This window comes from Mus caroli, unplaced genomic scaffold (assembly GCF_978045245.1).
Source record: "Mus caroli unplaced genomic scaffold, Mus_caroli_1 scaffold_39, whole genome shotgun sequence".
NCBI classification, from domain to species: domain Eukaryota; kingdom Metazoa; phylum Chordata; class Mammalia; order Rodentia; family Muridae; genus Mus; species Mus caroli.
The window spans coordinates 992,719-1,062,787 of NW_028227294.1; the positions used below are offsets into that span (position 1 = coordinate 992,719).

Here is a 70,069-nt window from a genome sequence, read left to right on the forward strand (position 1 = left end):
AACTTATGGGACGCAATGAAAGCATTTCTAAGAGGAAAACTCATAGCTCTGAATGCCTCCAAAAGGAAACTAGAGAGAGCACACATTAGCAGCTTGACAACACACCTAAAAGCACTAGAACAAAAGGAAGCAAATTCACCCAAGAGGAGTAGACGGCAGGAAATAATCAAACTCAGGGGTGAAATCAACCAAGTGGAAACAAGAAAAACTATTCAAAGAATCAACCAATCAAGGGGCTGGTTCTTTGAGAAAATCAACAAGATAGATAAACCCTTAGCCAGACTCACTAGAGGGCAATGGGAAAGTATCCTAATTAACAAAATCAGAAATGAAAAAGGAGACATAACAACAGATCCTGAAGACATCCAAAACACCATCAGATCCTTCTACCAAAGGCTATACTCAACAAAACTGGAGAACCTGGATGAAATGGAGAAGTTCCTAGACAGATACCAGGTACCAAAGTTGAATCAAGATCAGGTTAATGATCTAAACAGCCCTATATCCTCCAAAGAAATAGAAGCAGTCATTAATAGTCTCCCAACTAAAAAAAGCCCAGGACCAGATGGGTTTAGTGCAGAGTTCTATCAGACCTTCAAAGAAGATCTAATCCCAGTTCTTCACAAACTATTCCACAAAATAGAAACAGAAGGTACTCTACCCAACTCATTCTATGAAGCCACAATTACTCTGATACCTAAACCACAAAAAGACCCAACAAAGATAGAAAACTTCAGACCAATATCCCTTATGAATATTGATGCAAAAATCCTCAATAAAGTTCTTGCTAATGGCAGTTTTTCTTAAGAATTTGGGTACTTTTATTGAGGAAATATACAAAAAGACAAGAAAAATGTAGAGATATAGAGAAGCAGTATGTATTGCATAAGAAACAACAACAACAAGAAAAAAACAGAAAAGCAATTCTGAGAGCAATAGCTAACTGCAATAAAAATGGGAGCTGTATAATAAGGTGGAGAGTACTGGAATATAAACACATATTGAAAATTTAACTGTACTTCTTTGTTTAATTATGAGGAGCAGCAATTTTTAGATGTACCAAGGAGTGCAGTCCAGAATTTAGAACATTCTCGAATACGGCAGGATGATGGGTTAACTTGACAGTTTCCAGGGCTGTAATGGAAGTGCATTGGTAAGAAATCTTCACTACTACCAAAATTTTGTGTATAGGTACTTAAGGAGACAAGGTTTTGTGTTTTGTTTTGTTTTGTTTGTTTGTTTGTTTAATTGAGGCATTGAATGAACAGGCATTTCTTCATTCACACAGGCTACTCTGGAGAATTAATACAGGTCACTGGAATCTTGCAGAATGTCAGTGACATCAAGCAGAAATAAAATGTTCTGCATAAATTCAGTGATCCATGTTGCACTGAGATTTCTTGGAAGGATATTGTTAGCTTCGGTAATAAAGAGGGATAATAATGCAGGGACCCTAGATTGGACAGAATCAAGCTTAAATGGCAATTAGCAACAATGAATCTACTGTCCACGAGAAAATTTCAGAGACAATCATATTCATTAAATTAGTAAATGTTTGTTATAACAACATAATAACAAACACCAGCAAAATAGCTTCATCAGTGATAAACTTAGAATCTGAAAAAAAGATTTTTGAGCACAGCAGATTCTTCTCTTGATCCTTTTTTCAATTAGGTAGATTTAAATAAGATATTGATACCACATAATATTTAAAGTTCATTCAACTATAAAATGTATGAGTATATGAATAATTAAGTTCGAAGACATCATTATAATGTAGCAAATGACAGGCTTTTAAACTATACTGTGTAACTGCAGCTTAAGTATAACCAGTTTAAAATGACTAAATAAACTATTATTTCAAAAAAAGAAAAAAAAAAGAAAAAAGAAAAGAAAAAGAAAAACGTCCTTCTATATTATGTAAGGGTTCTGAATTTGGCAACTGGTTAACATATCCTCTTAAAATATGTAATTAAACATGCACAAAAACGCTGAAAGCCAGAAGCTACTGAGACTGTGAATCAATCAGTATACATTTAATATAACAGATTGTGAAATCATGGGTAGAATCAAAAGTTTTCTGAAGTACTTCAGTGCCTAATCACAGTCCCTTAAAAGGAAACAAATAATGTGAAAAACAACACTTTGAATTGAATTATTGGAGAAATAATGAAACAAAGGATGTTTTGTGTTGTAAAAATATACATTCTATTACATGCTGAAGATAATTTTGTAGAGTATAGAACCATTAAAAAACAATTGCTTTATTAAATATTTAAGTTACACTTTAAAATAATTCAAAATAATCATATGAACATAACAATCATACAAGCATTAGAATTACTGACATTCAAGAGGATAGTTATGTATTAAAGAACATGAATGTATATGTCAGGTATGGCTGTTAGCACAAAATAAAGAGAAAATACGTAACCCTGACAAAGCATAAGCCTTGATGTGAACTAAAATGATTTTACAAGAAATATCATGTTCTATATATTAAAGTTTCAAAAATCACCTAATTTATAAAAATATCTTTACAGACAAGATGAAGGTACAAATTTTGAAATAAAAAGTTTATCCTGTATTATGTAGACATCTACTAAATGGTGTTTGTAAATCAATAAATCTGTCTTTATGAGTGAAACAAACTCAGTTACTATGTACTCTAAAAACATATTTAATGTTTAATAAGGTAATCAGTATGTAGTATATAAATTATTATATTTAAAATTATTGTAATTTAAAATATCAACTTGTAAGATTGAGAGAAGGAAAACATTGTACTTTCGAACAATAACATTTTATAAAGAAACTGAAACCTTCCTGCATTTCTGATAGACAATAGACATTTCAAAATGTGGTTTTATAATTTGTATAAGATGATAATCGACTTCATTATATGCATAATAAATCCACCTTTTAATTAAAAATATTCATGAGTGAATTTCTAACAACTCTATTTATAAGACATTTAACTAGAAACGACTCTATGTTATCTCTCCTGCGAATGGAGATATGCTTCTGCAGTTAAGAGCAATTGCTTCTCCTGCAAGAGATCTCTTCTAATCCCAACACCCATATGGCAAGTAAGAACTTTCTGTAACTCCAGTTTGAAGAGATCTGATTCCTCTTGTTGTATCCAGAAACAGCACATACACACACAATGCCCAGATACATGTGTGGGCAAACCCACCCAAACACATATAATAAAGCATGAAAAATAAAATTTATTAATCAGAGAGAATGAATTATGATATATTTCTATGCCGTATATATACATATACATTATATATACATATACATGCATTATATATATATACATATATACATACACACACATACACACACACATGCACTTATACAAAATTACAGATAATTATATCATGAGTGAACTATAGGTACATGGGTTTCAAAATGCCTGTCCACAAAGGGCACATAAAATATATATTATTTATACAACTTTAAAACAGAACTTAAATACAACAGAGAACATTATCCTAGGAAAACACTTCTCTCATATGTTAATGAAATTACTAAATTCAACATTCTGTTAACTTAGAATTTGTATCCTTAATTTATGCTACAATATAATTTTGGGTCATTAATATAAACTTTATTTCTGTCTGTAAAGATTTAAAACATAGTTTCAACAAAATATATATGTTAGAATGTTGATATATGCAGGTGATATTGACAATGGATCTAGAAGTCAAAATTAAGACTCCCAACAGCTAGAGATGTACTTATCCAATGTTGTGAGCTGCCTGATATAGGTGCTCTGAACAGAACTTGGTACCCTAAATTAGCATAGTTCATGAGTCACTAATGGGTCTTCTCCGTAGCCCTGCTTTAAAAAGTAAGTTAATTAATTTAACTTTTCATTTAACTAATTATTAATTTAGTTTTACATTTTTATTCAGTGCATGTGGGTTGTGCTTATGCAGAAATCAGAGGAAAAATAGGGATTCCATTCTAGCGTATAGATTGTAGTGTCCAGGGATCAAGTGCAGTACTCCAGGATTAGCAGCAAGCACTTTTATTCACTGTGCCTTCCTTCCAACCCTATTTAATATTTAAATTACAAAAGAATATATACCAAAAAATAAACTATTCAAAGTCATATTAATGGTAACTACAGACAAGAGCAGTTCAACTTGGATAAATCATAGCTCTCACTATTTACATGGTGTCCTGAAAATAATTTTAATTACGAACAAAGCAACAATTATACTTCAGTGGATTTCTAATTTTGCTTTCTGCAGTGGTTTGAATAAGAATGACACCTGTCTCGAAAAACCAAAAAAAAAAAAAAAAAAAAAGAAAAAAGAATGACACCTGTGGGCTCATGTATTCCAGTGCTTGGTCATAAGGGAATGGCACTACTTCAGAGAAAGTAGAAGATGTGGCCTTGTATTAGTAGGTGAGGCCTTGTAGGAGGAAATATGACCTTGTAGGTGAAAGACTGTCAGATCAGTGCCAGTGTCTTATACTTGCTGGTCCCTGTGAATCCAGTAATAGAATCCTCAGTGACTTCACCAGCACCTGTGTCTGCATGCCACCAGGCTACCCTCCATAACGACAGTGGACTATAAGCAAATCACTCTTGAATGTTTTTCTTCACAGAGATAGAACACTGAAGAGATCACTTCCTCTGGTATTCTACCTGAAAACTTCTGCATTTCTTTTCCAGCCTTGCTCACAATTGTTAGCAAATGGACTGGACTTTAACCTACTTCTTTAATTTGTCTGAATTATCATATCACTCCTGGATCTTATCACATGGCTCAAATTCATTGCTACTTCAGGAAGATGCCCTTGTGCAAGGTTCCATATTCTCATTTCAATTTAATACATAATTTTATAAGTTTTACCATCTAATATTTTTTCTTTATAGTCTAAGTGTTTCAGGAAACTAGGTATTATTATTTTATAGATTCATTTACAATGAAAAGGGATTTTTTTCTTGTAAAAGCCTTACATATTTCTGATGAATAGTCAAATTATAAATGCCAGTCATGGAAGGCAGCAAATGAGAACAATATTGAATGAATATGTGATTAGAGAAATATAAAATTAGCACTTTAATTTATTTGAGCTATAATGAGTAATATGTGGCTGACTTTTTTCCCATTTTAAATTCAGTGGCTCTTAATAATAAAATGAAATAAAAGCTGTATATTTTTATCTGCCATCAGGGTCTTTCTGTTATATTCTATCAGTGAATCACTAATGCTCTGACCCTGTGTTATGGCTTTCACGACGATGTTATATATTATGTTTATTGTAAGTTTTATCAAGAATTAGCATAAAAACTAACATTCATTGAATAGCCATTTAATGTACTATGCAATTTTAACATAAAGTATATAAGACTAATAGTGGTAATTTAAAAATAGATTGATCATTTATTTTCTGTAATCCTTATTTTAATGAAAGTGAACTAGATAGTCACATCTATCATTTCCAGGGTCATGTTTCTTTAGAAACTCCTAGAATATTCTTTGACTTTCATATGTAGAAAATGAAGTGTTACCTCATTTCTTCCTATTTTTATTGAAATTATTATACCGATAAAATACTGGAGAGTTTTAATATCCCCAATCCTGCATGGATCATAAGCTTTAGAAACATTTTCCATAAACTGTCAATGCTGTACTTGAAAATAATCAGCTTACTACCTAAAAGTGTTACAACACTTTGTCTTCCATGGTCCCCCTCTAAAGGCTTTATAACTTGGGTTGAACACATTTCAAAGGTAAGTACTAAGTAATCAACTCCTTTTATTATCCTGGAATATATTCTTGTCATCTGAACATGATTTACTATTTATTTAAAATGTTTCTGGTAGGTTTTCAAGGTTATTTTCACTGGGGGCATTATGATGTGGTTTGTAACTTTTACGAGAGGTATAGTATCTTTCTGCTCTTCTTTTCTTTCTTTCTGTGCTTTGACTTCCACATCTGGAGTTAGTTTTAGAGTGCAATTTGAAACAGGGATCCAATCATTTGTGCATTGTGGCTTGGTCCACACCTGGATCTTGGGGAAATTCAGGCCCAGTATCAGGGTCTGGTGACTCCTTATCTGTCAGTACTCAGAGCTAAAGGATGACAAAGGAAGTTTGGGATGTGTGCTAAGGATCTAGGAACCACTAATTGTCAGTGTCCCAAGCATATGGGTAGCAAAACTTGGGTGGGACATTTGTGGTTTACTTGTTGTTGCCAAGAATTGGATGATATGTAGAGGATTAGACTATGTGTTTGGAATCTGTGCTCCATGCTTTTTATCTAAGCATCTGAATCAGGTAATGTTTAAGCAAATTGTATTAATATCATATATTTTTAATTAGTTTAGAGGTTATGTGACTAAGTTCAAATGATGTTTTTAACAGTGCTGTCCATAAATAAATACTTCAATAACCCTTAGTTTGTTAACAAATAGTTCAGTATCTCTACCTTTTTTCTATCCTTCTAGGAGGTAAGTGATCAAAAATATCTATTAAATATAATTAACATAAGCATATACTTTTTAATTAAAGATGATTACTAAATATAATACACAGGTTCATGTATAAGTCCCAGTGACCACAGGACTTTATATAGGAGTATAGACTGAACATAATAATTTGTTTCTAATGAGCAAAATAAAACAAAATGATTGGGTTGCAAAACACTGGGAATTCCACTCCCTTTCGCTGTTACTGAGGCCTTTTTACTTGCTCAGCTCTATGAAATGAACTTCATTTTGTGATGGTTTGTACATGCTCATCTCAGGGAGTGGCACTATTAGAAGTAGGTGTGGTCTTTTTGGATTAGCTGTGTCACTGTGGGTGTAGGCTTTAAGACCCTTATCCTAGAGGACTGTAAGTCAATATTCTGCAAGCAGCCTTCAGATGAAGTTGTAGAACTCTCAGCTCCTCCTAAACCAAGACTGCCCAGACACCGCCATGCTCACTTCTTGATGTAATGTACTAAGTCTCTGAAACAGTAAGCAGCTCCAACTAAATGTTGTCCTTATAAGAGTACCTTGGTCATGTTATCTGTTCATAGAAGTGAAAGTCTAAGAAAGACCCACATTTTACGATGTTCTGTGGCAAGTCTGACACACAGAAAACAGACAGAAGCAACAAGTCAGTGTGTAATTAGTGAGACAGCCTAACAATTTGTAAAAATCAGAGGCTACCATGAAAAGGCTATCAAAAAGAAGGATCTTTATAATTAAAATATTAGATTAACAACAGGCTCTGTGAAGGCCAAAATTAGAACACTCAGAAACTTGAACTCAGAGCTTTGGTCTACTTGCTTTGGGATATGACAGCAATTATGATCTTATGTCACTAAAATTAAGAATAATTTAATGCATGAGAATAAGTAAATAGTGCACTAAGGATTGTCATAGGGGTTATAAATTGGAAAGGGCAGAAATTCATATTTATAAGTATTAAAAATGATCTTTATGTACTTAGTGTGTTTAGAAACAAACAACTCATTTTTAATGTTTTTTCTTTATTTTTGATAATTTCATATAGGAATACAATGAAGGATGATCACATCTACTTTTCATTTCCCAGTATTTCCCAATACCCATATGTACTCATCAATTCAACCCCATGAATAAGTATGAAGTTCAAGTACTTCATACTTATGTTTGTTTGAAAGCCCAATAAGTTGAATTATTGCCGCTTAAATGCATATGGATGTGTGGCCATTCATTGGGTCGACCCAACTTACGAGTGGACACATTCTGATTTACAGGCTTCTATTGTATTTTTAGTGTTTTCTTTATTTTTTTTTCTTTTAATGATTTTAGTGTATTTAAGTTTGGGTTTTTAATTTAAGCTTTAATGGACATCAGCCTTGTCCTGGGTGTTCAGGTCAGATGCATGGGATTATTTCGATATATTTATATCTGATAAGAGATGGAGAGAAAGTAATATTGAAAGAAACAAAGAAATAAAGAAAAAGATTGAAAGTGAGAGAGTGAGAGAGAGTGAGAGGAAGGAAGGAAAGAAGGAAGGAAGGAGAGGAGAGTGAGAAATTGATAGATAAAAAAAGAAAAAACAAATAAAGGCAAAACATAAAGAAAAAGAGAGACAGAGAGATAAAGTTAGGAAGGAAGGAGGAAACAGAAAGAAAGAAAGAAAGAAAGAAAGAAAGAAAGAAAGAAAGAAAGAAAGAAAGAAAGAAGGAAGGAAGGAAGGAAGGAAGGAAGGAAGGAAGGAAGGAAGAAAAGAAAGAAAGAAAGAAAGAAAAAGAAAGAAAGAAAGAAAGAAAGAAAATAAGAGAGGGAAAGGGAGAAAGAGGGAACGATTCAGAGATGGAAACATATGGAGAAAGACAGAATTTATGAAATATACAAAATTAATTAAAAATAAATAAATAAATAAATGAATAAACGTTTTAGGGATATTTCAGCTTTATGTGTATTCGTTTTAGATTTCTATGGTATTATAAAAGGATTTGTAGAGTTTTTGAAAAGTGATTTAGAGTTTCTAGTTTTTTAGGCTTCTATTTTATTTTTAGTTTTTTCTGTTTTTTTTAAAAATGAACTTTAATGATTTTGCAGGAAGCTGGAAAACAGTAAGATATACAAAGAAAAACCCAATATAAAAAACTCAAAAAAAATTAATAAACAGAGGGAGAGAGAGTCAGAGAGAGAAATAGAGAGTGAGAGAAAGTGAGTGAGACTGAGTGAGAGAGAGAGATAGAAAGTTAGAAAGAAAAAAACAAACAAGGAAAGAAAAAGAAAAAAGAAAGTGAGAGAGATAGAGGAAGGAAGGTAGGAAGAAAGGAAGGAAGAATGGAAGGAAGGAAGGAAGGAAGGAAGGAAGGAAGGAAGGAAGGAAGGAAGGAAGGAAGGAAGGGAGAGAGAATGAAAGGAAGGATGGAAGAGATAGAAAGAAAGAAAGATAGAAAGAGAGAGAGAAAGAAAGAAAGAAAGAAAGAAAGAAAGAAAGAAAGAAAGGAAGGAAGGAAGGAAGGAAGGAAGGAAGAAAGAAAGAAAGAAAGAAAGAAAGAAAGAAAGAAAGAAAGAAAGAAAGAAAGAAAGAAAAAAAGAAAGAAAGAAAGAGAAAAGGAGAAAGATTCAGAGATGGAAACATAGGGAGAAAGACAGAATTTATAATATATAAAAAAATAATTTAAAACAAACAAACACACAAACAAATAAATAAATGAATAGATAAACAAATAAACAAATAAATATTTTAGGCAAATTTCGGCTACATGTGTATTCTTTTTAGATTTCTATGGTATTTTAAAAGGATTTGTAGAGTTTTTAGAAAAGTGATTTAGAGTTTCTTGATTTTCAGGATTCTATTGTATTTTTAGTGTTTTCTTTAAATGATTTTAGTGTATTTAAGTTTTGGTTTTTAATTAAAGCTTTAATTGACATCAGCCTTGTCCTGGGTGATCAGATAGGATGCATGGGATTATTTCGATTTATTTATATCTGTTAATAGATAGAGAGAAAGTAATACAAATAGAAACAAAGAAATAAAGAAAAAGAATGAAAGAGAGAGAGTGAGAGGAAGGGAGGAAATAAGGAAGGAAGGAAGGATTGAAGGAAAGATGAAGGAAGGAAAGAAAGAATGAAGGAAAGAGGGTAGAGTGAGAAAAATTATAGAAAAAATAAATAAAGACAAAAAATAAAGAAAAAGAGAGACGAAGAGATAAAGTTAGGAAGGAGGTAGGAAACAGAAAGAAAGAAAGAAAGAAAGAAAGAAAGAAAGAAAGAAAGAAAGAAAGAAAGAAAGAAAGGAAGGAAGGAAGGAAGGAAGGAAGGAAGGAAGAAGGAAAGAAAGAAAGAAAGAAAGAAAGAAAGAAAGAAAGGGAGAGAGAAAGAAAGAGAGAGAGAAAGAAAGAAAGACAGAATTTATTAAATAAATTAGTAATCATAAATAAATAAATAAATAAATAAATAAATAAATAAATAGATATCTTAGGCATATTTTGGCTTATTGTGTATTCTTTACAGATTTCTAGAGTATTTCAAAAGTTTTGTAGAGTCTTTAGTATAGTGATTCAGATTTTCTTGTTTTTCAAGCTTCTAATGTTTTTTTTTTTTTGTTCTGTTTTGTTTTGTTTTGTTTTGTTTTTTTAATGATGTTACTGTATTTTAGGGTTTCGATTTTAATTTATGCTTTAAGTGATTTCATCTTTTAATGCATTTTACGGTATTTCTTCTAGTTTTGTTGTTGTTGTTGTAATTTTTGTTGTTCTCTTTTTTCCAAAAAAAATTTAGGGTTTTATATTTAGGGTTTCATTGTTTTGGTTTTGCCAGGCAGTGTTGACCATGCCTTTAATTCAAACTATTGAGAGGCAGATGTAAGTGATTTTTTTTTTTTTTTTTTTTACTTTGAGTTCAGCATGGTCTCTTTAGGACGCTGGAGGACAGTAAGAGATACACAGAAAAACCCAATCTAAAAACCTCAAAAAAAAAAAAAAACAGAGGGAGAAAGAGACACAGATAGAGAGAGACACAGAGAGAGAGAGAGAGATAAGGTCAGAGAGAGAGAGAGAGACAGAGAGAGAGAGAGAGAGAGAGAGAGAGAGAAGGTCAGAGAGAGAGAGTGAAAGAGAGAGAGAGAAAGAGAAGAAATTTAGAAAGAAAAAAACAAACAAGGAAAGAAAAAGAAAAAAAATAAGAAAAAGAGGGAGAGATATAGGAAAGAAGGAAGGAAGGAAGGAAGGAAGGAAGGAAGGAAGGAGGGAAGAAAGGAAGCAAGGAAGGAAGGAATGATCGAAGAGAGAGAGAAAGGAAGAAAGAAACAATGAGAGGAAGGGAGAAAGAGAGAAAGAGATAGAAACAACATAGGGAAAAAGACAAAATTTATAAAATTTACAAAATTAATTTAAAACAAATAAACAAACAAACAAACGTTTTAAGGATATTATAGGTTCATGTGTATTCTTTTTGGATTTGTATGGTATTTCAAAAGGATTTGTAGAGTTTTTAGAATAGAGATTTAGAGTTTCTTGATTTTCAGGCTTCTAATGTATTTTTAGTGTTTTCTTTCTTTTTTTAAAATGATTTTAGTGTATTTAAGTGTTTGGGTTTTAAATTAAGGTTTAATTGACTTTAGCCTTTTCCTAGGTGATAAGATAAGATGCATGGGATCAATTCGAAATATTTATAACTTTGTGACAGAGAGAGAAAGTAATATAGAAAAAAACCAAAGAACTAAAGAAAAAGAAAGAAAGACAGAGAGAGTGAGAGATAATGATAGGATGGAAGGAAGGAAGGAAGGAAGGAAGGAAGGAAGGAAGGAAGGAAGGAAGAATGAAGGAAGGGAGAGTGAGGAAAAGATAGAAAAAAGGTAAAAAAACAAATAAAGACAAGAAATAAAGAGACAGAGAGATAAAGTTAGGAAGAGGGGTGAAAGAGAAAGAAAGAAAGAGAGAAAGTCAAAATTTATTAAATAAATAATTATGAATATAAATAAATAAATAAATAAATAAATAATATCTTAGGCATATTTCGGCTTCTTGTGTATTCTTTTCAGATTTCTAGGGTATTTCAAAATTTTTTAGGGACTTTAGTATAGTAATTTAGAGTTTCTGGTTTCGAGATTCTAATGTATTTTTTTTTGTTGTTCTGTTTTGTTTTGTTTGTTTTTTCTAATTATGTTAGTATACTTTAGGGTTTCGGTTTTAATTTATGCTTTAACTGATTTCATTTTTTGAAGTATTGTACTGTATTTCTTGTAGTTTTTTTTGTTGTTGTTGTAATTTTTGTTGTTCTCTTTTTTCCAAAAAAAAAAAATATTAGGGATTTATCTTTGGTGTTTCATTGTTTTGGTTTTGCCAGACTGTGTTGAACATGCCTTTAATTCCAACTATTGAGAGGCAGATGTAAATGATTTTTTTAATCAGAGTTCAGCATGGTCTCTACAGGAAGCGGAGGACAGTAAGAGATACACAGAAAAACCAAATCAAAAAAACTCAAAAAATAATTAACAGAGGGAGAGAGGGAGAGAGAGACAGAGAGGGAGAGAGAGAGAGAGAGAGAGAGAGAGAGAGAGAGAGAGAGAGAGAGAGAGAGAGAGAGAGAGAGAGAGAGAGAGAGAGAAAGAGAGAATTAGAAAAAAAAACAAACAATAAAGGAAAGAAAAAGAAAAAAGAAAGAGAGGGAGAGAGAGAGAGGATGGATGGAAGGAAGGAAGGAAGGAAGGAAGGAAGGAAGGAAGGAAGGAAGGAAGGAAGGAAGGAAAGAAGGAAGGAAGGATGAGAGAGAGAGAGAAAGAAAGAAAGAAAGAAAGAAAGAAAGAAAGAAAGAAAGAAAGAAAGAGACAGAGAGAGACAGAGACAGAGACAGAGATAGAGGAAGGGATAAAGAGAGAAAGATTCAGAGACAGAAACATAGGGAGAAAGAGAGAATTTACAAAATATACAAAATAAATTTAAAATAAATAAATGAGTGAATGAATGAATGAATAAATAAATAAAGAAAGAAAGAAAGAAAGAAAGAAAGAAAGAAAGAAAGAAAGAAGCAAAGGTTTTAGGGATATTTCGGCTTCATGTGTATTCATTTTAGATTCCTATGGTATTTTAAAAGGATTTGTAGAATTTTTAGAAAAGTGATTTAGAGTTTCTTCTTTTTCAGGTTTCTATTGTATTTTTAGTGTTTTCTTTATTTTTTAAATGATTTTATTTTATTTAAGTGTTTGGTTTTTAATTTAAGCTTTAATTAACTTCAGCCTTGTCCTGTGTGATCAAATAGGATGCATGGGATCATTTCGAAATATTTATATCTGTTTAGAGATTGAGAGAAAGTAATACAGAAAGAAACAAAGAAATAAAGAAAAGAATGAAAGAGGAAGAGAGTGAGAGAAAGTGAGAGGAAGGGAGGAAAGAAAGAAGGAAGGAATGAGGGGAGATTGAGAAAATGATAGAAAAAAAGAAAAAAGCAAATAAAGACAAAAAATAAAGAGAGAGACAAAGAGATAAAATTCGGAAGGAAGGAGGAAAGAGAAAGAAAGAAAGAAAGAGAGAGAGAGAGAGAGAGAGAGAGAGAGAGAGAGAGAGAGAGAGAGAGAGAGAGAGAGAGAGAAAGAAAGAAAGAAAGAAAGAAAGAAAGAAAGAAAGAGGGAGAGAGAAAGGGAAAGGGAGAGGCAGAGGGAGAAGAATGTTGGTACATTTAGATTGTCTGCCTTATTGTTTTGGTCAGTGTTTCAAACCTAAAAAAACAAATAAAACAAACAAACAAACAAACAAACAAAAAAAACGTAAAATTCTGAAAAAGCATATGATCCAGGAAGGTATTAAACTAACACAGATCAGCCTGCTTCTGAATGCTAGTCTTAAATGGGAATACTCTATATTAGGCTCTTCTGTTTTTTTTATTTGTTATGTAAATGATTTTTAAAAGTTTTTCTCTATGGGATATGTGTGTGTGTCTGTGTGTGTGTCTGTGTATCTCTGTGTCTTTGTCTGTGTGTGTGTGTGTGTGTGTGTGTGTGTGTGTGTGTGTGTGTGTGTGTGTGTGTGTGTGTGTGTGTTTGTGTGTGTGTGATCAGATCCTCTGGAACTACAATTGCAGATTGTTGTGAACAACTATGTGAGTGCTAGAAATTGAGCCCTGTTCCTCTTCAAAAGCAACCAGTGTTCCTAAGCTGTGAGCCATCTCAGTCCCTTCTGCCTCCTCTAACCTCCACTTCTCTGTTCATCTTACCCAGATATGTCTTTCATACCTACTTCTTCTGACTGTTTTTATTTGGTTAATTCCCCTTTGCTTTTCTCTTGTTTCCTCAACTCCTTCTTCAAGATTCTGCACTTCCTTTTGTTTTGGAAGATTCTCACCTAATTTAAATCCAGACTTTAGGGCATGTATTTAAAAATTTTGCTAGTTATTCTGACAATGCTTTCCTCTTGATGTCACCACTTGGGTACTCCTCTGCTTCTCATTTGGCAAAATATCATGGAGTCACAGTGATTTACTTTTTTTTCCTCATTTGCTTAATATGTCAGCATGCCCTGCTTATAGACTATGGTACAGCCGCTCTTTAACTTTCATAATTTTGGGTCATGTATTAATTTTTCCGGGAGTTCCAGATTGAATAGAGGGGGTTATTCCTCCAGATGATACTGACAGGCATGATTTAGAGTAGTCAGGAATAGAAATACTCAATTTTCCCAATATTGTAATCCTTTAAAATACAGCTCCCAAACCATAAAGTTATTTCATTTCAACTTCAAACTATAATTTTGTTATAGTCATCGATTATAATGTATATATCTTATATACAAGATATTTGATATGGGACACTTTTAAAAAAGTTGTTTGAGCCCTGAGAGGAGTTTCAACCAATGGTTTGAAAACCACTAATCTGGAAAGGATGGGGGTACCATTACCAATATAGAGTGTTTACTAGTGTTGCTGGGAAGATGTCTCCCTCACTTGAAGGCAGAGGGAGTTCCAAGAACAGGCTTTTTCTGAGTCCCCATACTTCTGTCCAAAACTGTACACCTTGTTGATGATCACTGATGTATCAAATGGCCATAGTAAATTAGAGTAATCTTGTTTTCTTTTAAAATCTAGAAATCTTTTTTTCTTTTAAAATCTAGAAAATGATGATTCTAAAACTGGTTCCACTAGCTAAAAGCAGTGGCTGGCACTCTTTCTAGGGATCCTTTATGTAGTGTTCCTTTATATCTCCAAGGCCAACAGCAGATGGCTGAGTCCCTCCTGGGCTGTACTTCTCTGATCTATTCTCACCTGCTATGCTGCTTTCTTTCACGAAGAGAGCACATGATAACACTGAACTCATCCCGTCTTTAGTCAGAACAAATAGCCTATTTTTTTTCCTCTATGGCCCAGTTGCTCATGATTTTGAGACATAATCATACATCTTGTATTGACAAAAAGAATGACACTGATTTTTAGTATATAATGAAGCATATTTTGCATGACTTCTTTTCAGGAGGCAGGAAATTCAAGATGAAGACACCATCAGTAGATGAGGAAATTCTCGTTGGATGTTCCCATCACAGAAGGGATCCAATGGGCTAGTAACAGAGAAACAAACTCCCTGTCATAATTAAACCTTTTCTATGACAGCATTATTCATTGATTTTTATTTGTAGGTCCTATCCCTCCTGACCCAGTCCAATTTTTCCAAATATATTAAAACCTGAGGATTAGTCTACAGAAAATTACATTTGCGGAAACACATTGAAGCATTATATGAAGGTGGATATTTGAAAATCTATAGTAGTGTGGGGGCATTATTCTTTCTACCTCATGTACAATTAAAATCACTAGCTACTTTCTTCCCTGTGAAAGCATGGCAGCCCACTGAGTGACTTTTTTTTTATGCATATTGATATACAAAACTTAATCACTTTGGCATATCCTGTCACCCATATCCAGCTCAAAATGCAACATCCACATGAGAGTAGAAACATATAAATAAATTTAATAGTATCTTGAAGCTAAAATTCCCAATTTAATCAAACCATCATTTAGAATCATCTACTTAATACCAATGTGCTTTAAATGTACAAGTCACTGGGCTTTGTTGTGACTCTTTGCACAGGTCAATAGGGACCTTTAACCATCTTCATCCTTTCCACTCTCCTCCATTTCTATCTTCTCAGAACCCCCTGCTGATGCCCTTACTCTTCCAAAATATCTCCTTTTATTTAATGTGCCTTATTAAAATTATAATTTGACAATTGTCATTTTGATTTTATCTTGTCTCACCTAACACAATTTGAGGAGAAATACCTCTCTCCTTCTCTCTCTCTCTCTCTCTCTCTCTCATTTTTAAGAAATTCATCCAGTGGGGCTGGCATCTATATTTCCTCCATAGCTTGTCTATTTCACACAGTATAACAATCAACATTGATGATATGGATGGAAGAATCTAACCCACTATGTAGTTAGGGCATCCCCTATGAAGAGGATGTAATGTGTGGAGGGGACTGAAAAATATTTTTTAAGCACTTAAGATCAATGTGGCATGAACAATTAAAGTGCCCTCTAATTTCTAAGTAAATTCCATACTTACCTATGTCCAGAATTCTGTCTACCCATATTTCAAAAGTAAAATTACATTATCTATTTCTTCCTGTTTTACTGCATTTAATCTACGAATTACCTTGTAACCAGAAATGCTGGTAAATTTTAAAGACCTTTAAAATGTGACTCTTAGATATCGGGTTTCTTTTAAGTTTATCTCAAATTTGTAAGCAGACCCAAGGTCTATGATTTCCTTGCACTTTACAAAGAATCTATAATTCATGATTGCTATTGGCTTCAATACAATGTATTCAATCCTATTAAATTCCAGCTTTGTTTGAATAAAAATTGTCCTCCTCTAACAGTGGGTTTTCATAAAGTGAATATTGTGCTATCCAGTGTGTTGCCTCAAGAGTCTGGCAACATTTCTGATTCTAAGAACAGCTTAAAGATAACCAAGGGAAAGATTGGTACAGGAAAAATAACCACCAAGTATGTTGGTATGCCAGACACTGAAGACATTCACAGAAGGAAAATAAAAACAAAAAGTAAACAAACAAAAAAACTAAAACATACAAACAAACAAGAAAATCAAATACACAATAAAAATGGTGCAAGAATGAATCTACTGGGGCAGCATGTGAATCAGGTAATCAGGCCATTTTATATTCATTATTCATTTATTCATTATTATTTATTCATTTGTTCATTTGTTCATTTGTTCATTTGTTCATTTGTTCATTTATTCATTTATTCATTTATTCATTTATTCATTTATTATTCATTATTTATTCACTAATTTGCATATTCGCTTATTGGTTTATTCGTTTATTTATTCGTTATTTATTCGTTTATTCGTTTATTCATTTTTTATTCATTCATTCATTCATTTATTCATTTATTTATTTATTTATTTATTTATTTATTTATTTATTTAGGATTTCTAGGAGGCCATATGAAAATATAAATTCGAGATGCTCAATGTTTCTGAGTGTAACTCCAGAAGGAACCAGCCTGATAGGGGTTCTATGATGTAAGCTGAGATAGGGTGATGTCACAGAGAACTGGTCAGAGTTTGCACATATATTCCACTTGGAGACACTAGAATTCCTTGAAGTTGTGTTCAGTATCTTCACAGTGGTGAGTGAAAGCCAGGTCAGCTCCTAACCCACAAAGTCGTTCCAGAGGCTTTTGGTACCTGGCCTGTTTCAGAAGACAGAATCTTGAACACTAGGATATTTTTGTGGAGTATGCACCTTTATGGAGTAACTTGGACTCTCATAGCTCCTTAAGGCTATATGTTTTCCCTCCTTCAGTGAGTAACTGCACATTCTAATTTCTCTCATGTTTGGGATCTAGGGGTATGGATGGTCTACATTATTTGATCTCATGAGTTTATTAACCTTGCTAACAATATCTCGTTCACAATTCCACTAATATGCCAAAAATTCCATTGTCCATGTGCATTTTTGAAGATATTAGTTCTAAATTGCTAATATGGCAAGGACTTGTTGTCCCAGTAAATGTTTTGATTACATGATGAAACAGATTTTTGATAGTATTTAGATATTATATTTAGCATTAAAACTTTTCCTTTAAAAACAATAACGACTATTTACTTGAAAAATTGAAATAGCTCATCCTGCCGGATCAGCGCCAGGGTAGCGGGAGCGCAGGGTTGCCTGACACCCGCCAGCTACCCACAACCCCTGCCGCAGGATTTTGGGACTGCTGGTGAGTGGAACACAGCTTCTGCTCCAGTCCAATCACGCTGGACCTGAGACTGCTCTGGTTGGGGAGAGAGAAATCCGGCCTACATAGGGCCACAGGCCTCTTCCGGTCAGAAAAGCACCTGGGCAGCTGGGGCGCAGGGTCTGCTGACACTCGCCAGCTACCCACAACACCCGCCACAGGATCTTAAGACTTCTGGTGAGTGGAGCACAGCTTCTGCTCCAATCCAATTGCGCGGGACCTGAGACTGCATTAGTTAGGGAAGCAGAAACCGGCCTGAGTAGGGCCACAGGCCTCACCCGGCCGGATCAGCGCCAGGGTAGCGGGAGCACAGGGTTGCCTGACACCCGCCAGCTACCCACGACCCCCGCCGCAGGATTTTGGGACTGCTGGTGAGTGGAACACAGCTTCTGCTCCAATCCAATTGCGCGGGACCTGAGACTGCATTAGTTAGAGAAGCAGAAAACCGGCCTGAGTAGGACCACAGGCCTCATCCTGCCGGATCAGCGCCAGGGTAGCGGGAGCGCAGGGTTGCCTGACACCCGCCAGCTACCCACAACCCCTGCCGCAGGATTTTGGGACTGCTGGTGAGTGGAACACAGCTTCTGCTCCAGTCCAATCACGCGGGACCTGAGACTGCTCTGGTTGGGGAGAGAGAAATCCGGCCTACATAGGGCCACAGGCCTCTTCCGGTCAGAAAAGCACCTGGGCAGCTGGGGCGCAGGGTCTGCTGACACTCGCCAGCTACCCACAACACCCGCCACAGGATCTTAAGACTTCTGGAGAGTGGAGCACAGCTTCTGCTCCAATCCAATTGCGCGGGACCTGAGACTGCATTAGTTAGGGAAGCAGAAACCGGCCTGAGTAGGGCCACAGGCCTCACCCGGCCGGATCAGCGCCAGGGTAGCGGGAGCACAGGGTTGCCTGACACCCGCCAGCTACCCACGACCCCCGCCGCAGGATTTTGGGACTGCTGGTGAGTGGAACACAGCTTCTGCTCCAATCCAATTGCGCGGGACCTGAGACTGCATTAGTTAGGGAAGCAGAAACCGGCCTGAGTAGGGCCACAGGCCTCACCCGGCCAGATCAGCGCCAGGGTAGCGGGAGCGCAGGGTTGCCTGACACCCGCCAGCTACCCACGACCCCCGCCAAAGGATTTTGGGACTGCTGGTGAGTGGAACACAGCTTCTGCTCCAGTCCAATCACACGGGACCTGAGACTGCTCTGGTTGGGGAGAGAGAAATCCGGCCTACATAGGGCCACAACCCTCTTCCGGTCAGAAAAGCACCTGGGCAGCTGGGGCGCAGGGTCTGCTGACACTCGCCAGCTACCCACAACACCCGCCACAGGATCTTAAGACTTCTGGTGAGTGGAGCACAGCTTCTGCTCCAATCCAATTGCGCGGGACCTGAGACTGCATTAGTTAGGGAAGCAGAAACCGGCCTGAGTAGGGCCACAGGCCTCACCCGGCCGGATCAGCGCCAGGGTAGCGGGAGCACAGGGTTGCCTGACACCCGCCAGCTACCCACGACCCCCGCCGCAGGATTTTGGGACTGCTGGTGAGTGGAACACAGCTTCTGCTCCAATCCAATTGCGCGGGACCTGAGACTGCATTAGTTAGAGAAGCAGAAAACCGGCCTGAGTAGGACCACAGGCCTCATCCTGCCGGATCAGCGCCAGGGTAGCGGGAGCGCAGGGTTGCCTGACACCCGCCAGCTACCCACAACCCCTGCCGCAGGATTTTGGGACTGCTGGTGAGTGGAACACAGCTTCTGCTCCAGTCCAATCACGCGGGACCTGAGACTGCTCTGGTTGGGGAGAGAGAAATCCGGCCTACATTGGGCCACAACCCTCTTCCGGTCAGAAAAGCACCGGGGCAGCTGGGGCGCAGGGTCGGCTGACACTCACCAGCTACCCACAACACCCACCACAGGATCTTAAGACTTCTGGAGAGTGGAACACAGCTTCTGCTCCAATCCAATTGCACGCGGGACCAGAGACTGCATTAGTTAGGGAAGCAGAAAAACGGCCTGAGTAGGACCACAGGCCTCTTCTGGCTGGACCAGCACCAGGGTACCGTCAGCTACCCACGACCCCCGCCGCAGGATTTAGAGACTGCTGGTGAGTGGAACACAGCTTCTGCTCCAATCTTTAAATAGTGACAACGATAACTAACCCCAGAGATTACCAGATGGCGAAAGGTAAACGTAATAATCTTACTAACAGAAACCAAGACCACTCACCATCATCAGAACCCAGCACCCCCACTTCGCCCAGTCCAGGGCACCCCAACACACCGGAAAAGCTAGACACGGATTTAAAAGCATATCTCCTGATGATGATAGAGGACTTCAAGAAGGACTTTAATAACACACTTAAAGAAATGCAGGAGAACACTGATAAAAAGGCAGAAGACAATAAAGAGGAAGCACAAAAATCCCTTAAAGAATTGCAGGAGAACACTGCTAAAGAGTTACAAATCCTTAAAGAAAAACATGATAACATAATCAAACAGGTAGAAGTCCTTACAGAAAAACAGGAAAACACATCCAAACAGATGATGGAAATGAACAAAACCATACTAGACCTAAAAAGGGAAGTAGACACAATAAAGAAAACCCAAAATGAGGCAACACTGGAGATAGAAACCCTAGGAAAGAAATCTGGAACCATAGATACGAGCATCAGCAACAGAATACAAGAGATGGAAGAGAGAATCTCAGGTGCAGAAGATTCCATAGAGAACATCGGCACAACAATCAAGGAAAATGTAAAATGCAAAAAGATCCTGACTCAAAACATCCAAGAAATACAGGACATAATGAGAAGACCAAACCTACGGATAATAGGAGTGGATGAGAATGAAGATTTTCAACTCAAAGGACCAGCAAACATCTTCAACAAAATTATAGAAGAAAACTTCCCAAATCTAAAGAAAGAGATGCCCATGAACATACAAGAAGCCTACAGAACTCCAAATAGGCTGGACCAGAAAAGAAATACCTCCCGACACATAATAATCAGAGCAACAAATGCTCTAAATAAAGATAGAATACTAAAAGCAGTAAGAGAAAAAGGCCAAGTAACATATAAAGGCAAGCCTATCAGAATTACACCAGACTTTTCACCAGAGACTATGAAAGCCAGAAGATCCTGGACAGATGTTATACAGACACTAAAAGAACACAAATTCCAGCCCAGGCTACTATACCCAGCCAAACTCTCAATTAACATAGATGGAGAAACCAAAGTATTCCACGACAAAACCAAATTCACACATTATCTCTCCACGAATCCAGCCCTTCAAAGGATAATAACAGAAAAAAACCAATACAAGGACAGGAACCACGCCCTAGAAACAACAAGAAGGTAATCCCTCAACAAACCTAAAAGAAGACAGCCACAAGAACAAAATGCCAACTTTAACATCAAAAATAACAGGAAACAACAATTACTTTTCCTTAATATCTCTTAATATCAATGGACTCAACTCCCCGATAAAAAGACATAGACTAACAAACTGGCTACACAAACAAGACCCAACATTTTGCTGCTTACAGGAAACTCATCTCAGAGAAAAGGATAGACACTACCTCAGAATGAAAGGCTGGAAAACAATTTTCCAAGCAAATGGCATGAAGAAACAAGCTGGAGTAGCCATTCTAATATCTGATAAGATTGACTTCCAACCCAAAGTCATTAAAAAAGACAGGGAGGGACACTTCATACTCATCAAAGGTAAAATCCTCCAAGAGGAACTATCAATCCTGAATATCTATGCTCCAAATACAAAGGCAGCCACATTCATTAAAGAAACTTTAGTAAAGCTCAAAGCACACATTGCACCTCATACAATAATAGTGGGAGACTTCAACACACCACTTTCACCAATGGATAGATCATGGAAACAGAAACTAAACAGGGACACAGTGAAACTAAGAGAAATTATGAATCAAATGGATCTGGCAGATATCTACAGAACATTCTATCCTAAAACAAAAGGATATACCTTCTTCTCAGCACCTCATGGTACCTTCTCCAAAATTGACCACATAATTGGTCACAAAACAGGCCTCAACAGATATAAAAATATGGAAATTGTCCCATGCATCCTATCAGATCACCATGGACTAAGGCTGATCTTCAATAACAAAATAAATAATAGAAAGCCAACCTTCACGTGGAAACTGAACAACACTCTTCTCAATGATACCTTGGTCAAGGAAGGAATAAAGAAAGAAATTAAGGACTTTTTAGAGTTCAATGAAAATGAAGCCACAACATACCCAAACTTATGGGACGCAATGAAAGCATTTTTAAGAGGAAAACTCATAGCTCTGAGTGCCTCCAAAAGGAAACTAGAGAGAGCACACATTAGCAGCTTGACAACACACCTAAAAGCACTAGAACAAAAGGAAGCAAATTCACCCAAGAGGAGTAGACGGCAGGAAATAATCAAACTCAGGGGTGAAATCAACCAAGTGGAAACAAGAAAAACTATTCAAAGAATCAACCAATCAAGGAGCTGGTTCTTTGAGAAAATCAACAAGATAGATAAACCCTTAGCCAGACTCACTAGAGGGCACAGGGAAAGCATCCTAATTAACAAAATCAGAAATGAAAAAGGAGACATAACAACAGATCCTGAAGACATCCAAAACACCATCAGATCCTTCTACCAAAGACTATACTCAACAAAACTGGAGAACCTGGATGAAATGGAGAAGTTCCTAGACAGATACCAGGTACCAAAGTTGAATCAAGATCAGGTTAATGATCTAAACAGCCCTATATCCCCCAAAGAAATAGAAGCAGTCATTAATAGTCTCCCAACCAAAAAAAGCCCAGGACCAGATGGGTTTAGTGCAGAGTTCTATCAGACCTTCAAAGAAGATCTAATCCCAGTTCTTCACAAACTATTCCACAAAATAGAAACAGAAGGTACTCTACCCAACTCATTCTATGAAGCCACAATTACTCTGATACCTAAACCACAAAAAGACCCAACAAAGATAGAAAACTTCAGACCAATATCCCTTATGAATATTGATGCAAAAATCCTCAATAAAGTTCTTGCTAACCGAATCCAAGAACACATCAAAACAATCATCCATCCTGACCAAGTAGGTTTCATCCCAGGGATGCAGGGATGGTTCAATATACGGAAATCCATCAACGTAATCCAGTATATAAACAAACTCAAAGACAAAAACCACATGGTCATCTCGTTAGATGCGGAAAAAGCATTTGACAAGATCCAACACCCATTCATGATAAAAGTCTTGGAAAGATCAGGAATTCAAGGCCCATACCTAAACATGATAAAAGCAATCTACAGCAAACCAGTAGCCAACATCAAAGTAAATGGTGAGAAGCTTGAAGCAATCCCTCTAAAATCAGGGACTAGACAAGGCTGTCCACTTTCTCCATACCTATTCAACATTGTACTTGAAGTCCTAGCCAGAGCAATTCGACAACAAAAGGAGATCAAAGGGATACAAATTGGAAAAGATGAAGTCAAAATATCACTTTTTGCAGATGATATGATAGTATATATAAGTGACCCTAAAAATTCCACCAGAGAACTCCTAAGCCTGATAAACAGCTTCGGTGAAGTAGCTGGATATAAAATTAACTCAAACAAATCAATGGCCTTTCTCTACACAAAGAATAAACAGGCTGAGAAAGAAATTAGGGAAACAACACCCTTCTCAATAGTCACAAAGAATATAAAATATCTTGGCGTGACTCTAACTAAGGAAGTGAAAGATCTGTATAATAAAAACTTCAAGTCTCTGAAGAAAGAAATTATAGAAGATCTCAGAAGATGGAAAGATCTCCCATGCTCATGGATTGGCAGGATCAACATTGTAAAAATGGCTATCTTGCCAAAAGCAATCTACAGATTCAATGCAATCCCCATCAAAATTCCAAATCAATTCTTCAACGAATTAGAAAGTGCAATCTGCAAATTCATCTGGAATAACAAAAAACCTAGGATAGCAAAAACTCTTCTCAAGGATAAAAGAACCTCTGGTGGAATCACCATGCCGGACCTAAAGCTCTACTACAGAGCAATTGTGATAAAAACTGCATGGTACTGGTATAGTGACAGACAAATAGACCAATGGAATAGAATTGAAGACCCAGAAATGAACCCACACACCTATGGTCACTTGATCTTCGACAAGGGAGCTAAAAACATCCAGTGGAAGAAAGACAGCATTTTCAACAAATGGTGCTGGCACAACTGGTTGTTAACATGTAGAAGAATGCGAATCGATCCATTCCTATCTCCTTGTACTAAGGTCAAGTCTAAGTGGATCAAGGAACTTCACATAAAACCAGAGACACTGAAACTTATAGAGGAGAAAGTGGGGAAAAGCCTTGAAGATATGGGCACAGGGGAAAAATTCCTGAATAGAACAGTAATGGCTTGTGCTGTAAGATCGAGAATTGACAAGTGGGACCTCATGAAACTACAAAGCTTCTGCAAGGCTAAAGACACCATCAATAAGACAAAAAAACCACCAACAGATTGGGAAAGGATCTTCACCTATCCTAAATCAGATAAGGGACTAATATCCAATATATATAAAGAACTCAAGAAGGTGGACTCCAGAAAGTCAAATAACCCCATTAAAAAATGGGGCTCAGAACTGAACAAAGAATTCTCACCTGAGGAATACCGAATGGCAGAGAAACACCTGAAAAAATGTTCAACATCCTTAATCATCAGGGAAATGCAAATCAAAACAACCCTGAGATTCCACCTCACACCAGTCAGAATGGCTAAGATCAAAAATTCAGGTGACAGCAGATGCTGGCGAGGATGTGGAGAAAGAGGAACACTCCTCCATTGTTGGTGGGATTGCAAGCTTGTACAACCACTCTGGAAATCAGTCTGGCGGTTCCTCAGAAAATTGGACATAGTACTACCGGAGGATCCAGCAATACCTCTCCTGGGCATATATCCAGAAGATGTCCCAACCGGTAAAAAGGACACATGCTCCACTATGTTCATAGCAGCCCTATTTATAATAGCCAGAAGCTGGAAAGAACCCAGATGTCCCTCAACAGAGGAATGGATACAGAAATTATGGTACATTTACACAATGGAGTACTACTCAGCTATTAAAAAGAATGAATTTATGAAATTCCTAACCAAATGGATGGACCTGGAGGGCATCATCTTGAGTGAAGTAACACAATCACAAAAGAACTCACACAATATGTATTCATTGATAAGTGGATATTAGCCCAAAACTTAGGATACCCAAGATATAAGATACAATTTGATAAACGCATGAAACTCAAGAAGAATGAAGACCAAAGTGTGGACACTGTGCACCTTCTTAGAATTGGGAACAAAACACCCAGGGAAGGAGTTACAGAGACAAAGTTCGTAGCTGTGATGAAAGGATGGACCATTTAGAGACTGCTGTATCCAGGGATCCGTCCCATAATCAGCCTCTAAACGCTGACACCATTGCATACACTAGCAAGATCTTGCTGAAAGGACCCAAATATAGCTGTCTCTTGTGAGACGATGCCGGGGCCTAGCAAACACAGGAGTGGATGTTCACAGTCAGCTATTGGATGTATCACAGGGCTCCCAATGGACAAGCTAGAGAAAGTACCCAAGGAGCTAAAGGGATCTGCAACCCTATTGTTGGAACAACATGATGTACTAAACAGAACCCTGGAGCTCTTGTCTCTAGCTGCATATGTATCGAAAGATGGCCTAGTCGGCCATCAATGGAAAGAGAGGCCCATTGGACTTGCAAACTTTATATGCCCCAATATAGGGGAATGCCAGGGCCAAAAGAATGGGAATGGGTGGGTAGGGAAGTGGGGGGCGCTATGGGGGACTTTTGGGATAGTATTGGAAATGTAATTGAGGAAAATATGTAATAAAAATATAAAAAAAAAAAAAAAAAAAAAAAAGAAAAATTGAAATATATAGAATTCACATTGATGGTTTGTTATGTTGCTGCTGAGAATGTTTTAGCCCTTTTTACTACCCTTTCCTTAGTAATCATGCACACACCCTGTTTCTACTCTTAATCAAACAAGCAAACACAATATCAAACTAAATATCCAACCAACCAAACAAGAAAATTCTGTGTTACTAAGATGAGTGCTGTCTTTATTCTCAACTTTGCATGCCTCCTCGCATATTATTGGCAAAGGCCAACTCACTTCACTTATCCCTCCTGTAAGCCCCTGGCCAAGATACATTTTAGATGGCTGGGCAAGCCATCTTTTGTAAAATTTCTCTTAATAATTAGGTATAATTCTATCCTCTTGGGATTGTTTCCCTGAATTTAATTTCTGACATAGAATAGATCCCTGTAAATAGAAGGTAGACTGAGGGAGAAAAATCACTGAATATTTAGAAATAAAACCAAGTAATGCTGAGGCAGAAGGATTTCAAGTTCAAAGTCACCTTGTTAAAGGGTAGCCTATGTAACTTAATAAGTCTCTGTCTCAAAATAAGGGTAAAAACAGAGCCAGAATAAAGACCAAGGAATACAACTTGTGAATTCTAATTAGGAAACTATAAGCTTGTCAAACTGTGTTGTCATAAGGTAAAGGGGAAATTCCTGGATTAACTAACAATAGAATTCACAAAAGTAAAAGTCGTTTGCAATAGTGATTGTGTTTCACATCATGAGAATGTGTACATTTGGGACATGCAACAAACATAAAAATATATTTTTCAGAAAGTATTCAGAAGCAATTTGTTTCTATTCACTGAAATTAACTAGTTGAATGTACTGTATGAGTACCTCTAACCCAAATACAGCAACACAGAATTCAAGATAAGGGGGCAGTAATAAATGTCTCTTCCCTCTCTGCAGCAAAACACATGTAAAGGTCAAAAGAATAACCCAATTCAAAACAGCAGTCACTCAAAAATAAATGTTTTCAATGTTTATTTTCCAGCAAACTAACTTCAGCAAGTTAGTTTCAAGCCTTTGTCTTTTTATTGTAGGTCCAATGGTTAAAGGTGATAGAAAATGTATTGATACTTCAAAAGTTGCTGCAAATAGTGGCAATGTCCAATCAATCAGTAGTTGGGCCATTTCATATAAGTTACTGAATGTTTTATTGTTGGACAGAATGGTCCTCGGATAGAGGATTTGTAGTTAGGCTTCAAAACGCTGAATAAATTCTCTGGTAACCATTCCCAGGGAGTGTTGACAAGCTTATTTGCACATTGTAATTAGGTGCAGGCAGATCTTGCATCATAAGCCGCATAACTGTAGAGGGAGAAATGATCACCATCAGGGCCGTGAAAAGCTGGCAGTGTATTCCAGACATTCAGGAAATTGCCATATACTTGAGAAAAATTAACTCCTCCAGTACTTCCACCACTTCCAGCTGCCCCACAAAAGTTTCCATTTGCTCCGAAGTTATGTAGATTTGGTCCAAAACAGTTTTGGGTTGCTCCCACCGAATACTGACTTGACCCAAAGGCACTTGGGTTTGCCCCAAGAACATACTGGCTTATCCTGAAAACATGTGGGTTTGTCGCCAAAACATTTTGGTTTGTCCAGATATTGTATGGATTTGCCACAAGAGCATAGCAGTTTGTCCTGCAGGTATCTGAGTTGGTACCCAAACTATACTGGCCTGCCCCAAAAGCATTTGGACTTGTTCCAGAAGCATATTGGCCTATCCCATAAGCATCTGAGTATGTTCCGAAAGGATACTGGTTTGTCCAGAAAGCATTTTGATTTGCCCCCAAAGCATATTGGTTTATCCCGAAAGTATTTGAAAAACGCTGCCAAAGCATACTGGCTCACTCCTAAGGAATTTGCGTATGTTCCCAAAGTGTATTGGCTTATTCTTAAGGTGTTTGGAAGAGTATACTGGCTTGCCAAGAAGGTATTTGGGTTTGCCTCCAGAGCACAATGGCTTACCCATACAGTATTTGAGCTTGACCTCAAAGTATTACTGCTTGCCATGAAAGCAGTTGAATTTGTCACAAAAACATTAGAGTTCGACTGGAAAGCATTGGGGGTATCCCTGAAACCACGGACAGTTCCCAAAGGTACATCCGAGTTTGCTCTAGAAGTATATGAGTCAGCTCTGTGGGCATCTTGGTTGGCTTCTTGAGCATCGGGGTTAGCTATAGTGTGGAAGCTTGGGCTGCCTCCTCCTCTCCAATTGTTTTCTAACTCCACAGCTGGAACTGATTTTCTTGTACTATCTTTAGCTATAGTCTTTCTTTTACTCAACTGTCTAGCTGTATATTCTTTAGGGTATGCCATTTTAACTTCACAACGACTGGAGCCAATGAAATGGTACCTGGTTTTTAAGACCTTTCTAACGGGGTTTTCATCCCTGTATTTGATAAAGCCGAAAGCTCTTCTTTCCTGAGTGTCGGAACACAGTGGAAGCTCTATAGCCTCTATCTGCCCAAATGTGCCAAAGTAAGCCCTTATTTTTTCTTCAGACATCCGCGGGTTCAGCCCACCCACAAAAATCTTTTTATTGGGGAATTGAGATTCCAGGGCTTTAGCCCTTTTAAATTTTGTTTTCTTGCCATCAACTTTGTGGTCTTTCACTCGAAGCACCTTCTCTACTGTGGCACTGTCTTTGAAAAGCACGAATCCAAATCCCCTAGACAGACCGGTATTTGGGTCTGTTTTTATAATAAAGTCTATTACTTCACCAAACTTAGACAAGTATTCCAGAAGTACCTGCTTGCTTATTTCTTGGGAAAGTCCCCCGATGAACATCTTACTAGCATCATGTTCGTTCTTGGTGGCATCGATTTTGAACCCTTCCCGAAATTGCTCTCTTTCATTATCCTTTCTCACAGCGAGACTGGCAGTATTCATGGTATATAGGCTGGATGGAGGTGATTTGACTGTTGGATAAACACTGGCCTAGGCACAAATGGCGGGGGCATAGCTGTCCTCAGGCAGTCGGGGAAATTATTGCACAACCGTGACGAAATAGAAACAAGCATTATAACTACAGACAAGGCAGGAGCTGCCTCTCATCCTAAACTGGGGGTGGGGTGGGGGTGGGAAAGGGTGCGGGGGGCCAGGATAGTGTCTGATTTGTCCCTAAAAGGTGTTGATGCTTGCAATGTAAAAAGCAGGCCTGCCTATAGACTTTCTTTTTGTGTTCATAACACCCCCCAAAAGGAATAGTATGGTAGAAAAGGAAGCCTTTTCGTTGTTGATTCTGTCTTTTCATGTTACATCTCTTTGAATTTTGTTAAAAACAATTTATTTATCCTGGACATTTCTTTGAATGTTCAAAAAACTCTTCCTTCATACTTTAGATGTGCTTCATATTAATCTTCACTATTTGAAATAAGACTGAAATGGGAAAGTAATACAAAGTTGAGACATCCTACAGGAAAAACAGAATGTCTATGGGTTTGTATATTTTACCAAAGGACTCTAAAGGAACATTTTAAAATAAAAGCTTCACTTAGATTTATTTATAACATTTACCCTTTTAATGTAAAATGCATTTACATCGTAGTGATAATATTTAGGTAATGTGCCATCATCTTCTAAGTTCTGTAAACCATTTAAGCAGTCACTCCTCATTTCTGGATGACGCAGTTAATGGTATAATATGTTGGTTTTCTCTTTTATTTCTCATAATACTGTTTTCCAGATGCTGTAATATACAATAATATTTTCTTCTTTATCCATTGTGTGAATGTAGTAAATTTTGTTTTCATATTTTACAATATCACTTACCATTTTGGTTTTTTCTTTATTCCATATATGAAAACATTCACACACACACACACACACACACACACACACACACACACACACACACACAGAGGACTTTTTTCTGTCAACCATTTTTGTTTATTTGCTTGTTTGTTTGTTTGTTTCTTTCTTTCTTTTATGTGGACAGTTAAATATATACTCCCCATTTTTCTTTTCTATCGAGAAAGCATTTAATATTGAGATTTTTTTCCCAATATTTAAAACACACAGATCAAATTTTAGATTTGTTTTTTCTTTTCTTTGGGCAATTTCTGTGCTTGTAACTACCCATTAGATATAATGTTCTTGTTTGTCTATTATTTCCTCCTTCTAATATTATTCCTATGAAAAGGGAGATTTTATGTCTCCATATTTTTTCCCAAAGTTCATGTATAGAACTATTCTAGAGGAATATTAATGTTTATGGCATCATTACTATGTTAAGAATCATGGCCAACTATCCCTCTCCAAATTGAAGGCTTAAATATTAAGAATAATTTAAATACCAGAAATTAAGCTACATTCTATAAATACCTTCAGGACTCGACAGTTGCAACTTACCACATAATGGTCTTTATGCTTGCCTCCTTGATTCAATGGATGGGACCAGTTCAAAGTTGGAAAATGTTGAATGTGAAGATATAAAATACAGCTTCATGGCATGATAGATGCCCCAGTGGAGGAAAGTTGAGATCAGGGAAGTGGGTGTGGGTGGGTGAGTAGAGGAACACCCTCTTTTGAGCAGGGGGAGAGAGGATGGGATACAGAGTTTCTGAGAGGCGGGAAACCAGGAAAGGAGATAACATTTGAAGTGTAAATAAATAAAATATCCAATAAAAATAAGTAAACATAAAAAATATAGCTTCATAATATGCTGATGAATATGATCAATTTTCTACGGATTTTACTTGCCAAGAAACAGCAATTTTTTTTTAAATATTCACTATTCCACCATCATTTTTCCCTTTGAATCAAAGTGTTATGACCATCCATAGAAGATGTCACTGGAAGCCAGGTAAAACAGTTTTCTATCACTTTTCTTAACATGGACAAATTTCACATATGAAAATTCCGCTTGAGAACTCTCTTAGCTGTCAAAGCCACCATTCCTGTAAGAAGAGGCTTTTGTAATTAACAAAATATTTCTATAGGTGGGTTAGTAAAGGTTCTCTAGGGAAAAAGATCTTCTCTTTCTGTTTACATACCGTTACATGCACACACATACACTCATAGGCAAACACATACACACAGCTTCACACACAACCTAATACACACACAGTCACACGAGCACACGTACAAACACACGTTCAAGCACACACACACACATATACTGGAGTGGGTTGATGAAATGACAGGGAAGGAATGCACTTGCTAGCAAAGCAAGAGCAAGAAAGCAAGAATAAGAAGCTTTCTTTTTCCATGTCCTTTTGTAGGCTCCAGCAGAGGAGTGTATTCCAGCCTCAAGATCCAGATTAATAGCATGTTTCTTCTTGACTCAATGGTTCAAACCAAGTCCCTCCCTCCCAAGAAATCCCACAGGTTTGTTCTAAATTTCTTGATTGTAGTTCACTCCAGAGGTTGACAACCAAGAGTAGCCATCACAATAGGTCTTTAGTATATTTATCTAGGCCCTGTGATGTCTGTACTTATATCAGTTAAATTTCTCATGAAATGTGGGTGTTTTATACTGTAGGAATTATCATCTCTTTGAATCAATAGACTATTTCCATACATGGCACCAAGAAAACAATAATGAAAACAGTTTCTTTAAGAATGAATAATATTGTCAATAAAATTGAAGTGTAAGGAAAATAAGTTATTTCACAAGGAAAACTTAATCCTTTAGCAAAAGTTTGCTATATCATACTTTTATTATATTTGGGACCCTGTCTTACTCTAAATTTTTCAGCTTGCTTAACATTGTAGTAGTCCCTTAGATTTTTTTCTTGAGAACCTACAATAATTTTCTATACATCATGTTACCTTACATCTAATACCCATTTCATTCTTACCATCTATCTCACTATCTGGTAGCAGCTGGTCTAATAAAAAAAATGGTGTGAACCCCATATGTATATATTTTTGTATTTTTAGTGACCACGGATTGTTATTATATTTGAGAAGATTAGGAGACATGGCTTTGTTTGAAGAAGTGTCCTATTGAGTGTAGCCTTTGAAGAGTCAAAAGCCCACACCAAGCTCAGTGTCACTTTCTCTGCCTATGGATGAGAATGTAGTTCTTAACTACTACTCTAACATCTGCCAGCATTCTACCATGCTTCCGGAAACTGATCAATTTTAGGGATATTTTTGAATACTTGTGTATTTTTTTTCTTTTCTTTTCTTTTCTTTTTTTTTTTTTTTCGAATTTTAGGGTTTTTTTTTTCAGCATTCTATTTTAAATTTTATTTATTTATTTATTCATTTTACTGGTTTTGAAAAAAAAAGAAAGAGAGAAAGGGAGAAATGATAGAAAGAAAAAGAAAGAAAGAAAGAAAGAAAGAAAGAAAGAAAGAAAGAAAGAAAGAAAGAAAGAAAGGAAGGAAGGAAGAATGAAAGAAAGGAAGGGGGGCTGGTGAGATGGTTCAGTGGGTAAGAGCACCTGACTGCTCTTCCGAAGGTCCAGAGTTCAAATCCCAGCAACCACATGGTGGCTCACAACCATCTGTACCGAGATCTGGTGCCCTCTTCTGGAGTGTCTGAAGACAGCTACAGTGTACTTACATATAATAAATAAATAAATCATAAAAAAAAAAAGAAAGAAAGGAAGGAAGAAAGAGAGAAAGATAGTGTAAAAGAAAGAAAGAATCAAACTTTAGGGCCATTTTTGGCATCTTTGGTTTTTTTTGTTTTTTTTTTTTTGAATTTTAGGGTTTTGTTTTGTTTTGTTTTATGGTTTGTAGGGTTTTAGAAGAGTGTTTTACAGTTTTTTTTTCCTTTCTAATGTATTTTTAGGGTTTTTTTTTCTTGCTGTTTTTATTAAAGGATTTTTTAATGTATTTCAGGGTATTGGGTTTCATTTAGTATTCTGGGAATTTATTTCTTTTAATATTTCAACGTTCTTCTTAGTTGTTGTTATTGTTGTTCTTGAATATTTATTTATATTTGATGATTTTAATTTTGGCATTTCATAGTTTTAGACTTACCAAGCAATGGTGGCCCATGCATTTAACCCACCAATTGAGAGAAAGAGGTAGGTGAAATTTTTATTTCAAGGCCAGCCTTGGCTTCAGAGTGAGCTCCAGGACAGTCAGAGATAGAAAGAGAACCACAGTCTCCAAAACCTCAAAAAAAGACAGAAAGAAAGAAAGAAAGAAAGAAAGAAAGAAAGAAAGAAAGAAAGAAAGAAAGAAAGGAGGGAGGGAGGGAGGGAGGGAGGGAGGGAGGGAGGGAGGGAGGGAGGGAGGGAGGGAGGGAGGAAGAAATGAAGGAAAGAAAAAATAAAGAGAGAATGGAAAGAATTTTAGGGACCGTTTTGGCTTCTTGTATATATATATATATATATATAATTTGAGTTTTTTTATTTTTGTTTTTTAGGGTTTGTAGGGTTTTTATAACAGGGTTTTTTTTTTTTTTCAGTCTTCCAGTGTGTTTTTAGTGTTTTTTTTTTCTCATTTTTTTGTTTTTTTCTTTATTCGTTTAGTATTTTAGTGTGTTTTAGGCTATTGGCATTTTATTTAGGCTCCAGGGTTTGGGTGTTTTTTTGTTTTTTGATTTTTTTGTGTGTGTGTGTTTTTTGTTTTGTTTTGTTTTAGTTTTTTGGTTTCTTTTTTAGTATTTTAATGATTTGTTTTTGTTTTCATTTTTGTTTTTGTTTTTTGGGTGTATGTGTGTATGTGTGTGTGTTTGTTCTTGAATATTTATTTAAAATTTTAGGGTTTTAATTTTGTTGTTTTATATTTTTAGGTTTGCTAGGCCATGGTGGCCCCTGCCCTTAAACCCAGCAATTGGGATGAACAGGTATGTGGTTTTTGAGTTCAAGGCCATCCTGGTCTACAGGGTGAATCCCAGGACAGCCACAGATACAAAGAGAAGCACAATCTTCAAAAACTCAAAAAAGGAAGCCAGGTATGGTGGTGCATGCCTTTAATCCCTGAAAGAAGGAAAGAAAGAAAGAAAGAAAGAAAGAAAGAAAGAAAGAAAGAAAGAAAGAAAGAAAGGAAGGAAGGAAGGAAGGAAGGAAGGAAGGAAGGAAGGAAGGAAGGGAGAAAGAAAGAAAGGAAGGGAGAAAGAAAGAAAAAAAGAAAGAAAGAAAGAAAGAAAGAAAGAAAGAAAGAAAGACAGAAAGACAGAAAGACAGAAAGACAGAAAGACAGAAAGACAGAAAGACAGAAAAAAGAAAGAATGAAAGAAAGAAAGAAAAAAGAAAGAAGAAAGAAAGAAAGAAAGAAAGAGAAAGAAAAAAGGAAAGAAAATAAATGAACTTCAGGGCCATTTTTGGTTTTTTGTTTTGTTTTGTTTTTTTTTAATTATAGGGTTTTTGTTGTTTTCATGGTGTGTAGAATTTTTATAAGAGACTTTTAGAGTTTTTCTTTTTCTTTTTTTTTTTTTGTTTTTTGTTTTGTTATGTTTTGTTTTGTTTTGTTTTTCGGCTTCTAATGTATTTTTAGGTTTTGTTTGTTTGTTTGTTTGTTTGTTTGTTTGTTTGTTTGTTTGTTAGGATTTTAGTTCGTTTCCCGTTTTTGAGGTTTTATTTTTGGCTTCAGGTTTTTTTTTTTTGTTGTTGTTGTTGTATTTTAATGTTCTTCTTAGTTTTTTCTTTTTGTTGCTCTTCTTCTGGAATTTTATTTTTATATGAGGGTTTTAATTTTGCTGTTTCAAAGTTTTAGGGTTGCCAGGCAATGGTGGCCCATGCCTTTAACATAGCACTTGTGAAAAAGTTGTAGGGGATTTTTGAGTTCAAGGCCAACATTGTCTACAGAGTGAGATCCAGGACAGCCAGAGATGCACAGAGAACCATAGTCTCCAAAACAAAACAAAACAAAACAAAACAAAACAAAACAAAACAAAGAAGGAAGGAAGGAAGGAAGGAAGGGAGGAAGGAAGGAAGGAAGGAAGGAAGAAAAAAAGAAGGAAGAAGGAAGGAATAAAATAAAAAATGTAAAGTGTTTTAAGGACTTTTTTTTACTTTTTTTGTATTTTTTATTTATTTTTATTTTATTTTATTTTATTTTTAGAATTTTAGTGTTTTCTGTAATGGTTTGTAGGGTTTTATATATGTTCTGTTTTTTTGTTGTTGTTGTTTTTGTTTTTTTGTTTTTTGTTATGTTGTTTTGTTTGTTTGTTTATTTTTTTTCCATTTTTCAGACTTCCAGTGTCCTTTTCCTATTTTTTCTTTTTTTTTTTAAAGAATTATAGTGTGCTTTAGAGTTGTGGGGTTTTATTTAGGTTTAGATTTTTTTTTAATTATTATTATTTTAATGTTTTTCATCGTTTTTAATTTTTTAATTTATTTGTGTGTGTGTGTATGGGTTCTTGAATATTTATTTAAAAAATTAGGGTTTTAACTTTGGTATTTTATAGTTTTAGGGTTGCCAGGCAATGGAGTTCCATGCCTTCAAACCTAGCACTTGGGATGATCATACCCAGTCTCCCAAAATTGAAAAAAGAAAAAAGAAAAAAGAAACAAAGTGAGAAAGTGAGAGAGAGAGAGAGAGAGAGAGAGAGAGAGAGAGAGAGAGAGAGAGAGAGAGGGAGGGAGGGAGGGAGGGAGGGAGGGAGGGAGGGAGGGAGGGAGGGAGGGAGGGAGGGAGGGAGGGAGAGAGAGAGAGAGGAAGGAAGGAAGGAAGAATGAATAAAATAAAGAATGTATAGAGTTTTAGGGACAATTTTGGCTTCCTTGGCAATTTTTTTCTTTTAATTTTAGCGTTTATTTTTTTAATGCTTTGTAGGGATTTTTATATGTGTTCTATTTATTTTTTTCAGACTACCAGTGTCTTTTTCGTGCTTTTTCTAGTTTTTTACAGAATCCTAGTGTGCTTTTTAGAGTTTTAGGGTTTTATTTAGGTCCAAGTCTTTATTTTTTTTAATTATTATTTTAATATTGTTCTGAGGTTTTTAATTTTTAAATTTATTTGTGTGTGTATGTTCTTAAATAATCATTTTAAAAATTAGGGTTTTAATTTTGGTGTTTCATAATTTTAGGATTCCCAGGCAATGATGGCCCATGTCTTTAAACCCAGCACTTAGGATGAACAGGTAGGTGATTTCTGAGTTTAAGGCCAGCCAGCTCTACAGAGTGAGTTCCAGGACATCCAGAGACAAAAAGAGAATTACAGTCTAAAAAAAACTCAAACACTCAAAAAAAAAAAAAAAAAAAAGGCCAGGCAAGGTAGTGCTAGCCTTTAATCACAAAACAAAAAAACAAATAACAACAACAACCCAAACAAATAAAAAATGAAACAACAACAACAACAACAACAACAACAACAACAATAAACCCCAAACAAACAGAAAAAAAAAGAAAAGAATTTTAATGACATTTTTGATATTGTTAATTTTTTTTATTAATTTTAGTTTTTTTTCTTTTCTTTTTCTTTTTTTTTCTTTTACTTTTTCAGGGATTGTAGTGTTTTTAGTAGCGTGTTTTTAAAATTTGTTTGTTATTTCCTTTCAAGCTTCTAGTATTTTTTGTTTTTTTTTTGTTTATATATATTTAGTGTGTGTGTGAGTGTGTGTGTGTGTGTGTGTGTTTGTGTGTGTGTGTGTGTGTGTGTGTTTGTAGCAGTGGTGGCCCATGACTTAAATCCCAGCAACTGGGAGAAACAGTTAGAAGGATTTTTGAGCTTGGTCTACAGAGGGAGTTCTTGATCAGCCAGAGAAACCCAGTCTCTAAAAACTCAAACAACTAAAATCAAGAAACAAGGTCATGTACTCTTTCCAATAGTATTTAATAAAGTGAATAGAACAGCAATGGCATGTGCTGTAAGATCGAGGATTGACAAATGGGACCTCATGAAACTGAAAAGTTTCTGCAAGGCAAAAGACACTGTCAATAAGACATAAAGATCACCAACAGATTGGGAAAGGATCTTTACCTATCTTAAATCAGATAGGGGACTATTATCCAATATATATAAAGAACTCAAGAGGGTGGACTCCAGAAAATCAAAGGACCCCATTAAAAAATGGGGCTCAGAACTAAACAAAGAATTCTCACCTGAGGAACACCGGATGGCTGAGAAACACCTATGTTGAATAGAATTGTAGTTTATTTTTTAAAGGAATTTATTATGAATCTTGCCTAGAGAGCAAGGCAAAAAAAAAATAATAAAAGTGATTCAAATAGAGAAATTTGAAGTCACATAATTTTAGTAATAAATAGCATAACCTGACACGAAAAACCCCTAGAGACCTTCTAGAAAGCTCTTAGATCAGATGTATAAATTCAACAAAATAATAGAATAGTCAGGATATAAAAACTAGTGGACAGCATCATTGGTTGAATTGGAGAAAGACTGAAGGAGGCTGACGTCACAGGCCCCTTCCATGACATGCATTTCCTGCCCTGGGCCTGAGTGACTGAAAAGCCTTGGCCCCATGGCCCCGCCCCCTGCAGCTCACTTCTTGCCCCTGGACCTCGCCTCTCTGGCCTCCATCAGAGGCTTCATCAGTGACTTCAGGGCCCTGGGACTCCCCCTGCACCTGCTTGTCATATTTAAATAAAAAATATCCCATGAGTTCCTGAACAGAAGGGATTTTTATTTTTTTATTTTTATTTTATTTTTATGAGAGCCCATTGGGTCAAAGGGGTACATTTTATGACCTCGATCATCACTTTATGAGTCTTCAAATACTATAGCACATTGTTTCACAAAATGGTTTTATAATTTTTGGGGTCTTTTTAGGGTTCTTGAGGTTTTGTTGAATTTTAGGGCAATTTTTAGGGGTTGTACCTCTAGCTGCAAAGTACTGGAATTATTCACATCAACATTTCTGGTTTTTTAGACTTAAGATTTTTTCGTGTCTTTTTAGGGTTCTACAGATTTTTTATTATTATTTTAGGTTGTTTAAGGCTTTTTAAAAAACATACCTAAACCACATGATCATCTCGTTAGATGCTGAGAAAGCATTTGACAAAATCCAACACCCATTTATGATAAAAGCTGTTTATCAGGTTTAGTTTCTCTCTGGTGGAATATTTTTTTGCTTCCTTTTGTTTCTTCTTAGATTAGCAGATTAAGATTGTGAAAATGGCTCTTTTGGAAAATCAGAGGTCTTTTGTATTTAAAGAACCCATATAATGGCATAATCTCTCTGTCCCTGTCTCTGTATCTGTCTCTGTCTCTCTGTCTAAGTCTCTGTCTCTCTGTCTCTCTGTGTCTCTCTGTGTCTCTCTGTCTCTCTGTCTATCTCTGTCTTTCTCTCTGTCTTTCTCTGTCTCTCAATCTCTCTGTCTCTCAATCACTCTGTCTCTCTGTCTCTCTCTGCCACTATCTGCCTCTCTCGGTCTCTGTCTGTCTCTGTCTCTGTCTCTGTCTCTGTCTCTGTCTCTGTCTCTGTCTCTGTCTCTGTCTCTGTCTCTGTCTCTGTCTCTGTCTCTGTCTCTCTCTCTCTCTCTCTCTCTCTCTCTTTCTCTCAGGCTGCCTAAGAATCAATAGTTCTCTATTGCTTAAGTTCTGTGCTCCCTGCCATGATGATTGACCAAAGTTCTGACGCTGTATCCCATCGTCCAAATAAATGCTTTATTTTCTAATAATAGTCTTAAACATGGTGTTACTTCACAGCAATAGAACAGTGACTAAAACAGGGTCAAGCCAATAAACAGTGTTTCCTGTTATCACTTCAAGTTCCTATTTTTGGCTTCCTAGGAGATAGTCTGTAACCTGTAAGCAACTAACTCTTTTATTCCCAAGTTATTATTGATTGTAGTATTCTTTATGGTGAGAAAGAAGCAAACTAGAACAATTACCTGTCATATAGGTACATGAGTACATCTGCCCTTTAAATTAAAATGAAACGTCTATACATTATTGTGTGTGGTTATAGGATAAGTGACAGTGATACTATTGGACATTTTGCATCTGTAAGAATCTGTCCCACTTACTGTTTCTATTGTTGTAAGGATACATCATACTTCCACATTGCTGTTTATCACCAAAGAAGTTGGGACAGAACCTGAAAGAACACAGAATCATGGAGCCAGGAGCTCATGCATAGGCTATGGAGTGGTGATGCTTATTGACTTGCTCCTGAAATCTTGCTTTCGTAAAGAGCACAGGACTACCAATACAAGGATTTCACCATGCACAATGGACTGGGCAGTCTCCCACCAATTAAGTAAATGCTTGGGAGTTAGATCATATGGAGGCATTTTCTCAACTGAGGCTCCTCCTCTTTAAAGAATTTAGACCTTGTCAAGTTGCTATGAAACCAGTTTGGCAGTCTGAATGTAGTTGGCCTATGAGGAGGTGTGGACTTGATGGAGTAGGTGTGTCCTTGATGGAGGAAGCATATCATTCTGGGTCTTTAAAGCTCTGTCCAGTGTGGAAGAGACTCTCCTCCTCCCTGCATGCAAAACAAATCTTTTCTCCTGGCTGCAATTGGATCAAGATGCATAACTCTCAGATTACACTCCACCACGATGCCTGACAAGACACAACCCTGTTTCCTGCCTTGATGATGGTGGATTGAACCTCTGAACATGTAATGAAATGTTGAAAAGCCCTCATGAAATGTTGTCCCTTATGAGAGGCCTTGGTCATGGTGGCTTTTCAAATGAATGAAACCCTAACTAAGACAACCAGCTAGTACAGAAACTCTCCCAGATATCAAAATTAATCAACAATAGAGAGTATTTTCAAGTCATGCAGCATATAAACTTATTCAAGAGAGAAAAACAGCAATGAATGAGTACATGATAAGCCTCCCTCAAAGAGACACTCTTAGAGTGCAGATTTGGCCAAGGCAGACACCCATGAAGCTCAGGGGCTCCTCAGGAGAACTGACCTACCAAGTGGGCAACCTCAAAGCATTTGAAACCCATGACAAACAGCATAGGAAAGATGTCAGCACAAATGCATTCGATACACCTTCTATGTTTTCTGAGAAGGAGGTCACAGACAAGTAAAAGACTGGAATTTCAAGGGCATAGACAGGTTGAAGTAGCACACAGATATGTAGATAGTCATAAGTTTGGTGGAGAGCCAGGTGGAACAGACCAGTGTGGGAGATTTTGATGGTCATCTGGGTCATTCATCACAGATATCCAAAAGATCACAGGATTCATCAGAGGCAAAGAGTGCTCAGGGAAGGAACACAGGATCTATTCAACACCTGAACTTACCTAACAGCATACTCATTTTATTTTCTGAATTACTTATTTGAACTGATCATAAAAAAATCATGGTGTTTATGATGTTTTAGGGAGACTCATATATATTTACTCTTAGATTTGGATTCACTATTTATTCTGGTAAAATGTACTCTAAGAAACACACACACACACACACACACACACACACACACACACACAAACACACCACATCCTTCTGTAATGACTGGCTGGCTATTTGTTAAGAAACAAAAGAAGCCAATGTGAATATGGCACAAGTTTGACTATGTAAATGAACTTTCTATTCTTCGTGAGTCTCCTGCTTCATTTTGTGAGAATTCCTTCTTTGAATTTATTTATCCCTCAGTGTCCTCTCCTCCTTTGTGTGTCCATTGTTCTTTTTAAAGGTCACTATCAATTTGATCTTTCTTACCTTCATCGTGGTTTCTTTTCTGCATGTAAATAATGTATTTCTTAACATAGATATCTTTATGGGATTAGAGATATGACTCTAAATCCAGAAGACTAGATTTGGTTTCTTGAATTTATATCCAAGGCTCAAAATCACCATTAATGGCAGCTCCAGGGGACCCAACAACTCATATCTCTGTGGTCACCTGCAATCACAAGCACATGTCCTACCCTCACACATATAAGAAAAGATAAAAATATTAAAAAGAGAGACAAGTTTCACTAGACTTCATTATTCAAATGAAACCTGATACTCTCTAATTGCTGAATCTGTTTGGATCATTTTTATGGGTTACTCCTTATATTCCAAGGCCAAATTCGTTTTATGTGTCACTCTTTCACCAACTTTGTTCTTCCTCAGACATCATACCAGAGATTCTACTGATGTTATATCCTTCACCCCTACTTAATAAACATCTTTCTTTTGCTGTGATCCCTGCTCCACCACATCCCATCTCCAATTCCAGTCCTCCATACAGAGCAGAGATACTAAGTCCTATTAATTTTACCATGTGTGATATCAGATATATGTAGGGTTCTTCCACCATAGCCCATCTCTTCCACCAAAGTCTTCACTCACAGCATGTCATATCACACGTTTTAAATTTTAGAGCAAAACAAATTTTATTGGCAATCATACTGGGTTTGTCAAAGACACTTAAGTAGACAACACAGGAAAACAAACATTTTTTTCCTATTCTACAAGTTTATGGGCCTGTACTTTTGTGATTTTTTCACCTTAAGGAGTCTTTGACACCAGATTATAGACATAGATCTGGAGATCACCATGAAACTTGATAAAGTACACAGAAGGATTGGCAAGAATTTGGTAAACAAACTTTCCAAGATTTTTGGAACCATCCTCTCTGGTGTATTGCACCCAGTTTCCTATTAAGAAGTCACTGTTATCATGTGATGTCAACTCAGAATGAGGAGTCTCTAGAATGATGTCAAGGTTACCTTCATCGTAGTCATTAAGGAGCTGATATATGTAGAGGACCGGATCCTTCTTGTAGCTAATGTAAAACCAGTCCTTCATGACTGGCACCTGGGCTAGCACCATCCCATTCCAGTTTTCCTCAGAGCCATGCTTTCCCTCAAATTTGTGTTGCATCGCTCTGCCAACCAGGCTTCTGGCGAGGTGGGCATCCCTTATCTGAGGAAATACTGCATTGTGAGGCAAAACCTTAAGATTTGAAATCCTCTCTTCACTGTGGAGCTCCTGTCCATAGACGCTGTCAATACCGTCATACTTCAGCAAATAAAGAGAAGAGTTTGTTGGAAGTTGATCTAGAACTATGGTCTTCCAATGGCTGACAGGTTCATTACCTTCATTCCAACTGTGAGAAATTCTGCAGCCGACAATAATTCTCAGGGCCTGGGATGAAGGCATCCTCCTCCTCTTCTTTTTGAGGGATGTCCTGCTCAGCCTCTTCAGAGGTATTGTCTTCTAAATAGTTGTAGAACTGGTGTAGTAGGCCACAGCAACCCTGGTCCACTGTCTTGTGACTATCATTCTTTGTTCAATCATCATACTTGGCCATTATCTGGGTTTGAAGATCTTGCCTGTTTAAAACAGAAACAATGCTGTTGCCTCTGTCATAAATATGACATCTTAAAGGGTAATGGGTGTGGGGTGTGAGAGAATGCTGGACCAATGCTCTTCTTTAAGAGAACTTCTGGGTAGGTGAAGAAGGCTATGCTAGTCAGGTGTGTACTTCTAATGTCAATTTTATCAAAATAAGAAGTTCATAAGCCAGCCATTATGGTGCATGCATTTATTCCCAGCACTCAGGAGGCAGGGTCTGGCATTTTTCTGAGTTAGAGGCCAACCTGGTCTACAAAGTTAGATCCAGGGCAGCCAGTGATATACAGAGTATTCCTGTTTCAAAAAGAACAAAAACAACAAAACAAAACAAAAAAAAAACAAACAAACAAAACAAAGAACAAAATAAGAAAAAATGAACAAAGAAAACAAACGAATAAAAAGAAAATTTAATAGGAGATGGTCATGACCTAAGTCTTTAATCCCAGATTTCAAGGGGCAGTGGGAGGCTGACCTTTGTGACATCAAGGCTAGCCTGGTCTGACAGCCATAGCTACACACAGAGAAACTCAAAATAAAATTAAACAAACCAATAAACCAACGAACAAGGGATTCCAGGAAATGAACATAGGGAAATTAATAAGTAATTCTCTAGAGCTCAGAATAACATACTCAGATAAAAATTTCTTCAGCCCTGAGCTAATTTTCCTCTGCTGAGGAAACTTTCCTTAAGTGGGTAGGTCAGTGTGGAAGTTGGTATGTCTGTTGCCCTCAAGGATGAAGCAGAATAGAATTAAAAAATGAGCCAGAGTTGTCACCATACCTCTCTTGTATTTGCATGTTCTGAGCTAGGTGGCTACTTTCACAAATATCTACCTAGGGACAGAGCACACAACTGGCCTTCTGTATTGTGTCTCCAGACCCAGTCCCAGGCATATTATTGAAGCCATTGCATCTCCGACTTCAACAAGATCTCAACAAGTCCATGCCATATCAGCCATTTAGAAGTAATAACTTCTAAAATGCACATGGACAAAGGGGAGTTTTGGCATATTAGTGGAATTCTGAAGGAGATATTGTTAGCAAGGTTAATAAACTCAGGAGATCAAATAACCTAAACCATCCACCCTCCTAGATCCAAAACATGGGAGAAATTAGAATGTACAGTTACTCACTATAGGAGGGGAAACATATATCCTTAAGGAGCCATGAGAGTCCAAGATACTCCATAAATATACATACCCCAAACAAATGTCCTAGTTTTCAAGATTCTGTCTTCTGAACCAGGCCAGGCACCAAAAGCCTCTGGAACAACTTTATGGGTCAGGAGTTGACCTGGCATTCACACACCACTGTGAAGATATTGAACCCAGCTTCAAGGAATTCTAGTGTCTCCAAGTGGAATAGATGTGCAAACTCTGACCAGTGCTCTGTGACATCACCCTATCTCAGCTTACATCATACAACCTCTATCAGGCTGGTTCCATCTGGAGTTACACTCAGAAACATTGAGCATCTAGAATTTACATTTTCATATGGCCTCCTAGAAATCCAAAATAAATCCCCACAAAAATGGCCTGATTACCTGATTCACATTCTGCCCAAGTAGATTCACTCTTGTATCATTTTTATTGTGTATTTGTTTGTTTGTTTGTTTGTTTATTCGTGTTTTTTTAGGGGGGTTGTTTCTATTTTCCTTCTGTGAAAGTCTTCAGTGTCTGACACACCAGCATTCTTGGTGGTTATTTTCCCTGTAACAATCTTCCCCTTTGGTTATCTTTAAGCTGTTCTTGGAATCAGAAATGTTGCCAGACTCTTGAGGCAACACACTAGATAGCACACTATTCATTTTATCAAAACCCACAGTTAGAGGAAGAAAATTTTTTATTCAAAGAAAGCTGGAATTTGACAGGATTGAATACCTTGTATTGAAGCCAATGGCAATCATGAATTATGGATTCTTTGCAAAGTGCAAGGAAATCATAGTCCTTGGGCCTGCTTACAAATTTGAGATAAACAAAACAACATGATATCTAACAGTAACATTTTAAAGTTCTTTAAAATTTACCACCATTTCTGTTTACAAGGAATTTCATAGATTGAATGCAGTAAAACAGGATGAAATAGATAATGTAATTTTACTTTTGAAATATGGGTTGACAGAATACTGGACACAGGTAAGTATGGAATTTACTTACAAATTAGAGGGCACTTTAATTGTTCATGCCACATAGATCTTCAGTTCTTCAAAAAATCTTTTTCAGTCTCCTCCACTGTCCCCACCACACTGTACATCCTCTTCATAGTGGATGACACTAACTAATTAGTTAGACTCTTCCAGCTCAGCCATCAACAAAGGATCATTCCTTATAGATGTGGCCACATGTCAGTGTGATGGGGGCAGCCTTCATCTGAGGTACTATCTTCCCAGTTTGATTTTAGTTCCAATAATAATCTAAGAAGGACCACTAAACATCCATATTATCAATGTTGATTGTTATAATGTGTGAAATAGAGAAGCTATGGAGGAAATATAGATGTCAACCACATGATGAATTTCTTAAAATGAGAGAGAGAGTGAGTGTGTGTGTGTGTGAGAGAGAGAGAGAGAGAGAGAGACAGAGACAGAGACAGAGACAGAGACAGAGAGACAGAGAGACAGAGATAGACAGAGATAGAGAGCGAGAGACAGACAGAGACAGAGAGACAGAGAGACCGAGAGACAGACACAGAGAGACAGAGAGACAGAGAGAGAGACAGAGTTATTTCTCATCTAAGTTTACTAGTGAAGGGTTTTGTTTTCAGAAAGAATAGATGGGAATGGGAATTATGTTAGGTGAGACAAGCCAAACTCAAAATGACAATTGTCAAATTATAATTTTAATAAGGCACATTAAATGAAAGGAGATATTTTGAAAGAGTATGGGCAGCAGCAGGGGGGCTTGAGCAGGTAGAAATGGAGAAGAGTGGGGAGGATGAAGATGGTTAAAGGACAGTATAAACCTGTGAAAAGAGTCACAACAAAGTCCAGTGACTTGTACACTTAAAGCACATTGGTATTAAGTAGAAGATTCTAAATGATGGTTTGATTAAATTGGGAATTTTAGCTTCAAGATACTATAAAATTTATTTTTATGTTTCTACTCTCATGTGAATGTTGCATTTTGGGCTAGATATGGTTGATAGGATATGGCAAGGTGTTTACATCTTTGTATATTATTATTCACCCTAAACACATGTCACTCACTGGGCTGCCATGCTTTCATAGGGAAGGAAGTAGCTACAGATTTTAAGTGTACATGAGGTAGAAAGAAAAATGCCCCCACATGACTATAGGTTTTCAAATATTCACCTTTATATGTTGTTTGAATGTGTTTCCCCAAATGTAATTTTCTGTAGACTAATCCTCAGGTTTTAATATATTAGGAAAAATTGGACTGGGTCAGGAGGGATAGGACCTACAAATAAAAATCAATGAATAATGCTGTCATAGAAAAGGTTTAATTATGACAGGGAGTTTGGTTCCCTCTTTTGTCTTTCTAGCCCATTGGATCCCTTCTGTGATTTCAACATCTCACTAGAATTTCTTTATCTACTGATAGTGTCTTCTTCTTGAATTTCCTGACTCCTGAAAAGTAGTCATGCAAAATAGGCTTTATTATATACTAGAAATCACTGTCATTCTTTTTGTCAATACAACATGTATGATTATGTCTCAGAATCATGATCAACTGAGCCATAGGGGAAAATAATTAGGCTATTTGTGCTGACTAAAGACGAGATGAGTTCAGTGTTATCATGTGATCTCTTCATGAAAGAAAGCTGCATAGTGGGTGAGAATAGATTAGAGAGTTACAGCCCAGGAGGGACTCAGCCATCTGCTGTTGGCCTTGGAGATATAAAGGGACACTACATAAGGGATCCCTAGGAAGAGTGCCAGCCACTGCTTTTAGCTAGTGGAACCATTTTTAGAATCACCATTTTCTAGAATTTAAGAGATAACTGGATTACTCTAATTTACTAAGTACCGCCATTTGATACATCAGTGATCATCATCAAGCTGTACAGGTGTGGATAGAAGGTTGGAGACTCAGAAGAAGCCTGTTCTTGAAAAACCCTCTGCGTTCAAGGGTGGGAGACATCTGCCCAGCAACACTAGATAAACATTATACATTGGTAATGGTACCCCCATCGTGTCTAGACTAATGGTTTTCAAACCATGGGTTGAGACTCTTTTCAGTGCTCAAACAACCCTGATACAAGTGTCCCATATCATATATCTTGTTTATAAGATATATACATTACAATCAATGACTATAACAAAATTATAGTTTGAATTTGCAATGAGATAACATTACGATTTGGGAGCTGTGTTTTAAAGGGCCACAATATTGGGAAAATTGAGTACCACTAGTCCTGACTCTTCAAAAGCATGTGATTCAGGATCATCTGGAGGAATAATCCCCTTTACTCAATCTGATAATCCCGGAATACCTCACCCAAAATTGTGAGATTTAAACAGCTGCCTTACAATAGTCTATAAGCAGGGAATGCTCTCATCTTAGATTTCTTGTAATTTATTTTATTTTATTTTTAGAATTTTAGAGTTTTTTTTTTTATTTTTTATTTTTTTTTTTATTTTATTTATTTTTTTTTTTTTTTAGAACTTTAGCATTCTCTTTAGGGTTTCAGGTTTTTATTTAGGGCTTTAAAGTTTTGTTGGTATGTTTTACATCGTTTAAGTTTTTTTTTTTTGGATTTCAGTGTTTAGATGGGTTTTTAGCTTTTTCTTTTTAAAGGATTTTAGGTTTTTTATGGTTTTAGTGTTTTTTGTGTCTTTTTAGTGTTCTTCAGTTTTTGAGAATTATAGGAATTTTCTTAGTGATTTAGGATTTTTTTGAAGTTTTTTTTTTTTAAAAGAAATTTCATGGTGTTTTCTTGTTTGTATAAGTTTTTAAAGGAATTTTATGGTGTTTTTAAATTTTGGGGATTTTTTTTGGAGCCTTAGGGTTTTTTCTTATAGTTTTACATTTTTTTTTTAGGGTTCTTGAGGTTTTGTAGAATTTTAGTTTTTTTTTTAGGTTTTTAGAATGTCTCAGGATTTCTTCAGAGTTCTTGTTTTGTTTTGTTTTGTTTTGTTTTGTTTTTATGTTTTATATGGTTTTTTTTGGTTGTATTTTGTTTGTTTGTTGTTTTTTCTTTTTTTTTTTACGGCTTTAAGTTATTTGAGGGATTTTTGGTTTTTGTTTTAGGGTCTTTGTAGGGTTCTTGGGTTTATTTTGGTATTATATATATATATTTCAATTTAGGATTCTTTTTAGGATTTCAGTTTTTATATTCAGGTTATTAGGATTTTATACGTTTTTTAAAGTGTGTTTCAGAGATTTGGGGAGATTCAGGGTTTTGATGTATTTTAAGTACTTTTAATATATTTTAGGAGATTTTTTTTTAGGATTTTAGGGTTTTTTGGGGGGGTCTTTTTATCATTCTTGAGTTTTAAAAAAGAATTTTGGATTTTTGGTGATTTTTTTTTAAAGCTTCATTTTTGTTTTTGTTTTTGTCTTTGTTTTTGTTTTTAATTTTAGGGTTTTTAGGGATTTTTCAGGTTTTTTAAAGAAGATTTAAATTTTTTTTGGTTTAATTCTTTAATTTTTTTTAGGGTTTCAGGGTTTTTTTTTTGATTTTTAAATAATTTTAGGGTTTGGGGATGTTATGGTCTGTTTTTTTTTTTTTTAAGTTATTTTTAGGGCTTCTTTTTAGGCTTTTATAATTTTTTTCACAGTTTATTTTTTTTAGTTTTTTTCTGATTTTAGGGATTTTTATGTGTATTTTAAAAATGAGTTTATTTTTTAATTTTTTAGCTTTATAAGGATTTAGGATTTTTTTTAGGATTTTCATAAAAATCTTTAGGGTAATTTTGGGGTTTTGGGGGTCTTATGTATTTTTGAAGGTTGTTTTTCGATTTCTAGAGTTTTTTTTTTTTTTTTAGAAGTTTAAAGTTGCTTTGTTTGTTTGTTTGTTTGTTTGTTTTATTGTGTTTCATGGATTATTTTACAGCCTTAGGGTGTTAGGTTTTATATTGTTATTTAAGATTTTTGGGTGTCTGTCTGTGTGTGTGTTAGGGATTTTTTTTTTTTTTTTTGAATTTTAGGGATTTTTGGGGGGGTTAGGTTTTTCTGAATTAAAGAATTTTATTTAGAATCAGTGTTTTTTAGCATTATAGGTATTTAGGTTTCTTTTTTTAAGATTTCAAGATTTGGGGGAAATTCAGGGTTTTTGAAAAATTTTTTAAGGAATTTTTTTAGGGTTCTAGAATTTTTTTTAGAAATTTAGGGTTTTTCAGAGTTGTAATTGTGTGTTTTTATTTTGTGTTTCTCTTGTGTTTGTCGTTTGTTTCATTTTAGGGATTAGGGTTTCCTGGTTTATTTTAGGGTTTAATGTACATTGTAATGTTTTATATATATATATATATATATGTTTATTTAAAGGTTATAGATTATTGTTTTTGAGTATTGGTTTTGTGTTTCTGGTTCCGAAGATTTTATTTTATTTTATTTATTTATTTATTTATTATATTATTTTTTTTTTTAGAAATGTAGGTTTTTTTTTTTAGGGATTAGGGTTTACTTGTTTATTTTAGGGTTTTAGGTTCATTGTAATGTTTATATATATATATATATAACATAAATATATGTTTTTTGAAGGTTATAGTGTTTTGTTTTTGAGTATTGTTTTTGGGTTTGGGGGTCCTAAGTTTTTATTTTATTTTATTTTATTTTTTTTTAGAAATTTAGGGTATTTTTTTTTTTTTTTTAGTGTTTTAAAATTTCCTGCAAGTTTTTGTTTTTGTTTTTGTTTTGTTGTTTGTTTGTTTGTTTGTTTGTTTTAGGATTTTTTTTTTTAGGACTTTAAAAAAATTAGGGTTTTTTAATATTTTTGATTTTTTAAAAAAGTCTGTAGGGTTATTTTTAGGGTTTTACGGATTTTTTAGAGTTTCAAGATTTTTTCTTTTAGAGTTTTAGGGTGTTTTTAGATTTTTGAAAGTTTAAAAAAAAAGAATTTAGGGTTTTTTGGCTTCTTATAGGGTATTTCTTTGTTCTTTGTTAAATTCCCCCTCGACCCCTTCCTATTCCCCGGGATGTATGCTTTAAAAACAGACACATCAGCCTAATAAATGGAGACTTAATAGGACCCTCTGCTTGGTTTCTAGCTTTTCTTCCCCTTCCAATCCCATTTCCTCCCAGGTTTGCAGTACCACTGGCACCCATGTATAACTGAACCCTATGGGACTGGATAAGGGGCACCCAATGTGAGGGCGAGTTTTGGATCTTATTTCCTTCCAGTGCAGGTTCCAGAGAAGTGTGTCCTGACCCCAAGAATTTAGAAGTAGTAAAGGACCCCTTCCACTGCTCATAGAAGAGATAAAAGTCCTTGATGAGTTGATTCATCTCCACTACAGGAACTGGGAAACAAACTATCAAAGGAAGCAGCCTTTATAATTTGCTTAAAGACAGCTCTCATGGAAAGAGGAGATAGAGTTAAAAAGTAAGATTTGATAAACTTTTATTTTGTTTTCATAGACCAGGCATGTCCATGTTTTTTTTTTATAGTTGGAGCAGAGATACATTGTAAGAAATGGAGAAGAGTAGGTAGAGGACTAAATGAAATTTTGGCAAAGCAGGGCCCTGATGCGATGCTGTCCCTGAGAATTTATTTACTTATTGGAGTTTATTCCGTGATTTGGTATAAAATGCAGCTGATGATCCAGAGAAACAGCACCTTTTGTCAGTTGCAGAATATTGCCTGTATACCTTGTCTCAGGAAGCTTTAGAGGGCTCCCTCCCTACTACAAAGCCTCCAAAAGCTGCAGACAGGTCTGAAGTCCCACAGGCTGCTCTTTATCCACATGTCCAGGTAACCACTTTGTCTGAGCAGCCCGCCCAGGGCAATCCACTACTGATCAATCCAATCTTTAAGAAATATTTGGCTTAAAGCCCTTTAATTTCAGAGGACTCAGACACTTTAGAGAAAGAGGTAGTTCGCCCAATAAACCTGAGCTGCTGTCTTGCTTCAGCCCCTCCCTGCAGTGCCCCTCCCTATCTGCTGCCTATTAGTGCTTCTGCACCATGGTGTCAGGTTTACAGGTTTCTATTCTCATTGCTGCTAAGGATAAGCTGGTGTCTCAGGTAGCAGGATTACAAGAAGTAATAAAGCTACAGCAGCAGTATGCTCGCCTTTCTAAAGAGCTAGCTTCACTCTAAAATTGCTTAAAACAGACTATCCTTGTTCCTCCTCCAGCCGCAGTTTCAGGAGGCATAAAAAAGAAAGCTCAGTGAGCCATAAAAACCAAAACATTGGCTTTCCTTGTAATGACTCGCTCCAAGAGAACTGCTAGCTGTGACCTGCCCACTTCTATGGCGGAGGAGCAGCCCCCAGCCACCTGTGCCAAATCTCCTTCTGCAGAAATAGGACCTTTAGAAGTGCCCCATGCCAATTTCTCTGTAGACACTAACAGCGAGGGTGGAGAAGATTATGAGAGTGATAATGAAGTAGAAATCAAGAAGAAGAATTAACTGTCCCTATTCAACAGACAGAGTTTCGTAAGCTAAGTTTTAAAGACTTAAAAGAGCGTAACTCTACGGTTAGAACTTATGGTCAATCTGCCCCTTATATGCTTTCACTCCTAGAAGCCCTCCCAGTAGTGATTGGATCAAAGAGATTTAAACTGTGTTAACTCGAGGATAGTTTTTCTCATGGAGGGTTGATTTCCTCAATAGGTGCCAGACCATTGCAGTAGATAATCAGAAAAACCCTCCAGTGCCTGGACTAACTGGACCTTGGAAAAGCTTTCTGGTCAAGAAAAATATTTAGCTAAGGCCAGGCAGAATTTGCCCAGTGGGTCTCTTGGCTTAAACTGCTAACACAACATTGGGAACTTGGCATGCTATTCCTATGAAAGGTTCCATTATTTCCCCTTTAACTAAAATCATTCAAGGAACCCAAGAAGACTTTAGTGAATGTGTTAGTCATTTGCTTGAGGCTGCAAAAAGGACCTTAGGTCATGAGGATGTGAAAGAACCTAGTGGGGAAACCCCCACTCAACTCCCGATTCAGCGTGCACCCAAGAATCACGAATAGAACACCACGAGTTGATGTAACAACAAGAGGTATTTTAATGGAGGAGCTCCACGCATCTCACACAGGAGACAGTGGATTAGACCACGAGGCTTGGAAGCTAGGTGTTTTTATAGAAAAAGAGTGAGGCTGGGGGAGGAATTGGCACGGTTTCACATGATTGGTCCATTTAAACATTAGCAGCCTGAGGTCAGAGGGGTGGGAGATAGGGAGGCAATGGGCCTGCCCGGGCATGTCTTGGTCTGTTCTTCTGTGTTCTCAGCCCCAGGTTTCAAAGCTCACAAACAACTCTTTGGGCTATTTGACATACATTACATGAATCACAGGTCTCAAGTTCTATTTCCTTTCATTCCCCTCTTCTTCTGTTTAGACTAATTTTAATCATAGAATTTTAGAGATTGGTGTCCCCTAACTCTTCATTTACCTGAACTATATGTTGATATTGTCTCTGAAGAACCATGAGTTTTACTGTATCAATTCTACTCTGGATGAAAGCCATTCCTCTATTTATTATACAGGGGCCGAAAACTAAAGCTAAGCATATCATAAGGATTGGTCCAGCTACAGCGGAAAAGAAAGAAGTTATCCAAGATGGTCATAATTCAAACCACGTCTCAAACCACCCACTTTGAGCATCCAATTCCCATTTCCTTCACTCTAATCTTTCTCTCAGTTTCTGCATAGAGTCTCTAACTCTTCCTGTATGATCTGCATAGAAGCAGCACTCTTCTTTAAGGGCGGCACACAGTCCTCCTTCTTTTAGGAACAACAAATAAAGGCCTCTCCTGTTCTACAAAACTACCTCAGACAGGGAGGTCAAAGATTTTTCTAAAGCATCAATGGACTTTTCTATTGCCGTTAGGTCTTCATTGACAGCATCCCTCAAAGACTGAATTCCCTGTCTTCCTTCTATCAAAGCTGACACTTCTGTCCCCACTCCTACTGTCATACCTATTCCCATGAATGCAGCCAGGGTTAAAGTAATTGGTTCTCTTTTCGACCACCGGCCAGCATAGCTTTCTTCTAAACTGGATGCAGGGTGATAATATATGCGGGGTAACAGCTAGATCATGACACAAAAATCATGAGTTGAATTAAAAACCTTAGTTGATACACAGGGAGTAAGTCCTGTATTGCAAGCCCACCATCCAACCTGGGAAGATACAAGATAGTAATTAGCTTCCATTCTGGACACAGACTGAATTTGTCTGCATAGGTGTTTGTGAGTGGAAATTGGGGTGCCTATACAGAGACCTGGACTCCTCACAGATACATCAGTCAGGGTCAGTTTTTGTCCTGTTCCCCAAGAGCAGGAATTATGGCTGCTGATTCTGTTGAAATCTCCATTGAAGGCAATTTCTTCATAATAAGGCGGACCTGAGGACAGGGATAGCCAGCAGTCCTCAGTAGCCCTTGGATCAGTTCTATTAAGGGCATAAACGGCTCCTCTCAGTAGGTTAAACATCCTCTGTCTTGTTGAAGGAATCTCAGTGGTAATAGTTAGAGGTACCTGAGGAGTGGGAGGTTGGGTGATAGCAGCCATACTAAGGTGGTCTGCAATCAATGGAGTACGCTGAGTAATAGTATGGGTGAAGGGTGTGGACTTGGTTGGGGGGCCTAAAGGATTGTAGGGGGTCTCTATTTTTAATCTGATAGTGAACAATAATCCCTCATCATATCTTTACTTGTAAATCCTAAGACCCCAGGTATACCCTTTTGTCCATCCCAGAGCTCTTTTCCCTGGTTCAGTAAAGGTGACATGGTGCGGATGGCACCAGTCAGTACACTCGTCTAGGTCAAATCCTCCAGGTACATAAGACGCTAGGGAATAGTTGGCTGTTACTCTAATATATTCCCAGCTTGAGGAGGGCTTCCAGTTGGCTGTACCTGAAATCTCCCAACCCCAGCTCTTGCAAAAGAAGTCAGCCTTACCTCCACATGTTGGATTAAGGGATTGACTTTGGTGGGGCCCGGAACAGACAAAGAAGGAATGGGTTCAAAGCATACTTCTATCCCTTTGGTTAGAGCAACCACCCCATGGGTCTCTCGAATGTTTTTCTATGTACGGACGGGGTGTTAAAGGTGCCCTCTGAATGTCAGAGTACCCCTCCAAGTCCCATCCAGTAGGGGCTCCTATAGCCAACTTACAGATGTCAGGGAAAAGATCAGGCCACCAAGTCCACAGAGGGTGTACCTTGGCGATTGTCCATACAGCCCTACCCCCCTCATTGAGTACCTCCCACATTTGTTCAACAGGACTGTGGGGGGTTGAATTCCTTTGGGATTGCTCCTATGAAGCAGGCACAACTTAAAAGGGTTAGTAGTCTACTCCAAAGCCCACTCATCATGGCTGACTCCAGGGGGTGCTCTCTTGACGTGGGATGCATGGACCCAAGTGGGGATTCCTTCCACTTTGACCACGGTGGGCGTTGTCAGTAGCACCAAGTAGGGTCCCTTCCACCTCGGATCTAGGTTTCCCGCTTGGTGTCTCCTCACCAGGACTGCGTCTCCTACTTCAAACTGGTGCGGCACCTGTGTGTCACCAGCAACATAGGTTTCTTTTAGCTGTTCCCAGACCTCTTTTCTTACTATTTTGAGAGCTTTTAATCGAGCCAAAATACTAGAAGAAGGAGAGAAAGACACATCCGGGCGATTCCTATCCCCTACAGTCATAAAAATGGGTGGGGACGCCCCATACATTAACTTAAATGGAGTTAGGTCAACGGGTCCAGGTGTATTCTGAACCCTGAACAAGGCATAAGGGAGAACGGCTGTCCAATCACTTCTGCTGGATTCTAAGGCTATTTTATTCAGAGTCTTCTTTAGGGTTCTGTTCATCCTCTCTACCTGTCCTGAACTCTGGAGTCTGTATGCACAATGTATTTTCCATTTTGTCCCCAGTTGCCTGGCCAATCCCTGACTTACCTGGGAGACGAAGGCAGGTCCATTGTCTGACCCCATTACCTTAGGTATCCCAAAGCGGGGAAGGATTTCTTCAAGTATCTTCTTGACCACTACATTAGCCATTTCTTTCTTGGTGGGGAACGCTTCGACTCATCCCGAGAAGGTGTCTATAAAAACTAGGAGATATTTATTTCCATACCTAGTTGGTTTAACCTCAGTGAAGTCAGTTTCCCAGTAGGCTCCAGGCCTGTCTACTCGCAGTTGTTTTCCTTCCTGGAGCTTACTAGACTCAGCATTGGTAAGTGCACAAGCAAGGAAGTTTTTTATTATCTCCTCCACAATTCTCTTTAATCCAGGAATGTAATAGGGGGACTTACTAACCAATTTTAGTATTTTTTTAGTTCCTAAATGAGTCAGATGTTGTATGTTAGCTAAGTAATCTCGCCCCTCTTCTTCTGTGAGGGTTCTTTTATTTATTTCCTCAGCAGCAGGCTGTTGGGTTCTCATCACCAGTAATTGGCCCTTGGGCTGCTTTTTTAGCTTCTTGGTCTGCCATTTGATTTCCTTTTTCAACGGGCCCAGTTCCCTTCTGGTGTCCTGGGCAATGGATAATTGCCACCCAACGGGGCAAATGAACAGCTTCTAATAAGCTGAGAATTTCTTCTTTATTTTTGATATCTTTCCTGGCAGATGTCAGCAGTCCACGGTGTCGGTATATTGCTCGGTGACTATGAGCCGTGGCAAAAGCATACCGGCTGTAGGTATAGACATTAAGAGTCCTTCCTTCTGCCACCTTATGGCTTGAATTAGAGCAATTCGTTCCCCTTTTTGAGCTGATGTACCATCCGGTAGGCTGCTGGCCCATATGACAGACTTTCCATCCACTACTGCTGCCCCAGCCCTCTGCTTACCTTCTACTACAAAGCTGCTTCCGTCCGTGAACCAAGTCATCGCCCCTGGCCAAGGTTGGTCTGTGAGGTCTGGCCAGATTCCAGTCTCTTCTGCCAGTATTTCTTCACACTTATGTGCAGGGGTCTCGTTAGCCTCAGGTAGTAAGGAGGCAGTGTTGAGAATGGCTGGGGGTGCGAAACTTACTCGCTCTGTTAGCAATAGGCTCTGGTAAAGCGTCATTCGGGCATTGGGCATTGGTCATCCAGCGGTCCGGTGGTTGCCTGACGATGCTCTCAAGAGAGTGTGGGGCCACTATGGTAACATTCTGGCCCATAGTCAGTTTGTCAGCATCTCTTAATAGCACAGCCGTGGCTGCTATCGCTCACAGGCAGGAGGGCCATCCACTGGCCACAGAGTCCAGTTTCTTTGATAAGTAGGCTACCGGGCACTTCCATGGTCCCAAAACCCGGGTAAGGACTCCCCTTGCCACTCCATTTCTTTCATCAATGTATAGGGTGAAAGGTTTGTTTAAATCTGGCAGGGCCAATTCTGGAGCCTGCAGCAGTGCCTTTTTGAGAGTTCAAAGGCTAGCTGATGTTCCCTGGTCCAGGTGAATTCCCCTTTCTCTTTGGTTAGTGGATACAAGCGAGCTGCCAGTGAGGCAAATCCGGAATCCAGAGTCTGCAAAACCCGGCAGTCCCCAGGAACTCTCTTACCTGGCAAGCAGTGGTTGGGCCCGGGATCTGCATAACAGCTTGATTTCTGGCTTCTGTGAGCCACCATTGTCCATCTCTTAGGACATATCCTAGGTAGGTCACTTCTATCTGGCATAACTGAGCCTTTTTAGCAGCGCCCCGATAGCCCAGCTTAACTAACTCGCCCAGGAGGTTATGGGTTCCAATTTCACAGTCCTTGCGTGTTTCTGCAGCTAGGCGCAGGTCATCTACATATTGCAGAAGAGTCACCTGTGGGTTATTGGCTCGGAAAAGAGCAAGATCTTGGTGTAGGGCTTCATCGAACAAAGTGGGTGAGTTCTTGAATCCCTGAGGCAGCCTCGTCCATGTGAGCTGTCTGGCATGTCCACTCTCAGAGTCTCACCTTTCAAAAGCGAACAAGGGCTGGTTGTTGGTGTGTAACCTCAAACAGAAAAAAGCGTCTTTAAGATCCAGGACTGTGTACCATGTCCGACCAGGTGGCAAGGTGCTGAGGAGGTTATACGGATTTGGCACCGTGGGGTGTATGTCCTGAACTCTCTTATTGACTTCTCTAAGGTCCTTGACTGGACGGTAGTCACTGGTCCCTGGTTTTTTTACTGAAAGTAAACGGGTGTTCCAAGGGGATTTGCATGGGACCAAAATGCCTTGTTGCAGCAGTTTGTTGATTTGGGGGCATATACCCTCTTGAGCTTCTCTGAACATGGGATATTGTCGGACCCCTATAGGGGTGGCCCTGGACTTAAGTTCAATCACCACGGGGGGGACCAGTTTTGCCATCCCCACTTCTCTCGTCTCTGCCCACACCTGAGGGTATCGATTCAACCAGTCCTGTAATCTCTCATGGGGCTTTACTTTATTTTGGTAAAGTCGATATTCCTCTCCTAGTTGTAAAGACAGCTCTAGAGTCTGGGGCACTTTTATTCCCCAGAAAACCTCCGGCCTATGAGAGGTGAAAGTTATTTGTGCTTTTAACTGGTTAGTAAGTCTCTCCCCAATAAAGGCATAGGACACTCTGGAATGACTAGAAACAAGTGAGTTACTCAATTTCACCCTATGTCTACTACTTGGGATGTGGTCCATGGATGCATTTTTTGTCCCGTGGCCCCAAACACCAAGGTTTTTTCATTTTTCTTCACTTTTCCTAGAGGAGTTTTAAGTACTGAAAATTCGGCTCCCATGTCGACTAGAAAATCCTCGGGGGTCCCCTCCACTTCTAAATTTACCCTAGGCTAGGGGAGGGGGTCCAAGCCCCTTTCCCCCCTAGTCTTCATCTTCTCCAAGAGAAAGCACCTTTACCTCTTGGTTTTTGTTTGTTTGTTTGTTTGTTTGTTTGTTTTTGTTTTCGGACAGTCGCTCTTCCAGTGGCCCATTTCCTTGCAATATGTGCATTCGTTCCTCTCCAGGCACTGTCTGCCTTCTCAGGGTCTCCTTGGTCCCTGCTGTCTTTTGTCTCCCAGGTTTCATGAATGTCTACCTCTTCTTCCTTTATCTCTTTCTCCTACTGCGGCCAGGATCCTAGTCAAAACCTTTTCTTGCATCCTGTCTCTCCTATCCTCATCCTCTCTTTTCTCTCTTTTCTCTCTCTCTAACTTTTCATCTTCTGTTTCTCTCCTATGATACACTTTCTCTGCCTCTCTAACTACATCCCTTATGGTGTAATCCTGCAAGCCCCCAATTCGCTGTAACTTCTTCGTAATTTCAGGAGCCAACTGGCCAATGAAGGCCATAAGTACTGAGGCCCTTTGACCCTTACGTGGGGTCGAATGGGGTATATATCCTATAAGCATCCATGAGCCTTTCGAGGAAGACTGAGGGGGGCTTAGTCGCTCCCTGCATAACCTCTCTTACCTTGGCCAGATTCGTGGGCTGCCAGAGAACACCTTAGAGACCCGCCACTAGGACCCAGCAATAATTGGACAGTCGTTCCCTACCTGGTGCCATATTATAATCCCATTGTGGCCGGGTTAGCGGGAATCCTTCATCTATTTCAGCTGGAGTTTGGACAGGGCGCCCAGCCTCATCTCGGACGTTTTTCTGAGCCTCGAGGAGAATTCTCTCTCTCTCCTCGGTTGTGAATAGAGTCTGCAGAAGATGCTGGCAGTGATCCCAGGTCGGCTGGTGTGAATAGATTAATGATTCAACCAACCCAGTGAGTCCTACAGGGTTCTCTGAAAAAGGGGGGTGATTAGCTTTCCAGTTATAGAGGTCAGAAGAGGAAAAAGGCCAATACTGTAGAGGCTGTAGACTGTTCAGATCAGCAGGGGGAGCTCCAATAGCCCTGAGGGGGAGCACCAAGGTTGAATCCTCAGGCCCCTCAGGAGTGACTCCTTTCCGGCTCCTTGTTCCTGTGGAGGGACCCCCTCCTCCGGCCGGGGCCTGAGGCAGGGGTCCCTAGGGAGCTGAAGGTTGGGGCTGGGTAGCATATGGTGGGGGTTGAGGGGTGTCAGGCCACTCAGGGGGTTCTTCAATCTCTGGATAGATCTTGGGGTATTTCATCACTGGTGTGCTGCGATCAAAATCTCCCCTGCGCAGTGGTTTGGTTTCTCTTTCTCACCATTTTCTCAGATGGCTAGAATCTTGGTGCCAGGGCGGAGAGGTCGGAGGAATGGGCGAACCCACGGGGATGGGTAGCGAGCCAAGTCCTCCCATACTGTGATGTACGGTTGCTGGTCTGGATACGACCCCGGCCCCTCCTGAAAAACAATGGCCTTCACAGCCCTTATGGTGGGTAAGTAAAAAATTCCTTCTGCTTGCCAACCTACTCCAAAAACAGGCCATTCCGAGGAATAGAAAGTCATCCATGGCTTTTTCTTCACTGTTACTGACAAATTTTGTCCTCTAGCCCTAACGTCCGTTCAATGGTCCCTAGTCAAAGATAAAGAAGTAGACACAGTCTGTCCCATAGTGAAGAATAAGAATAAACACAACACAATGACAGAGACAGAAAACACTAAGACATCCAAACACACCCGTCCGCGTCTGGACTTATACAACCAGCCAAATGCTACCTCTGACGGAGTGGGATTCCGTGTCCACTCCGCTGGCAGGAAGAGCACTCACTTTTCTTCACTCTGCCAGGAAACAGCCAGGTCCTCCTGACTGTTCCGTACCCTGGGCACTCCAAGGTCTCCCTCAGAATGTCTTCCAGGGGTGCAGCCTGTGGGGAAATAGACCGTCCTCTTCCCACAGCCACTAGGGTCCTTATGGTCCTCAGTGGCAGCTGCCAGAATACAGAATACCAGAACTGGTAACACAGGTGGGGCTCAAACCCACAATCTCAGAACTGAAAAACTAAGACACAAATTCAGCAGTGCCACACTTAGACACTTAGACAACAGACAACATAACAAGACTCACACAAACAAACGTACCTCCAAGGGGTCCTTCGGGGTTCCTGGGTGTCAAGCAGATCTCTTTGGTACCTATAAATGAAAGAACCTAGTGGGGAAACCCCCACTCAACTCCCGATTCGGCATGCACCCAAGAATCACGAATAGAACACAACGCCTTGATGTAACAACACGAGGTATTTTAATGGTGGAGCTCCGGGTCGAAATGTATCTCACAGAGGAGACAGTTGATTCGACCACGAGGCTTGGAAGCTAGGGGTTTTTATAGAAAAGGAGTGGGGCTGGGGGAGGAATTTGCATGGTTTCACATAATTGGTCCATTTAAACATCAGCAGCCTGAGTTCAGAGAGGGGGGAGGGAGATAGGGTGGTAATGGGCCTGCCTTGGCATGTCCTGGTCTGTTCTGCTATGTTCTCAGCCCCAGGTTTCAAAGCTCACAAACAACACTTTGGGCTATTTGACATACATTACATGAATCACAGGTCTCAAGTTTTATTTCCTTTCAGATGCAGACAATAATCTTGTAAAACAACTGGCTTTTGAGAATGCTAATTCGGCTTGTAAGGCAGCCCTGCCTGGTAAGATTAGGGACAAAGATCTTAATGAGATGATTCATCTTTGTCGTGTTCCCTTACAAGATGTCCAAGACAGTCAATCTTGCAATGGGTGCAGCTCTTCAACCTCTTATGGCAATAGGCAAGGCTCTTCAGCAAGCTGGCCTACAAACTAGTTGTTTTAAGTGTAGCTAGCATGGACAATTTGCATGAAAGTGTCCCACTGTGCCCTCCCTTAACGGTGCTCCAGCACAACCTACTGACCGTTCTTTTCGGCCTACATGGCCTTATTTTCTTTGTCCACACTGCAAAAACGGCCAGCATTGGGTAAACGCTTGCAGAGCTCAGACAGATGCATCTGGGAATCCCCTGCCTCCCGTTCAGGGAAACGGATATGGGGGACAGACCAAGTCCCAAAAACCATCGCATTTCTCCCAGACACGGGGTACAGCCAGCAGACAAATCAGCCACTGGTCTCTCCAGAGCCATGACAGGCAGCGCAGGACTGAACTTGTGTTCTGCCACCAGTGCAAATTTAACACCTGAGCATGGCGTTTATATCCTCCCTATGGGGTCTATGGCCCTCCTTCACCTGATACTTATTATTTATTATTATTATTATTATTATTATTATTATTATTATTATTATTATTATTATATATTAGGGCGTGCTTCTGCCACTTTGAAAGGACTTACTGTCCATCCCTCAGTAGTAGATAATTACTACACCTGAGAAATTAAAATTTTAGTTAGTGCCTCTCAAAGACCAATTTCTGTATCAAAGGGCAACGTTTAGCTCAAGCCTTGCCTCTACCTTTAGATACTTCCGATCCAGCAATGGGCACACATCGTGGTTCTTCACAGCCAGGGTCATCAGATCTGTATTGGGTACAAGCAATTACCAAAGATTGCCCTACACTCTGCCTTAAGATAAATGGCAAGAGCGTTGAGGACCTTTTAGACTCAGGTGCAGATTCTCCTATGATTTTACAAACTGCCTGGCCTGCTACTTGGCCATTAAAGACCTCTTTAACTCATTTACAGGGAATTGGACAATCAAGGAATACTCTCCAGAGTTCAGAGTTATTGACTTGGGAAGATGATGAAGGAGATTCTGGTTCTATTCAGCCTTATGTTGTCCCTGGTCTGCCCATTAATTTATGGAGAAGAGACATTCTTTCTCAAATGAGAGTCATTATGTGCAGTACCAATGGAGTCATTACTCAACAAATGCATATTCCATGTTAACTCCATGGACACAGACTGGGTAAAAATAGCCAAGGGATGCCTGCACCAATAAAGGCCACCCCCAATAGATCAACCAGGTTTAGGTTATGACTCCTATTTTTCATAAGGAACATTGCTCTCCCTGCTCCTCAGGCAGATAAGATTACATGGAAAGATGATACCCCTGTCTGACTTGACCATTGGCCCCTTCCTGCAGAAAAATTGTCAGCAGCCATAGAGTTAGTATAGGAAATATTGATAGCTGTACACATTGAATCATCCTCTTCGCCTTGGAACACTCCATTCTTCTTGCCTTCCTTATTCCCTTCCTTGCTTCCTTCCTTCATTCCTTCCTCTCCCTCCTCTCTCTCCTCTCTCTCTCTCCTCTCTTTCTCTCTCTGTCTCTGTCTCTCTGTCTCTCTTGCTATTTGTCTCTCTGTCTCTCTGTCTCTTTCTGTCTCATTCTCTCTGTCTTTCTCACTGTCTCTCCCTCTCTTTCTTTCTGACTATTTGCCTGCCTGCCTCACTTACCATCTGCCTGTCTGCCTGTCTGCCTGCCTGCCTTTATTCCTTTCTTCCTTCCTTCCTTCCTTCCTTCCTTCCTTCCTTCCTTCCTTCCTTCCTTCCTTCCTTCCTTCCTTCCTACCTTCTTTATCTGTTTCTTTGTTTCATTGTTTCTTTGTTTGTTTCTTTGTTTGTTTGTTTCTTTCTTTCTTCTTTCTTTTCGTCTTTGTTTTTTGTTTCTTTCTATTTCTCTCTCTCTGTCTCTCTGTCTCTCTGTCTATCTGTGTCTCTCTCTCTCTCTCTCTCTCTCTCTCTCTCTCTCTCTCTCTCTCTCTCTCTCTCTCTCTCTCTCTTGAGTTTTGGAGATTAAATTTCTCTGTGTATCTCTGGTTGTCTTTCAGCTCCCTGTGGAGACTTGCTGAACTTTAAGTAAAAAAAAAATACCTACCTCTCTCTCCCAATTGCTTGGGTTAAAGACATAGTCAAACATTGCCTGGGAAACCCAAAATGTTGAAACCTCAAATATAAAAACCTAAATATTTTTTTTTAGAAAAAATCAAGTAGAAAAACAACAACAACAGAAACCTAAGCAATACAGTAATGTGCTAAAAAAATGAAATAAAAGAAAAATTCAATTAAACCGCAAATTCAAAAATAAAATAAAGTGATTAAAATGAAAAAAAAAACACTAAAAATACACTAGACGCTTGAACAAAAACAATAACAACCCCTAAGAAATACAGTAAAATGTTCAAAAGAACATGAATTAAAGTAAAGCCTAAATTAAACCCCAAATCCTAAATTACACTACAAAAAAAAGATAAAACTGTAAAAATACACTAGAAGCCTGAAAACAAAACAAATACAAACAAACAAACAAACAAAAATGAAACAACAAAAACTCTAAATCACTCTTGTAAAAACTATACAAAATTTTAAAAATTCTAGAAATCTAAAATAAATACACACATAGCCGAAATGTCCTTGAATATATATATTTGTTTGTTTGTTTGTCTGTCTGTCTGTCTGTCTGTCTGTCTGTCTATCTTTCTTTCTTTCTTTCTTTCTTTCTTTCTTTCTTTCTTTCTTTCTTTCTTTCTTTCTTATTATTATCTATCTATCTATCTATCTATCTATCTATCTATCTATCTATGTAATTCTGTCTTTCTTTTTCTATGTTTCTGTCTCTCTTTCCTTCTTTCTCAATTTCCTTCTATCTTTAAATCCTCTTTTCGCCTTATTATTATTTTTTTTAATTTGTGTGTGATTTTGGTGACTGGGCTTCTCTGTGTATACCCTGGCAGTCATGGAAATCACTCTGAACACCAGGCTGGCCTGGTTCTTAATAAACAAAGAAAAAAAAACAAAAACAAAACAACACTAAACATATACTAAACACTTAATGCCTAAAATCTCTAAAACACTGTTCTAAAAAACTAATATATGTGTATGTGTAGGTGTAGGTGTAGGTGTAGGTGTAGATGTAGGTGTAGGTGTATTTATATTTATATTTATATGATTTTTTAAAGCTTTGAGGTTTTCTTTGTATGCTTTTAATGTTTTTAGTGTCTTTTTAGGTTTTTTACAAAGGATTTTTTATTTTTTATTTATTTTTTGTTTGTTTGTTTGTTTGTTTGTTTTTTTTAATGGTTTCAGGTTCTGTTTCCATTTTAGAGTTTTAGGGTTTTTAGGTTCTTTAAGTTTTTTTTTTTTTTTAACAATACTTTTAAGGTTTTTTTTTCTTTTTTTTTTTTTTTTCTTATACAGATTTAGGATTCTTTTTAAGTTTTCAAGATTTCATTTAGAATTTTAACGTTTTATAGTTTTTTTTTTTTTAAATAGGAATTTAGGGTTTTTCTAGAGTTTCAGGGTTTTGATGTATTTTTAGGTTTTTTTGTTTTAAATTTGGGATTTTTATGGTTTTAGGAATTCTGGCACAATCTTTTTAGTGTTCTTGATTTTTTTCAGAGTTGATTTTTTTTGTTGTTGTTGTTGTTGTTTTTAGTGTTTTAGGGCTTTTTTAAGTTTTTTTATAAAGGATTTTAGGGTGTTTTAGTAATTTAGGGTTCTTTTATGTTGTTTTCTAAAATTTTTTTTTTTTTTTTAGATTTTTGTGCTTTAGTTTTACAGCTTTATAGGTTTCTAGAAGGATCGTTTTTTAACATTATATGTTTTTTTTAGGGTTAAGGGTTTTTCATGTCTTTTAGGGTTCTAGAGATGTTTTATTATTATTTTAGGTTGTTTAAAGGTTTTTTAAAAAATTAGAATTTTTGTGGGTTTTTTACATTTTTAAAATGTTTTTATTAAGGATTTTATTTTTATTTCATTTTATGCTTTTATTTTATTTTCTTAACGATTCTTTCCTATAAAAGATGATTTTAGGATTTTTCTCAGTGTTTTCGGCAATTTTTTTAATGCCATAGGGTTTTTTTTATGGTTTTATAATTTTTGAGGTCTTTCTAGGGTTCTTGAGTTTTTGTTGAATTTTAGGGCAATTTTTAGTGTTTTAGAATTTTGGGTGTATTATTAGAATTCTTGCTTTTTTTTTTTATAGAATTGTAGTTTTTGTTTTTAAAAGTGTTTATTAAGTATTTTAGGGTCGCTGGGCAGTGATGGCCCTTGCATTTAATCCCAGCACTGGGGAGGCAGAAGCAGGCAGATTTCTGAGTTTGAGGGCAGCCTGGTCTTGAGAGTGAGTTCCAGGAATGCTAGAGCTACAAAAAGAAACAGTCTCAAAAAAACAAAAAAAAAAAAATATTTTAGGGTTTTTTGGTTTTTTTTTTTTGGTTTTGTTTTGTTTTGCTTTGTTTTATTTCGATTCTTTTTGTTTTTGTTTTTAGCTTTTTAAGGATCATTTTGTGTTTGTTTAAAGAACCTAAGTTTTTTCTGGGTTTTCTTTTTTTTTTTTTTTTTTTTTTGATTTTTCTTGATTTCTTCTACATTTTTAAGGTATTTTAGGGTTCTTTAGTGTTTTTAAAGGATTTTAGTAATGTTTTAGGTTTTATTATTATTATTTTTTAAAGTATTTATTTTTTTTGTTGTTGTTTTTTGCTGATGTTTTTTGTTTTTTAGGGTTTTAGGTTTTCTGGTTATTTGTAGGGTTTTTTGGTGTTTTGGAATTTTGGGATATTTTGTTGGGGTTTTAGTTTCTTTTAGTTTTTTTTTATATAATTTTATAGTTTTTTTAAGGGTTTTTGTTGATTTTTTAAAAACATCAAGGTTTTCTTTTTTATGTTTTTATTGTCTTTTCAGGTTTTTTAAAGGTCATTCTTATTTTTTTTTTTTTAAGTCTTGAAGGATTTTTTTTAATGCTTTCAGGACCTTTTTTAAGGCTTTATGGGTTTTTTTTGTCTTTTTTTTAAGGATTTTTGAGTATTTTGAAAGAATTTTGAGGGTTTTTTAAGGGGCTTATTGTTCTTTTTAGGGTTTCATGTTCTTATTTAGGGTTTTATGTTTTTTTTTTCAAATATTTAGGATTCTTATTGAGGGGAGTTCAGGGTTTGGGTATAGCCAAGGATACACAAAGAAACCCAATCTCAAAAAAAAAAATATATATATAAAATATATATAAATATTCATATATATTTACATATATATATATGAATAAAGTAATCAAGAAAGAATGAAAAGAATTTTAAGGACAATTTTTGGCTTTTGGTGTACTTTTCTTTAGAATTTTAGGTGTTTTGTTTTTTTGTTTTTTTAAGGAATTGTAGGGTTTTTAGAAGAGTTTTTGTTGTTTTGCTTGAATATATATATATTTTTAATTTTTAGGGTTTTAATATTGGTGTTTCATTGTTTTATGGTTGCCAGGAAATGGTGGCAGAGTGACTTCCAGGACAGCCAGGGATAAACAGAGAAACCCAGTCTCATAAATGAAAAAACGAAAAAAAAAAAAAAGAAGAAGAAAGAAAGAAAAGAGTTTTAGAGTACTTTTTTTAAGATGATTGTTTTAGAGTTTGTTTTATTTTTTGTTTGTTTTTTGTTTTGTTTTCACAGTTTTCATGTATATTTAGTGTTTTTTCTGTTTTTTTTTTTTTTTTTTTTTTCCTTTTAATGGATTTTAAGGTGTTTTGGGTTAGGGATTTTTTTTAGGCTTTAGGGGTTCCTTTTTATGGTTTTTCAAAAATTTTTTAGGTTTTTTTTTGCCTTGTTTTTGTTTTTTTGTTTTTGTCTTTGATAAGATTATTTGAAAATTTTAGAGTTTTATTTTGCAGTTCATGAGTTTTACTCTTGCCAGACAGTGGCAGCAAATGCCTTTAATCCCACACTTGAGAGGCAGAGGTAGTGGATTTCTGAATTTGAGGTCAGCCTGGTATACAAAGTGAGTTCCAGGACAGCCACAATGAAACGCTGTCTCAAAAAACCAAAAAAAAAAAAAAAAAAAAAAAGAAAAGAAAAAAGAAAAAAGGAAAAAAAAAAGTTGTATGATTATTTTTGGGTTAATGTTTTTTTTTAAATTTCAGGGTTTTTTAAAAGGTTTTGTAGGGTTTTTAGAAGAATGTTTTTGAGGTACTTTGGTATTCAGGGTTTTAGTACATTTTTAGAGTTTATTCTATATTTTTAAAAGGATGTTAGGGTCTTTCTTTTAGTGATTTTTGGTTCTTAATAGGTTTAAGTGATTTTTTTTTTTAGCATTTTACTGTTTTATTTAGGGTTTATGTGTGTGTTATTGAGTTTTGTTTTATTTTTTTAATTTTAAGTTTGTATCTTTTGAGTTTAAGAGCTTTAGTGTTGCTAGCCAGTTTTTTTGTTTGTTTGTTTGTTTGTTTTTTGTTTTTTTGTTTTTTGTTTTAGTGTTTTGGGGTTTTATTTAGGCTTTATTTATTTATTTATTTACTTATCTATTTATTATTTTTGCATTTTACAGTTCTTCTTAGGAGTTTTTTGTTGTGGTGGTGGTGGTGGTGCTTGTTCTTCTTCTTCTATTTTTAATTTTAGGGTTTTAAATTTGGAGTTTAAAAGTTTTAGATTTGCCAGTCAGTGGTGGCCCATGCCTTAAATCCCAATACTTGGGAGTTAGAGGCGGGTGGATTTCCGCGTTTGAGGCAACCCTCGTCTACAGAGGCAGCTCCAGGACAGGTAGGGATACAAAGAGAAACCCAGTCACCGAAAAAAAAAAAAAAAGTAAGAAAGAAAGAAAGAAAGAAAGAAAGAAAGAAAGAAAGAAAGAAAGAAAGAAAGGAAAGACAGAAAGAAAGAAAGAAAGAAAGAAAGAAAGAAAGAAAGAAAGAAAGAAAGAAAGAAAGAAAGAAAGAAAGAAAGAAAGAAAAAACAAAGAAAGGAAAGACAGAAAGAAAAGTACTTTATGGATATTTTTGGCTTATTGTGTGGTTCTTTTTTTTTTTAATATTACAGTTTTTTTAAGGTGATTATAGGGTTTTAGAAGAGTATTTTAGAATATTGTTTGGTTTTAAGAGATATAGTGTATGTTTAGAGGTTTTTCTATAATTTTTAAAGGACTTTAGGGTGTTTTAGTAATATCAGGTTCTTACAAGGTTTAAGGGACTTATTTTTTAGCACTTTACTGTTTTATTTAGTTTGTGTGTGTGTGTTCTTGAGTTTTTCTTTTTAATTTCAGGATTGTATATTGTGAGTTTAAGAGTTTTAGTGTTGCCAGCCCCTTTATTTAGAATTTTTAAAATTTAGGGGTTTTATTTAGGGTTTGAAGGATTTTTAGAAGAGTGTTTTAGAGTGTTTTTGGTTGTCAGGCTTTTAGAATATTTTTAGTGATTTTCCTCGTTTTTAAAGGATTTTAATGTATTTTAGGGTTTAGGGGTTTAATTTAGGCTTTATTTAATTTATTTATTGTTTAGCATTTTACTCTATTTCTTAGGGGTATTTTGTTGTCGTTGTTGTTGTCCTCGATTTTTTTTTTTATTTAGGGTTTTATATTTGTGGATTGTTTTACGGTTGCCAGACAGTGGTGGCACATGCTTTAAATCCCACCAATTAGGAGGCAGATGTAGGTGGACATTTGAGTTCGAGGCCAGCATAGTATACAAAGGGAGCTCCCGGACAGCCAGAGGTACATAGCTAAACACAGTCTCCCAAAACTCAAAAACAGAAAGCTCAAAAAAAAATTTTTTTTAGAGTCTTTTTGGGGTTCTTGTGTATTTTTTTTCTTTTTTTCTTTTTTAGAATGTTAGTGTTTTTCTTAAGGTTATTTGGAAGATTGTTTTAGAGTTTTGATGTTTTTTGGTTTTGTTTTTCTTTTGTTTCATGTCTTTCAGGATTCTAGTGTATTTTTTTGTTTGTTTGTTTTTCTTTTTTTTTTTTTAATATTTTAGGGTGTTTTAGTTTTTTTTGTTTTTTGTTTTTTGTTTTTAAGGCTCTACAGGTTTTTTTCTTTTAGGGATTTTTTTTTTTTTGCCTTTTTTTTGTTAGTTTTGTTTTGATTTTTGTATTATTTTTTTATTTTTAATGTTTTTGAGTATTATTATTTTTTTAATATAAGGTTTTATTTTTGGATTTTAAGACTTATGTTTTGGCTCAAAGTGGTGGCCCTTGCCTAGATTCTCATCAATTGGGAGGCAGAAGTAGTGGAATTCTTAGTGCATGGCAGCCTGGTTCAAAGAGGGAGCTCCAGGACATCCAGAGATACACAGAGAAATCCAGCATCCAAAAACTTAAAAAATAAAAATAAAAATAAAAATAAATATAAATATAAAAATAAATATAAAATATAAAAATAAAAAAGGAAGGAAGGTAGGAAGGAAAGAAGGAAAAAATAAAAAAAGAAAGAAAGAAAGAAAGAAAGAAAGAAAGAAAGAAAGAAAGAAAGAAAGAAAGAAAGAAAGAAACTATTATGGACATTTTGGCCCAGTGTGTATTTTTTTTTTTAATTTCTAAGTGTTTTTTTTAGGGTTTGTACAATTTTTAAAAGAGTGTTTTAAGAGTTTTTTTTTTTTTTTTGGTTTTCAGGCTTTCCGGTATTTTTAGTGTTTTTCTTGTTTTTTTAATGATTTTCGTATATTGTATGGTTTTGGGATTTAATTTAGCCTTTCTTTTTCTCTCTCTTTTTTTTTCTTTCTTTTATCTTTTTTCTTTTTTATTAAGCATTTTACAGTATTTGTCAGGGTTTGTTGTTGTTGTTCTCCCTGATTATTTTTTTAAAATCTTAGGGATTTATATTTGGGTTTTAATTGTTCTAGGGTTGCCAGGCAGTGGTAGCCCATGCCTTTAATCCCAACAATTAGGAGAAAGGATTTTTTGAGTTCAAGGACAGTATGGTCTACACAGAAAGCTCCAGGACTGATAGGGATACAAACACACACACACACACACACACACACACACACACACACACACACAACCGTCATGACAAAGGGAGAAAAAAAGGAAAAAAAAAGAAAGAAAGGAAGGAGGAAGGAAGGAAGGAAGGAAGGAAGGAAGGAAGGAAGAAAGGAAGGAAGGAAGGAAGGGAGCAAATTATTACTTTATGCCTATTTTTGGGCTTTCTGTGTCTTTTTGTTTTGGTTTTTGTTTTTGTCTTATTTTTTAAGCAATTTAAGGTTTTTTAAAGGTTTTTCGGGATTTTTTAAAGATTTTTTTAGAGGATTTTTTTGGTTTTTAGGGTTTTAGTTTTAGTTTTTTGTTTTTTTTTTAATGTTTTAGAAGGTTTTTTTGGGGGGAGGGACTTTAGGGTTTTTCTTTAGGGTTTTAGTATTTTTTTTTTTTAGGGTTGTGTGTGTGTATGTGTGTGTATGTGTGTGTGTGTTGGAGTTTGTTGAGGTTGAATGCAGCAAGGTCTACAGAGTGAATTCCAGGACAGCTAGAAATACACAGAGAAACTATATATATATATAGTTTTTTTTTTAAGGGTTTTGTAGGTTTTTAGAAGAAGTTTTAGATTTATTTGGTTTTCAGACTTCTAGTATAGGTTAAGTGTTTTGTTGTTGTTGTTGTTGTTTTTCTTGTTTTTTAAGGATTATAGTGAGTTTTAGGGTTTTGGTGATTTATTTAGGCTTAATTTTATTTTATTTTTTTAACATTTTGCTTTATTTCTCATGTTTTTGTTTTGTTGTTTTTTGTTTGTTTGTTTGATTGTTTGTTTTTAATTTTGAGTTTTTATATTTAGTATTTAATTGTTTTATGTTTGCTAGGAAATTGTGGACCATGCCTTAGGGTCGCCAGGCAGTGATGGCCCTTGCATTTAATCCCAGCACATGGGAGGCAGAAGCAGGCAGATTTCTGAGTTTGAGGCCAGCCTGATATAAAGAGGGAGCTCCAGGAAAGGTAGAGATACAGAGAGAAACCCATGCTAGAAAAACACAAAAAACAAATAAAATAAAATAAAATGAAATAAAATGAGAAAAGAAAGAAAGAAAGAAAGAAAGAAAGAAAGAAAGAAAGAAAGAAAGAAAGAAAGAAGAAGGAAGGAAGGAAGGAAGGAAGGAAGGAAGGAAGGAAGGAAGGAAGGAAAGAAAGAAAGAAAGAAAGAAAGAAAGAAAGAAAGAAAGAAAGAAAGAAAAAAGAAAGAAAAGAGAAAATAATTAATGGACATTTTTCCATTTTTTTGTTGTGGGTTTTTTTTTTTTTAGAATTTTAGTGTTTTTTGTAAAGTGTTTTGTAGGTTTTTTTTTATAAGAGTATCTTAGAGGGTTTTTTTTTTTGGTTTTTCGTATTTTAGTGTATTTTTAATGTTATTTATGATTTATTGGTAAGTTTTTTAGGGTGTTTTAGGGTTTTGGATTTTTTTTTCAATTTTTGTTAGTGTTCTATCTTTTACTTTTAGGGATTTTTGTTTTGATTTTATAGTTTTTGATTTTTTTTTTGAAAATTTTAAGCTTTTATTGTTGGATTTAAGTGTTTTAGGGTTGCAAGGCAGTGGTGGCCCATGCCTTAAATCACAGAACTTGAGAGGAAGAAGTACTGGATTTCTTAGTTCAAGGCCAGCATGGTTTAATGGGGCAGTTCTAGTATACCTAGGGATCCACAGAGAAACCTAGTCTCCAAAATCACAAAAAAAAAATGAAAAAAACAAAGTAGGAAAGAAAGAAAGAAAGGAAGGAAAGAAGGAAGGAAGGAAGGAAGGGAGGGAGGAAGGAAGGA

General features: G+C 36.9%; 1 protein-coding gene and 1 pseudogene across 1 annotated transcript; both read right to left on the reverse strand.

Annotated features, from left to right (window-relative positions):
* Positions 1–26,682: 26,682 nt before the first annotated feature.
* LOC146999791 (uncharacterized) lies at positions 26,683–28,584 on the reverse strand. The gene is given in 3 exon segments (XM_085834436.1): positions 26,683–26,928; positions 26,930–27,478; positions 27,480–28,584. Coding segments are annotated over 3 exon segments (1,692 nt in total). The 5' UTR covers positions 28,545–28,584; the 3' UTR covers positions 26,683–26,850.
* Positions 28,585–40,927: 12,343 nt separating this feature from the next.
* On the reverse strand, positions 40,928–41,722 carry LOC146999792 (Y-linked testis-specific protein 1-like; annotated as a pseudogene).
* Between the last annotated feature and the right edge of the window lie 28,347 nt (positions 41,723–70,069).